Genomic DNA, 72,089 nt, shown 5'->3' on the forward strand with positions numbered 1-72,089 from the left:
CTCCATCTGAGACCTCATCAGTCTGTCCATCTCCATCCATATCACCATCAGCATTTGGGTCACAACAATTTAACAAGTCTCTAGGAAGTTTCGAACTTTCCCTCATCTTTTTGTCTTCTTCTGAGCCCTCCACGTTCTTCCAACTTCTGCCCATTACCCAGTTCCAAAGCCACTTCCACATTTTCAGGTGTCTTTATACCAGTGCCCCACTTCTAAATACCAATTTTCTGTGTTAGTTTGTTCTCACACTGCTATAAAGAAATACCTGAGACTGGGTAATTTGTAAAGAAAAGAGGCTTAATTGGCTCATGGTTCTGCAGGCTGTACAGGAATCATGGTTACATCAGTTTCTGGGGAGACCTCAGAAAACTTACAACCATGGCAGAAGGTGAAAAAGAAGCTGGCTTATCTTACGCTGCTAGAGCAGAAGGAAGAGAGAGAGGTGGGATGGGCTATTAAACAACTAGATATCAGGTTTGTTTGTTTGTTTGTTTGTTTTGAGTCAGAGTCCTGCTATGTCGCCCAGGCTGGAATGCAGTGGTGTAATCTCAGCTCACTGTAACCTCCACCTCCCAGGTTCAAGTGATTCTCATGCCTCAGACTCCTGAGTAGCTGGGACTACAGGTGGCCACCACTACACTTGGCTAATTTTTGTATTTTTAGTAGAGGCAGTGTTTCACCATGTTGATCAGGCTGGTCTTGAACTCCTGACCTCATGTGATCTGCTGCCTTGGTCTCCCAAAGTGCTGGGATTATAGGTGTGGGCCATGGCACCTGGCTGAATATAAATTTTAGTGCTTTTTCTTTTCTTTTCTTTTTTTTTTTTTAAGATGGAGTCTCGCTTTGTCACCCAGGCTGGAATACAGTGGCGGAATCTCAGCTCACTGAAACCTCTGCTTCCCGGGTTCAAGCGATTCTCCTGCCTCAGCCTCCTGAGTAGCTGGGACTACAGACGCACCCTACCACGCCCGGCTAATTTTTGTATTTTTAGTAGAGTTGGGGTTTCACCATGTTGGCCAGGCTGGTCTTGAACTCCTGACTTCAGGTGAGCTGCCCACCTTGGCCTCCCAAAGTGCTGGGATTATAGGTGTGAGCCACTGCATCCTCATGATATTAATAACTCTCTCACTCACTATCACAAGAACAGCACTGAGGGGATACTGCTAAGCCCCTTATCTAATCATCTTCCACCAGGCCCCACCTCCAACATTAGGGATTACATTTCAGTGTGAGATTTGGGTGGGGACATAGAGCCAAACCATATCACTGAGCAAAATAAATATTTTCTTTTCAGAAGAATGACAGTTAATATGTATTGAAGAAATGACAGAATTTTTTAAATCATGGTTTAGCCACCATCAGTGAAATAATCAGTTTTTCAAGGAGCATCAATGTATACTGAAAAAAGTGTGTGTGTGTGTGTGTGCATGTGTATGTGTGTGTGTAGCATTATACATAGAACGATAAAGCAAAGATGGCAAAATATTAATGATATTTAGTCTGTAACATGGATATACAAGTATTCTCTGTATCATTCCTTCAACTTCTTTGTATGTTTTCGATACCAGTGCCATTCCATGCTTGACTGGAGAATAGAAACTCAGTCCTAACCAGGAGATAATCCATCCCTTCAGTTACTAAGAGAACTTAGCATGTTTATTATTTTCCTACCCTTCTCAACCACAAAATTTACATAATGGAGGGAATATGTTGCTAGCTGATGAATTTAACAAAGGGCTTAATTTCCAAGAGCTGCAAGATGATTTGCTTTGCATGTGCGCAGAAAAGTTCTAAAGAACTAAAGAAAAGTGGCATTGGTGTTTCCGCACTCAAGTTCCCCAGGTGACAGGCACTACTTGGCACAAAGTAGGGAACCCGGTTGACTGATATTCTAAAATCAAAAATTAAATATCCAGCTACAGTCACAACTTCAAGTCTTAGAGTTGCATCATTCATATATTAAAGGATCATTGAATCCCTCTCTGTTCTCTATTTTTATTAATACACACGTCTCAAGAAAAATCAGAGTAAATGGCTAACATTAGATTGTGTCTTGTATTCATGGATAGCCGTTCTGATATTCTCTTCAGCTATGAACTGTATCCATGGTGGTAAGGGGAAAAGAAGGGGCTCATTATTTCTAGCAGAACTTTAGTGCAGTCCTCAAATTGACATCCTCTCTTATCTCATTTTTTTTAAATCCACTGTTTCTAAAGCCATAAAATAAAATGCTTGTACAGTTAGTAACTTTTGCATAAGCACGACAGCGATTTTTAATGTTTCTATTCTTATTGTAAACTATATTTAAACTAATCTTAATCATATCTAAATATCTTAATCACATCATTTCTAAATATGAAATGAGCTAACTGGTCTTTGCATATGAAACCAGATCTGACCTGTAACTGTACCTCCTTTTTTTGTTGTTTTGGAGACGGAGTCTCGCTCTGTCACCAGGCTGGAGTGCAATGGCACCATCTTGGCTCACTGCAACCTCCGCCTCCCGGGTTCAAGCGATTCTCCTGCCTCAGCTCCCAAGCAGCTGGGACTACAGGCGTGCACCACTACTCCCAGCTAATTTTTATATTTTTAGTAGAGACGGGGTTTCACCATGTTGACCAGGATGGTCTCAAACTCTTGACCTCATGATCTGCCCTCCCCCCTCCGCCTCTCAAAGAGCTAGGACTACAGGCGTGAGCCACCGCGCCCGGCCTGACCGTACCATCTTTGTAGATGCACATCCTAATCTCCCTGGGGGACCACAGGTCTGCCTCAGTGATGGTGCTTAACAAACTGAAATGTATTGCTATTTTATGCTAGAAGAGGTCCATCCATCATGAGCCTGCCACAAACTCCAGGATGGGATAAGCTATTAGGTGGGTGCAAATGTAATGGCAAAAACTGCAATTAGTTTTGCATGCACCTAACAGCTCTGTAATCTGTGCTACAAAACTATCTGATGGCATCGGAAGAGAACAATAGCTGAACAAATATTGTATTAAATTGTAATTTCCAGAAAGAGTTTGTTGAGGAGGAAGAATAAACAATTCTGTAAAAAACGTTCAAGGATGCTGACTTTATCCATGCTAAGTCTTAAAATAATGGGTTTGGAGGAGCTTTAGTTTTAACGTTCTCTAACTTTAATTTTGCCTTACGGTGGTTGTGTTCAAAGTGGAGTACACACTCCTCTGGGTGTACATGAGCAGATTCACTGGAGAACACTGATTTATGTTTATTTTTCATCTAAAAACAAGATGGGAAGTAACCTTTACATATACTTAACGTACAGGTTGACACTGGTGTCATCTGTTTTAGTCAGAGTTCTCCAGAGAGACATAAACAATAAGAGATCTATAAGAGGAGATTTATTATGAGAATCGATTCACATAATTACAGAGGCTGAGAAGTCTCATGGTCTGCTGTCTGCAAGCTGGAGAACAGGAAAGCTGGTGGTGTAATGCAGTCTGAAGATAAATCCCCGAGAACCAGGGCAGCTGACAGTGTGACTCCCAGGCTCCGTCAGGGGGGGGGTGAGAAAAGAGAGCAGAAGTGCTGTCACTAAGACAGGTCCTTGACTCACCCACGTTCAGCCCCCGAGACCACCATAACTCCACCCTGATGGATGGAGCTTGTGGTAAAGTCTGTGGCCAGCACACCCTGGAGAAAGAACTGAGCGCAGATAAAAATCCCCTAATGAGGAGCATGCCCAGTCCATCTAGGCCATAAACCCGGGTAACTCCCGCCTCATTATGCAGTTATTATAATAAAATTTACATGTGATTTTGCCCCCCTGAGTGGGCTTTCCTTAATGAATTATGAATTATGGGTAAAAACATGCCTGGTTTAATGTCAATGATATAACTATAAATGCCAATCGAATAACATCATCTTGTCACTCAAACACAGCCCAGGCTCAACTCCTCCCCACAAACCCCAGAAAAGCACTGAGCTCTGTAAAGAGGAGCCGATTTCACTTCCCAGAGATCAGCCCGCCCTCCCTTTGAGAGTGTGCAACTGTGCTTCAATAAGCCTTTTTTTGAGCTTGCATTTTGGTGTTAGTTTGCATTTCTTCGCTCACTATCACAAGAACCGAGACTGCTGACCTAGAGCTCTGGCTCTGTTGATCTCCTTGGTTGAAGGGCCCATCCCAACTCAGGATCCCCGGTAACAATAATACCTACTTTTTGATATAAGGATTCAATAATTTTTTAAAGTGCTGAGAACATGCTTGTTACATAGTAAGCACTTAACACACGCTGATTATTTAAATCTAAATCCTCACAACCGCCCTAAGAGGTACATATTATTATTCCCATCTTACAATAGATAAAATAAGCTCAGAGTAATTAATTTTCTTCAGTCTTACAGCAAGTAAGTGATGGTACTGGTATTTGTACTTATATTGAATGGTTTGACTCTAAAATTCTTCTTTTCTCTATATCAAATAGCCCCATGAGGAATATCTATATATCTCTACATCTATGTGTGTGTGTGTGTGTGTGTGTATTTTAAATGAGAAGCTTATGGTAGAGACCAGGCTATCTGAGTCATGTACGATCATCATTACTATTTTGGTCAAAATATCTGGAAATCAGATTTGACAAAAATCACTTTCAGAATATAATGATTAAGATGATGAATTGTGATCTAAATGTTGAGAAGCTATTTTCTAAGATGTGGGAAAATCTGTAATACCTACGTGCAGAATGTGGCCTTGGAATTTCAAGTTTTATCACAATGACAACTCTTGTTACTGTCTATATATGAACAAATTTAAATCTCTACCTAATTTCTAAATTACTTACTACCTATACCATAGCTTTGTTCTTTTAGTTTACTTCTACCTGTGTGTAGCAAACACTAGAATACTTAAGCATTTAAAAAAAAAAAAAATCAGAGATGCTTTACTTCTCTAAGCAAGGAAGCTGTTGAAATTGAAAGAACTGAGCAAGTATCAACAATGTAGCATACTTTGCTTTTTTCCTCATGCTGTAGATAACTGGAATAGTTCGGGCACCACATAGAAGCTCTTACATAAGTCTTATGCAAGACTTGTGAGCCAGTTCTTTCCTGAATCAGTGTCAGAGCTAATTCAGATATTTAAGGACCTTTGCTTCCTAATAATCTTGGTAAGCATGGCATGCACTTACTTAGTTCACTTCGGTTATTTTTAAATTACTTGGGTAAACACACACATTTACATTTATAAACATTCTTGCCAACACAGTGAAAGCTCACATTGTGTTCCTCCAAGTATGCTTAGCCTAGGTTGTGTAGGGGAAAGGGAGGGAGAGTTTCTCTATTGTGAACGCTATTTTCTGAATCTTTCCTGAAAACATATACATGCACTTTCTTTGAGACGGAGTCTCGCTCTGTTGCTCAGGCTGGAGTGCAGTGGCACGATCTCAGCTCACTGCAAGCTCCGACTCCTGGGTTCACGCCATTCTCCTGCCTCAGCCTCCCGAGTAGCTGGGAGTACAGGCGCCCACCACAAGGCCGGGCTAAATTTTTTGTATTTTTAGTAGAGACAGGGTTTCACCGTGTTAGCCAGGATGGTCTGGATCTCCTGACCTCGTGATCCACCCGCTTCGGCCTCCCAAAGTGCTGGGCTTACAGGCGTGAGCCACCGCGCCCGGCCCTGGATACGCTTTTAAAGCAAGCTATTGTTCACCAGGCCTTTTGTAGACCATAACTCCAGCATAGCTAACACATCTACTAACTGGCTTAGTGATTTGATTTTTCTTTTTTTTAATGAGGGAATTGAGGCAGCGAAAAGTTAAGCCACTATGCTTCAGGACAAAGAGAAAATCTGAAACAGAGGTTAGGTCTCAAAGATCCTGTTTGGACCACAAAAGTGAAGAGTAGCAAAGAGGAAACATAAAAAAAAATCAAAAGATACAATTGAAGGAAACTCCTCACCTCTTCATTCAGAGCACAGCCTTCTAGGACAGCTCTCTTATTCTTTGTCTTAGCAGTGTATCTCCACCTTAATGCAGAATTATAAGTGATCATTTTGCTCTCCAGATGGAGATACTGGGTCCTGTTTGCCTGTCTATAATACAAATTAGCTCAACACTGACTTGGGCAGCTATTGTTCTAAAGGCAGGGGATAGAGTATTAAACAAGCTGTCTGGGTTCATGCCTTGACGGAATTTACCAGAATGATATGGTTTAGCACAGTGATTCTCAACTCTGGCCGCAATTAGAATCAACTGGAAGCTTTTATAAATCTCATGTCTGGGTCCCACTCTCCCAGGGATCCTTATTCACTTGGCCTGGGGAGGAGGCAGGGTGCAGCTGTGGTCAAGAACTACTGGTCCGAGAAATACTACTGTGGGGCAGACAGCTGCTATGCAAGGTGTTATGTGATCATATTCTTTATTTCTTTATTCCAGCTGTTTTCCCAGTGTATATTCACATGGGAGATGAGTTCATATAGTTCAAAGATGAACATTTTTTATCCAAATAGTTAAATATTTTTTATGTGCACTTAAAAATATGTAACTGGCAGCCGGGCGTGGTGGGTCATGCCTGTAATCCCAGCACTTTGGGAGGCCGAGGCAGGCAGATCACAAGGTCAGGAGATCGAGAGCATCCTGGCTAACACCATGAAACCCTGTCTCTACTAAAAATACAAAAAATTAGCTGGGCGTGGTGGCAGGCCCCCCCCCACCAGCTACTCGGGAGGCCGAGGCAGGAGGATGGCGTGAACCTGGGAGTCAGAACTTGCAGCGAGCCGAGATCGCGCCACTGCACTCCAGTCTGGGCGACAGAGCGAGACTCCGTCTCAAATAAATAAATAAATAAATAAAAATTATATATATATATATATATATAACTGGCATGTCAAACTTATGAATGCACAAATATTTTGCTCAATACTGAAGGAGAGGCGAAATTGTATCTCTGCCTTCAGGGTTTTTGGCTAGGCTTGAGGATTTAATTGACCAAAGACAGATTAACAGGAGAAATGCATATACATTCATTTAATATAAGTTTTCCATGACACAGAAGCCCTCATAAGACCCAAACAAGCAATTGGGGTAGAACACATATATTGAATTGGACAAACAGGAGTAAATTATTAAAGTGTGACAAATGGAAGGGGCTTGGGCTGGGTCAGTTATGGTGGAAAAGTAACTAGGAAGATAAGGATTAGTTTAAGAAAGTTTCCACAGATTGGTCTGAATTTTCACTCCCCATTTCTAGGGATAAGAGTGTTGCTTTCTTTGTGGTATACGAAGGACATCTTCCATATGGGGATTTATGCCTTCCTTTAGGAAGAAAAAGGGAAGATCAGAGGGTCCTTCTCATACCTACTATTTTTTCAAGTGTCTACAGCTCAAAATAATCCTCATGTCACACTGGCAGATTTTGGAGTGGCGTAGTCTGGCAGTTTTCAGTATGAAAGTTCCCTTTAAAATAATGAATGAAAACTTACAGGTGTGTCAGATTCAAGACAAATATTAAATACATAATAGTATAGGTACTATGAGGATACTGCAAAAATCATGAAGTTCGTATGAGATTGACACTTAGGAAACAGGGCATGGGGAAATCAATGTGCTGGCATGAACAAGTCATGGTTGATCTATATTATTCTTGGTGATGGCCCATACATCACTTTCAAGACGAGAAACAAGTGAAACTGACTCTATTCGATTCCCTAAGTCATCATTTTACCAATGGCCATCTCACTGGATCACCCATTTGCTAAAAGCCAGTTCACTGAATAATTGACTAACCAATCGGCCCAAAGAATACTGACAGACAGATACCTTAAAACAGATCTTTTAGTGTTTCGCTTTGAGAAGTGGAAGAAAATGCACAGGAAAGAACTGGATGGGACATAAATTCTCAAAAATAAAGAAGAGAGTAAGTTGCAGTGAAGTTGGGCTCATCCTGTCCCACCATTACAGGATCCTTGGGGTGTCGCTTTGCCAGCTGGAAACCTCTGTGGCCAGTGGTGCCTTTGCCTGAGTTTTGCTTGGGGCCCTCTGGGCTCATTCCACCACTTGGCCTGACAGGCTGCATTCAGCTCGTGGTACCAGCCTGGATCCCCCAGGCCTACCAAGGGCGAGCCAGGTGTGCAGCGGCAAGGGGTGTGTGAGCAAGCAAGGGGTCTGGCCACTGCGCACAGCCAGGCACACCAGCTGCAGTGGGGCAGGCAGCTCCAGGTGCTAGCATGGGCACTGGCTCCCTGCAAGGCTATAGCTGGACCAGGTGTACCACAAGCAGCTTCCACAGCTGACACTGGGGAACACGGTGGCACCCAGAAGCTTGGAGACAGCAGGAACTCCAGAGCCCCAAAAGAGGTGTCACAGTCCTGGTGTGGGGAGCTCTTAGGTCCGGACTCCCTGAAGGGTCACAGCTCTTCTCTCCTCTCTTCTCTCTTTGTCGCCCACAATGAGCAAGGGGCGTGTTTTAGCCCTGTTTGTGTTACAGCTCTTTTAGCCTTGCCATTCGGAGGGTTCCAAGTTCTTGTCTTGCATCCAGGAAAAATGAGGTACGTGAACAAGTGGAGGGTGAGAAAGGTGGAGAAGAGCTTTACTGAGTGACAAAACAACTCAAGGAGACCAACATTGGGTAGCTCCTCTCTGCAGCTGGTTGTCCCATCATCTTCCCAAGTCTGGCTGAGTCTGGGGTTTTTATGGTCTTTAGAGGGGAGGAAGTGCATGTTGACTGGTCTATGGGCAGCCATGGGAGGGCCCGGAGAAAGGACCACAAGTTCCCACTCCGGTCCATGGGACCGGCAGACTGGCCCCCAGGCTTCAGGTCCTCCCTAGCTTGAAGGTGGGGCTTCACTGGCGACCCACCTCCTTCTGCCCAGAAGCCTCTCTGCCTCCTGCTACCATTCAGGATGCCCAGGCTGCTCATGTCAAGGGGCACCTGCAGGCCAGCCCCAAACTGCCCTCAGCCTCCCTTGGCCTCTCTCCTGTGCTCGTTGGTAACCAAAGTTCAGAGGGGGCCGAGGTGGCAGGGGACTGGCATGTCAGCGCTGTCCTGAGTGTGCGCACACATGGCCAGGCTGCGACAGCCCCCAAGCTTGGCCCCAACCTTGCTTCAAAATTGGAGTGGGTGCCAGGAGCAGGGAAAGGCCAGGCTGCGGGAGCAGACACCCCTGAGACTACAGGGCTTGGTGGGCCTTCCCAGGCCCCCAAGAGTGCAGAGATGCCCAGGTTTACAGCCAGAGCTTGGGCAGCTGCAGCTGTGCCCAGGAGGCTCCCGCTGGCTCCCTGGAGTGTGCAGCCCTGCCCTGGCAGTGCCTCCCCACTACAGTCGGTGTCACGGCAGTGGCCACTCTAGATGGGCTGCTGCTCCCATCACCATTGTACCTTAAGAGACGTTTTCTAGGGTCTGAAATTTAAAACCAACTGAACCACTTGAAATTCACATCCAGCTGAGCTGAGCTTAGAAATTCATGATGAGATGATTCTGTGATGCTGAGGAGAAACTAAAATAGAAAGAAAAACCCTCAGTAATGTAACAGTGGATCACAGTGAATTGATTTTTGCTGAAATGGCTTTTTGTGAATTAGCTGCTTAACAAAATAGATTTGCTTTAGAATAGCAGCTACTGTCCTTATAGAAAACTGGAATAATTTTATTGTAGGCAAGTCTTTCTATGTAAGTCCCCTTCTCTAGACTGCTAACTTCTGGAAGTATATCACATCTTTGTATTCTCTCCAACAGCTTATTCATTGTATTTGCTGGTGAAACAGCAATGAGCCCTACTAAGATACATTTGGGACAGTGCCCATTTCCATTGCAATTCAGGGCACACAATCTCAAATCCAAGTATCACTTCAGTCTAGCCAATCCAAATATCTGTCTATAAATAAAAATGATGAATAGGAGATCTATTTATCTTTGAATATGATGTAACTGTTAACTAGGATTTAAAGAAACAAATAAGGCCGGGCGCGGTGGCTCACGCCTGTAATCCCAGCACTTTGGGAGGCTGAGGCGGGCAGATCATGAGGTCAGGAGATCAAGACCATCCTGGCTAACACGGTGAAACCCCGTCTCTACTAAAAATACAAAAAATTAGCCGGGCGCGGTGGCAGGCACCTATAGTCCCAGCTACTCTGGAGGCTGAGGCAGGAGAATGGCGTGAACCTGGGAGACGGAGGTTGCAGTGAGCCCAGATCAGGCCACTGCACTCCAGCCTGAGTGACAGAGTGAGACTCCGTCTCAAAAAAATAAATAAACAAACAAATAATTAATTGAAAAAAGACTAATTCACACTATAGATCATGAGCTATGTACATTTAATCATAAAATTCAATTAATAATTTAATTGAGCAATCTTTAATATGCAGTTAAGAATTCTAATATTGTTAGGTGGTTAGATATTGTTAGGTGCAGCTGGGAAGGGGTGAGAGAGGACAGCAGAAGGGCTGTCACTAAGGCAGGCCCTGATCCACCTATGTTCAGCTCCCAAGACCACCCTAACTCTACCCTAATGGATGGAATCTGTGGTAAAGTCTGTGGCCAGCACATCCTGGAGGAAGAAGAACTGGGCACAGATAAAGATCCCTTAAAGTCATGAATGCCCAGTCCATCTAGGCTGTAACCAGGTAACTTCATCCTGACTATACAGTCATTACAATAAAATTTACATGTGTGTTTGCCCCCGAGTGAGATTTCCTAAATGAATTATGGGTAAAAAAAAAAAAAAATGCACAGTTTAACTTCAGTGATATAACCATAAACTGCCAATTAAATGACACCATCCTGTCAGTCAAACACAGCCCAAGCCTCGACTCCTCCCCATAAACTCCGTAAAAGCAGCTGAGCTCTGTAAAAAGGGGCTGATTTGCGGTGGCTCAGGCCTGTAATCCCAGCACTTTGGGAGGCTGATGTGGGTGGATCACAAGGTCAGGAGATGGAGACCATCCTGGCTAACACGGTGAAACCCCGTCTCTACTAAAAGTATAAAAAAATTAGCCGGGCGTGGTGGGGGGCGCCTGTAGTCCCAGCTACTAGGGAGGCTGAGGCAGGAGAATGGCGTGAACCCGGGAGGTGGAGCTTGCAGCGAGCCAAGATCGCGCCACTGCACTCCAGCCCAGTCAACAGAGCGAGATTCTGTCTCACACACACACAAAAAATAATAAAAAATAAAAAATAAATAAAAATAAAAGTAAATTAAAAAATAAAAAAAAATATGGGGCTGATTTCACTTGGCAGGGATCAGCCCACTCTCCCTCTGAGAGTGCATTATTGTGCTTCAATGAACTTTGCTTTGAGCTTGCATTTTGGTGTTATTTTGCAATTCTAGATTGCTGATCTAGAGCTCTGGCTCTCTTGATCTCCTTGGTTGAAGGGTCCATCCCAATGCAGTATCACTGGCATCATCACCAATTTATAATCCTTCCCTTCTAATGAATGTTGACTTGTTAACTTTCTCCCTTCGGGGTGACAAATAGAATTGTTTCTGTTCTAGTCTGATCAGAACTCTCATATCCAAGTTATATTGATCTTTTTTATGTGTCTTCTGTGCAATTCTGGTCTCAGGCTGTTTTATACCAAGATTGCCACTCTTATGTATTAAGTGCAGAAAACCGTCTGTTGTGTTATAAATGTTCAAGGTGCTGGTTTTAGATACAGTCTTTGCCAGGGGTATTTATAGGGGTTGATTTCCTCAAAGGATCCCTCTGAAATGCATGCCACACAATGGGAAAGTCTCTTCTATTAGGTGACCTTGGATTTCTCTCTCTGACTCAAACTTCTGCCCTATTATGGCAATAGGAGCATTTAAACTTAGCAACTTCAGTCAGAAAGAGTAATTTCCTGATGGGATCTGAGCAGATTATGACCCTTTAACTTCTGTAAGTCAATTAACACTTGATGTTTGACTGACACTCAAGTCAAACATCATTAAATGCTTTACCAAGCAGCGGAACCTCAAGGTTTCATTGTTTAATCATTCACTACTAGTATGAGGACTGAACTAGCATTGTACAAGCTGAATAAATAAACAAAAACTCCCCAAACAATATACTACTTTAATATAACTGCCATGTTTGTCTATCTCCAAAAATATGATCCTTCTAAGAAATATTTTGTTTTAACCTAGCCAGTCAGTTAGCCAGAACAGAACTAGCCACAGACATTAAGGGAACTGGATAGCCACCCCAATACTAGGCAGATCCCTGTCTTAGTTTGTTAAGGCTGCTATAACAAAACACTTGGCCAGGCATGGTAGCTCACGCCTGTAATCCCAGCATTTTGGGAGGCCGAGGTGGGTGGATCACCTGAGGTCAAGGGTTCGAGACCAGCCTGACCAACACAGTGAAACCCTGTCTCTACTAAAAATACAAAATTAGCCAGACATGGTAGGAGATGCCTGTAATCTCAGTTACTCGGGAGGCTGAGGCAGGAGAATCGCTTAAACCCAGGAGGCGGAGGTTGCAGTGAGCTGAGATCACGCCATTGCACTCCAGCCTGGGTGACAGAGTGAGACTCCATCTCAAAAACAAAACAAAACAAAACAAAACAAAACAAAACAAAAAAACCCCACAAAACACCTTAGACTGGGTCATTTATAAACAACAGAATTTTATTGCTCACAGGTCTGGAGACTGGGAAGTCCACGGTCAAGGCACCAGTAGATTCACTATCCAGTGAGGGCCCATCCCACATGGACGGTGCCTTCTGTGTGTCCTCACATGGCAGAGGGGGCAGAAAAGCTCCCTCGGGCTTCTTTTATAAGGACACTAATCCCATTCATGAGGGCAGAGCCCTCATGACTGAATCACCCCCAAAGGCTCTACCTCTTAATACTATCTCCCTGGAGTTCAGGTTTCAACATATGAATTTTAGAAGGACACAAACATTCAGTACATAGCAATCCTCACCCCCAGTTTTCCCCCTGACATTCCATAAGGAGAGGCATCTCAGTCATTACTTTGAATTTGAAACTCGGTTATTCCCATAAAGGGTTTTATATCATACTCCCAAAGGCTATCTCAACTGGGCTTAATGAACAGATACCTTGAAACAAGACAGGTTACTAGCAGATGGCTTAGGAATGGAAAATTTACCTTGGTGTTTTGTAAAATGAGGTAAAGAGGCAGGGACTGGGAAGACAATTGACTTGGTGGGGAAAGGGACCCAGAAATAGACATTGTCTCATTCCCAGCACCTGGAAGGGCTGCCTGATCCTAGACATTTTATGACCTTTGTGACATTAGCAGTAAAGCCTATAAAGAATCTCCAGGTCTAGAACTGCATTGCCCAGCAGAATGGTGGTCTGCAATGATGGAAATGACTTCCATCCACTCTATCCAATATGGTAACCACTGGCCACGTGTGGCTATTGAGTGTACAAACTGTGGCTAGTACAAGTGAGGAGCTGAGTTTTTAATGTAAATGTGTAAATATAAATAACCCCAGGTGGCTAGTGGCCACCAGAGAGTACAGGTCGGGACCATGTTCCCTATGACAGTTTTGTCTACATATTGCCAAAACCAAACAAAACTCTAATTTTTTTTTTTTTAGAGACAAGAGTCTCCCTGTGTTGTCCAGGCTGGTCTTGAACTCCTGGGCTCAGGGCTCAAGTAATCCACTGCTTTGGCCTTCTAAAGTGCTGGAATTACAGGTATGAGTCACTGTGCCCGGCCTTATTATTACTTTTAATTCTAACAACAGGCCTTCAAGATAAATATGAATTTTTTTTACACAATGAAGTTGAAATTCAGAGAGGTCATGAAGATAGTACAGGACAGAGCTGGAATTTAAACCTAGACCTGTCTGACTTTGAAGTCTATATTTTTTCCGCTACATCATACCAAAACTACCAAACAGATAAAAATACTTAAAAATTTTATCTATGTCTGCTTTTCTAGCTCAAGCCATACATTTATTACATTTTATTAGCATAAAGAATACAATTTTTTCTCCGTCATTCTCTGTACCTATTTCTCTTTATTTGATACAACAGAAGAGAGTGACTATTGTCTACAGCAGAAGTAGTTCTCTTAGGAAACACAAATAGAATACTAAAAGGTAAGGACTAACTTATGACTAATAGAGGCATCAATTGCTACTAGCATTCTGAGATATAATTATTTTTAAAGTATATTAGGAAGAACAGTTGCATCTTCTCACTGCAGGTTATTTGAGGTAACTATTCATAGCTGAACACTGATACGGATTAATCCCGGTATGACTCAGTTCAAATCCTATGTTCTTATGATAGACCATTAGCAAATTAAAGAATAAGAATCCTACAGAGAGCTCAGTTGTAAGCTAATAATTAACTTATTAGTTCAAGGATGGTCTCAAGCTTTATCTGCCGGTGTCATTATTAAAAAAATACCAACTGCTTGAAAATGTAAGACTTATGAAAATCAAACATAAACAAATGTTTATGTATTTGAATAAATTCATGAGAAGCAATGGTAATTTTAGAGAAAGCAGAAGAGTATGATATATGTGACAACACAGTTGTAGACAGACCCCCAATTAATCAGTTTTAAGTGCTCATTTCAGTTATTGGATTTAGTCCTCTCAAACCAGACTTTAGAGGCTGTAAAATGAGCCAAAGTGAAACAAGAAAAGACTAAGTATGCAATTAGACCCACAGCACTATAGAAGGCTATGCTTTTGAACAAGCAAGTAGGGTCAAGGGCCAGCTATTTTAGGAACAATTGGTACCCAGAGATATCAGTTTAAAGGGAGTGCTTAGAAATGAAGAGTTAGCCCTCAGAAGAAAACCAGGCAATATACAAAGTAAAAGTTCACAGTATTTGGCAAACTAAAAGTGGGCCAGACATTCATAAAGAGCCCTTATAGGTGGGCAGTTGAGCACTGACAGGATAGGGGTCACTGCAAGGAAAGAAGTCAACAACAGAACCATCCAGCCACGAAGGAGACTGCAGCGTAGAACAAGAAAGTCTCTGGGAGGACAATATAGGAGCCAGGCCACTGAAGAGCTAGGGCGTCAAGAAGAAAGTCAAGGATGGGCTCAGTATGCAGCGGCACGTGAGCTCAATGCATGACGGACTCATTGCTGAGCAAGAGAGCAGCTCCCTCAGAGTCCTTAGAGTTCCCTTAGGAACAATGAGGTGCCAGCTGGTAGGCGTGAGGACTCGGAGCAAGAAAAAGCTCAGTTCAGTCTTTAAAGAAGGTGAGGCCACTTGGTGTGCAATCTTAGTAGAAAGAGTGGCCCTGCGGGAATCATCATGAATCATATCTCTCCCTGGGGGTTGCTGAAAAAGATCAGGGTGCCAGAGCCCTTACTTGCCATGGATAGATATGGACTTGGGCCATGGTACCTTGGAAGGTAGCAAGGATAGTAACCTTATTCTCTCAAGCTTCTCTTTCTCTACCTAAAGGCATAATCAGAGTTAACCAGAGATTTTCGTCACCCCAATTGGCACAGACACACTCTGAACCATAGGTGTTCTCTGATAGCAGTGGAAGATGATTCTCTTTTCCATTTAATATTTTTTATTATTCTCATTTTATTCATTTTTATTTATGCATTTTTTAGGGACAGAGTCTTGCTCTGTCACCCAGGCTAAAGTACACTGATGCAATCATAGCTCACTGTAATCTTGAACTCCCGGGCTCAAGCAATCCTCCCATAATTAGAACTACAGGCATATACCACCATGCCTGGCTTTTTTTCTTTTTTTTTTTTGAGATGGTGTCTCAGTATGTCACCCAGGCTGGAGTGGGGTGGTGCTCTCTCAGTTCACTGCAACCTCCACTTCTCAGGTTCAAGCAATTCTCCTGACTCAGGCTCCTGAGTAGCTGGGACTACAGGTGTGCGCCACCACACCTGGCTAATTTTTTTATTTTTAGTAGAAACAGGATTTTGACATGTTGCCCAGGCTGGTCTCAAACTCCTGACCTCAAGTGATATGCCCACCTTGGCCTCTCAAAGTGCTGGGATTACAGGCTTGAGCCACTGTGTGCACTCCCAGCTACTTTTTTTGAGAAATTTTTTTGTAGAGATGGGTGTCAGGCCTCTGAGCCCAAGCCAAGCCATCGCATCCCCTGTGACTTGCACGTATACACCCAGATGGCCTGAAGTAACTGAAGAATCACAAAAGAAGTGCAAATGCCCTGTCCCACCTTAACTGATGACATTCCACCACAAAAGAAGTGCAAATGGCCGGTCCTTGCCTTAAGCGATGACATTATCTTGTGAAATTCCTTTTCCTGGCTTATCCTGGCTCAAAAAGCTCCCCCACTGAGCACCTTGTGACCCCCACTCCTGCCAGCCAGAGAACAACCCCCCTTTGACTGTAATTCTCCTTTACCTACCCAAATCTTATAAAACGGCCCCACCCTTATCTCCCTTTGCTGACTCTCTTTTCGGACTCAGCCTGCCTGCACCCAGGTGATTAAAAAGCTTTATTGCTCACACAAAGTCTGTTTGGTGGTCTCTTCACACGGACGCGCATGACAATGGGGTCTCACTATGTTGCCCAGGCTGGTGTCAAACTCCTGGCCTCAAGTGGTCCTCCTGTCTCAGCCTTCTCCAAAGTGCTGTGAGAACAAGTGTGAGCCACCACGCCAGGCCCTCTTTTCCACTTCAGTGTTTTCTACCGCTGTAAGAACCAGATCCTACTATGTCTTTGGTGCCATCATTTGCACCCAGGAAAACTGCAAGAGTCCCTCTGTATTTGCTCCTCTAATGGGGGGGGTTGTGAGTACAAAAAGCCATATTCTTCCGGCAGCACAGGATACCATGTCACTGATTATCTCCGCCATGCAAACCAGTAAAGGCATGATTTGGAAAAACTCACATATCTCGATGCTCTTCCACTAGAATCCATTTGCTCCCTTTCTGTGTCTACTGTGTTTCCCCACACAGTGTTCAAAAGTTGTGGCAGTTGCACTTAAGTGTTTACCTTGTTTTTTCTTTTTCTTTTTTTTTTTTTTTTTTTTGAGGCGGAGTCTCGCTCTGTCTCCCAGGCTGGGGTGCAGTGGCCAGATCTCAGCTCACTGCAAGCTCCGCCTCCCGGGTTTACGCCATTCTCCTGCCTCAGCCTCCCGAGTAGCTGGGACTACAGGCGCCCGCCACCTCGCCCGGCTAGTTTTTTTGTATTTTTTAGTAGAGACGGGGTTTCACCGTGTTAGCCAGGATGGTCTCGATCTCCTGACCTCGTGATCCGCCCGTCTCAGCCTCCCAAAGTGCTGGGATTACAGGCTTGAGCCACTGCGCCCGGCCACCTTGTTTTTTCTTATTTGCTAGGAGATTTGGCTTCTGAGAGGAGTTAAAAAATGGGGGAAAAAAGTGTGGATGGGTGTATCTTGAAGTCCACTGTCAAAAACTTAGCAGTATGCCAGCTGTGGTGGCTCATGCCTGTAATCCCAGGACTTTGGTAGGCCAAGGCCCAAAGCGAGTTTGAGCCCAGGAGTTTGGGACCACCCCAGTTAACATGGCAAAACCCCACCTCTACTAAAACCATAAAAAATGAGCCAGGCATGGTGGTGCACTCCTGTGGACCCAGCTACTTGGGAGGCTGAGGTGGGAAGACTGCTTGAGCCCAGGAGGTTGAGGCTGCAGTGAGCCGTGACTGTGCCATTGAGCCCCAGCCTTGGTGACAGGAGTGAGACCCTGTCTCAAAACAAAACAAAACAAAAACCAAAAACTAAACTCAGCAGTGAAATCAGCAAATCTGCCTTTGCCTTCTCCAAACTTTATTGTCCACGGTCTTGCGTGTGACTCTCAAAGTTATCTTATCAAAATGCTTTGGTTTTAGTTTCTTCTTGGGATAATTAATTTGGGCTAGAGTCAACAGAACACCAGAGCTACTTGGAAAACAACAAATTAATCTCGTAATTACCATAGTAAACATTAAAACCAGAAAAAAATATTAAGAATATGCCTGTAGAAGTTTAGAAATATTTTCTGTAATAAAAAGAATGACATTTATATCCTACAGCATAGTATACCCAGAAGGAGGCAAAAACGCTACTGAACCGTGAGAAAGAACATTGCATGTTCTCTTTTTCAGTGAGAAAGAAAAGCTTTATCAGAGGCAGGCTGTTTTAAGGATTAATGTTCCTAGATGGAGATAAATCTTAACTATTGAAATAGTGTTTTCTCAGATCTAATTTAAAAAGTGTTTGCTTCTGGAAATCTCATACTTGTTCCTTTGTTTATAATTATTTTGAACATTTGCTTTCTGTTATCTGTGAAGAGATTTGAAAAGAGCAGGTCTGTAGGACAGTGGCTTCAGGAGTGACCTCCCTTGGCTTAAACAGGCATTTGTTGGGTAACACCTCTGCATGATTTTTAAAAGTTAGCAGAAGTGAGAAGGGTAACTGAAGTTTCCAGAATCAAGAAAAACTACAAAAGAAGCTCATTTTTATAAATGCTATTGTCTTATATAACCCCCTGGAAGACACCCAGTTCTCACTTCTAAGAGCTCTCATGAGTCAGTTTGTCATTTGATATTTTGTAGAGTTTGCAGTAAATTGGAAGACGTGAATTCTTCTACTTAACTTCAATGACAAACTATTTTGTGCTTTAGTTTCTTAAGAAACTAAATTGAGGGAACCTATTTTATCTCTTTCCTATCTATGTCCAACCTACTCCCAACTTCTAGAACAGTTTCTTGTATGTAGTGAGTGCCCCATAATTGTAGAATTAAATCGAATTTGGGAAATTTTTCCTTCTTTTGAAAATGAAGCTAAAAAAATATGAAGCCAGGAAGTTTTACCAGTCTTCCCCACAAACACCCACAGACATCAGCCTCTCAAGCATCTGCCTTTACTGGGCTGGGGAGTGAGTATCCTGTCTTCCCTCCCCTTCCTTCTTCTTCCTTTGCTCTTCCTGCTCCTACCTCCTCCTCTTTCTCCCCTATCTGCTCCTGTTCCTTCCCTTTCTCCTCTTCCCTAACCTAGAATTTTCTAACCAAGAAATCTATACACACAAAGAACAACTGCCAATGGGAAAACAAGATATCACTTTATTAAGAGCTAGGCGAGGACTCAATCATCCCAATGCAACACTCTCTAGCAAGAGGAATTTGGAGAATAAAGTTGAAGTAAGGAAGCCTAAGTCCCTGTGCCTGACTCTAAGATTATCAGGGAGTCCACCTATGCTCCAAAACACATCAAAAAGGATATAAGGAGGCCAGGCATGGTGGCTCATGCCTGTAATCCCAATATTTTGGGAGGTTGAGGTGGGCAGATCACTTGAGGTCAGGAGTTTGAGACCAGCCTGGCCAACAAGGTGAAATCCCGTCTCTACTAAAAATACAAAAAGTAGCCGGATGTGGTGGTGCACACCTGTAATCCCAGCTACTCAGGAGACTAAGGCATGAGAATTGCTTGACCCCAGAAGGCGGAGGTTGCAGTGAGCCGAGATCGTGCCACTGCACACTGGCCTGGACAAGACAGTGAAACTCCGCCTCAAAAAAAAAAAACAAAAATAAAGTAAGATCTTACAGCAAGTCAGCAGGGTCCACCAAGGTCTTTGACCAGAAGCAGAGAGTTTACCATGTGGACACAGGAAACAGCAGTAGAGTGACTTGCGTGGGTTTGTCCTTAACCACTCAGGAATTTCAGGAATTCCGACCATGGGTAAAACCCACTGCGGTGACACTCTCAAGTTCTCACCAACCAGGAAACCACTTGCTCTGCTTTGGGGAGGAGTTAGTGGAGGACTGGGCGTGGGCAGAAGAATGGACACATTTTGCTTCCCTCATGGACAGAGGGAGGAAGTGGGAAGGGGAGACTAAATGATCCTGGACAGGAAAGCATAGATCCAGAATTGGAATGTGAGTTTATGATCTTATTCTATTTCTATTTTACAGAGGAAACCACTCCACAGAGCTGTGATTTGCCCTGGGCCTTCCCACAATTCTAGAAACCCATGACTTGTCATCATTGCACGGTCACGTGACTCCCAGCTGGCTTCAGCCTCTCTGTTTCATCTCCCTTTACTCTCACCCTGCTGCTTCCAAATCAGACTTCTTTTCAGGTCCTTAAACAATCTCTGTACTTTTCCATCTCTGTGTCTTTGATGACTTTATTCCCTTTCCTCACTCCATCATTAACAAATGTACCCCTCAAGACCCAGCTCAGATGCCATTTCTAGGAGACACTCTGTTTCTGTGCCAAAAACAGTTAAGCCTTCATTTGTGTGTCCAAAGTGTGCCCCAGAGCAAGGATCTGGCAATCTGCATTTGAAACCTGGCTCCTTGGCTTCTTAGCTCTGACCTTGAGCAAATTACTTATTTTTTTGTTGTTGTCACTCGGTTTCCTAAAACATCATACAGGGAGTTGTCATGTTGTATTAATGGACATAATATAAATAAAATAAGATAATGGCAAGTATCCATCGGTCACCAAAAAGGGAGCCTACTATTACTGCCTTTAGCTAGATTTTAGCACTGATGACAAAATATGGTTAAATTATATCTATTTGTAGACCTAAGTTATCCCTTCCCATTGATTATTCACTTGCTGAGGCTGCAACAATAGCTGCCCATTTTTTTTATCTCTTCCATCCCCACCCAGCTGTCTTGCACAATATATACTGTCAATACATGTCTGATCAACGGAGTGGACTGAATGTGCCAAAACAGACTTGACTCTTTATCAATGATACAGGAGCTAAAAAGAAATTATTTAGGCAGAGAGTGAGAGTTAGGGAGTCCTTGGCAAGGCTTCCCTTATAACAAAAAGCAGCCCCCAAATGATTTCTTTTCTAACAAAGAGCAGCCTGTAAAATCTAGCTGTAAACACAGATAAGCAAGCTGGAAGCTTGCATGGGTGGATGACAGCGGCTGTGCATTGCAATAGGAGAAGGCTACCTGGCGGCCAGGCACGTTCAACATGGAGGCTCCATCTTCTCTTTTCTTTGTCACCACGAGTGCAGTAAAGGAACAGGCAACATGGCACTGGCCAGGTAGAGAGTCATCTGCATAATAAAAGATTAGGGTGGGGTGGCCAGCTATGCAAATGGCTCACCTGGTCTCACCAATCTCTCATGCCCTATGTAAATCAGACACCACCTCCTCAAGCTCATCTATAAAATCTTACACACTTGGCTGTGGATCAGAACACTTGATGGGGAGGCCCTCTCACTTTGCAGGAGAGAACTCTTCCCTTTCTTTTGTCAATTAAACCTCCACTCTTAACCTCACTGTTTGTGTGTCTGCATCCTTAATTTCCTTGGCATGAGGCAACAAACCTCGGGTATTACAGACCAACGATGCTGCTTCAGCTCATAGATGGCAAACACCGCAATAACTTTTGCACCAACCCTAATGCTAAATTATTAATTATGGCCGGGCGCGGTGGCTCAAGCCTGTAATCCCAGCACTTTGGGAAGCCGAGATGGGCAGATCATGAGCTCAGGAGATTGAGACCATCCTGGCTAACACGGTGAAACCCCATCTCTACTAAAAAGTACAAAAAGCTAGCCGGGCGAGGTGGCGGGTGCCTGTAGTCCCAGCTACTTGGGAGGCTGAGGCAGGAGAATGGCGTAAACCCGGGAGGCGGAGCTGGCAGTGAGCTGAGATCCGGCCACTGCACTCCAGCCTGGGCGACAGAGCGAGACTCCGTTTCAAAATAAAAAGGAAAAAAATTATTAATTACTACTTACCTAAAAAATGAGAACCATATAATTAGTAGTGTAGAACACTACATGTATTTAGTCAAAATACCAAATAATCTAACTTTATGTATATGTCACATGTATTCTTAAAATTAATGCTTCACTTTAGTAAAGTATTATAAACTATTAATCATTCATCTTAACTTGTGCTTAGCCTTTACTGGAAGTTCAGTTCTCTCCAAATTTTTTTTCTCCACCTGGTTAAGAACGGTTTTCTTTGGATTTAATCTGGTTTTTCTATTGTAGATCACATCTAATCAACGTAGTTGAATAGACTCAACAAACCAGTAAGAGGTTGTTGAAGTATCATTCATAACAAAAGGTAACAACAGTTCCTTATAGGCCATATCTCATGCCTTCTGTTTTACTGGTGCAAGTTTATGCCCCAGGAGGGTTAGGAATGGCATCTGACACCGCCGTGGAGCAGACAGACCCCTTTTGTAAGTGTGTATTTGTTTCAACCACATGCCTCTTAAGCTCACTCAAAAAAAATAAAATTAAAAAAAAATTCCTGTGCGTATAGGAAGTTTGCATCACATTCGCTCTACAACGTCTTTAAAGGCAGCGATGACTCCAGAACACAGAGGAGACAAACAAGGCCCCTTTGTTCCAGGCGTGCACTCCTTAAAGAGCAGTTCCAAGCCCATCAGCCTGAAGGGCCAGGCAGTTGGCCCCGGGGGAGCCTGCCAAACACCCAGAGATGCTTCCCGGGAATCTTCTGCTTTTGCTGAAGTGTTGACAGGCTCTTGAGCTGAGAGCTCAGGCGGTTGATAGGAATATATAGCTCAGATAGTCAGAAATCAACCTACTCAAATTTCTCAGACCATTCTCTCCTTCGTTTCTCTCTTTTTAACTATCCAAGTCCAGATTTTCTTTTAAAAACCTTCCTCCCAGAAAATGTCTGCCTGCTTCCCCCTGGGGGTGACGAAATAAAAGGCTTAAGGTGCTTTAAGGCAAATGGAGTCACTTCCCCTCCCTTCAGCTCTCAAGTTCTGCTGATTCCAAGGGGTGGGCAGGGAGGGCCAGCAGTTGGCGGCCACCCCTTCCCTATCTCCTCTCACTTGGTATCTCCCTGGCCTCACCCTCAATCAGGTCTTCCAGGACCATACAGGGAAATGAAGAATACTGTTCGCTTACAAAGAATGTGGGAATCCCTGCAGTTCATGAATTTTTGTTTCTATTTTACTTTCTTCTCAAAAGCCTTTTATTTTCTTTCTTTTTTTTTTTTTTTTTTTTTTTTGAGACGGAGTCTCACTCTCTCCCCCTGGCTGGAGTGCAGTGCTCTGCCTCCCAGGTTCACGCCATTCTCCTGCCTCAGCCTCCCGAGTAGCTGGGACTACAGGTGCCCGCAACCGCGCCCGGCTAATTTTTTGTATTTTTAGTAGAGACGGGGTTTCACCGTGGTCTCGATCTCCTGACCTTGTGATCCGCCCGCCTCGGCCTCCCAAAGTGCTGGGATTACAGGCGTGAGCCACTGCACCCGGCCAAGCCTTTTATTTTCTAAAAGCACATACAACATAAGCCCATTCTGATGACTTTAGGAACATCTATTCCTCAATGCAAAGATATTAATGCTAGATAATAAAGCTCTGAGTTCGTACATTTAAAAGTCCAGAGAGTGAGGAGTGAGGGGAGAGAGAGAGTAGAAAAACGCTAGCTGCCTTAATACTGATTTTCCTCTTCTACAAGCCCTTGATATTTAACTAATGTACCCTACCTTCCTCAAGTTCCCCAGCAGCTAAGGAAGGCCATGTGACTAATTCTGGCCAATGGGATGTAAGAAATTCGAAGCACATTTCACAGAGCAAGTTAGGAACACACCCATTCTTCCAGCCTTTCCTCAACCCTGCTGTCTGGACCAGGGACTTGGTGTCAAAGGCAACGTCCCAGAAGAAACCTCATGCAATGCAGTGAAATACCAGCCCTGAGACCCTATCTCTGAACTCTGGGGTAAAAGAGCAATACATTTGTATCTTGTTTATACCACTGTTAATTTGAGTTTCAATTTTATTTCATGAACCCAGTCATACTTTAAGCCAAGGTGGATTTTCCACAAAGCTAATGGAGCAGAACTTTAGAAACCCTCAGTTGTGTCAGGCGTGGTGGCTCACGTCTGTAATCCCAGCACTTTGGGAGGCTGAAGCAGATGGATCACCTGAGGTCAGTAGTTCGAGATCAGCCTACCCAACATGGTGAAACCCCATCTCTACAAAAATACAAAAATTGGGTGGGCGTGGGCGTGTTGGTATGTGCCTGTAATCCCAGCTACTGGGGAGGCTGAGGCAGGAGAACTGCTTGAACCTGGGATGCAGAGGTTGTAGTGAGACAAGACTGCACCATTGTACTCTAGCCTGGGCAACAAGAGCAAAACTTCATCTTAAAAAAAACAAAAAAACAAAAAACAAAAAACGAAACCCTCGCTTGCCAGGATGACTCCAAAGCCTGAGGAGGAACCCCGACATTGGGGTCACATGGTCATCTTATACTCTTTAAAGAGTTCCTCAATTGTATAAACCTCACAACTCATCCACGATAAGCCAGTCAGTCTTTTCACATGTGCCTCTTGCATGGGGCATGGAGCACAGTCAATAGTTCAGAGTTTCTCCTGCTTCAGATCATCTACTTGGTGACATTTAGGAATAGCACAGCCCATTCTTTCTCAAAGTACATTCCTAGATATTAATAATTGTTATAAGAAAAAAGAGTAACAGAAAAATATAATATTAGCTAATATATTTTTGTCTATGTTTTTAACTACAGTATTTCTCAGAGAAAGCAATGTGAGAATGTGCCTAGTGAATATCCCAGCACAAGAGAAGGCTGTATTTCCTAAAAGTATTGAACCACCAAACCCCCTTTTTAAGTAGTTTGTGGGTTATATTTTTGTGAAGCATGATTTGAAAGCACTCTCCTGATATCAGCGGCAAATATTTATTTACTATCTCTTGGGGGAAACTAAGTTTTTTGTTTTTGTAGCATTAGTGGAAGAAGGTGATTTTTCTTCCTGATTTTATTGTTTAAAATTGCTCCCTGTCTGGAGTTTGCTGTTCAGTAAGCATTGATTCCAGCAATATTGTCATTTCTGCATTGACACTGGTGCATCTCTCAGGTCTCCAACAAAAGCTAAGAGTGACATGTACAACATGTTAGATCACCTGTGGGGGAAAGGGTGTGAGTTCAAGGGAGTTGGAGTCACACTGAGGTTTCATCTCCCATGAGGAAGATCTTTGATGGTGGTCTACAGAAAGCTACAACCACAATGCAGACGTAGTTCTGCAGAAAGGACCGATTTCTGTGCTTATATCAGTGCTTGGAGAAACCTCCAGGCTCATTTATGTGAGTCACATTTTCATTACAGGAAAATAATTGACACCAGGCTTCTTGTCTTTAACTGAAATTTAAGCATTTACACCTGTATTCATCTTCTAGGGTTTCTGTAAGAAAGTATCATAAACTGCATGGCTGCATGTACCCTACCTTTCTCAAGTTCCCCAGCAGCTAAGGAAGGCCGTGTGACTAATTCTGGCAGAAATTTATTTTTTCATAGCGCTGGTGACTGGAAGTTCAAAGCCAAGGTGTCAGCAGTCCTTGCCTCCTCCTACCTTCTGGTGGTGGCCATTGATTCTTGCCATTTCTAGGCTTGCAACTGCACCACTTCAGTCTCTGCCTCTTTCCTCACATGGCATTTTCCTCTTTACAGGTGTTAGGAATGCAACATGCTTTTTGGAGGGGGCACAATTCAATCCATAGTAATACCAAAGACTCCTTAATTTTCTGTAGGGCAGCATAATGTCACGATGGACAGAGCTCTGAATTAGGAGTCCGAAGTCCTGAGTGGGCCGTTATCAAATCTCCAGGCTACATATCTATATACATAAACAAGGATAACAATACACTCCTTGACTTCCCTGTAAGGGTTGTAGCAAAGATATAGAAAAGTGCTCTGTAGCCTTTCAATGATGATAGAAGTGTTATTGTCTTCAAAGAGAAACATGGCTAATGTGGGTAATTGAAATTTGGCATATGATCTCACACCTTACTTTAGACAATCATTTTGACCTCTACCTCATTCATCTCTGTACTAGACAAGGACATAATTTTGTTTACATTGCTGCCCTTGCACTCTCTACTAAGGGATGTTAGATGATGAGGAAAGTCCTTGTTGGTGCAGCCAATTCTCAAATTGAATCTGAAGCATCCAGTAATGGGAAAATGTCCACATTGCTTTAATAATAATTCGTTAATGGAGTTTCAACTTGGGGTAAAAGACTGAAAAATGCCAGCAGAAGACTTTTTCTAAAAAAATAAAAGCAACTACCTATTAATTAATCTAAAATTACTCAGCTTCAGTTGCATGTGCCTTTAACATGATAATAAGGGAATAGTAGGGCCATGGTTCATAAACTAGTGTCTTCGTCTCTAGAAGCATTGGTGATAGTAATGGGAATTTGCAGGCTAGTTGAGTTTTGCAGAAGTTTCCCAGATCATATTTTCATTTACTTAGTGCAGGGTAATTCAAATGTTCATCCTTTTTCTTTGGATAGAATTTATTACATCGTTTATCAATAGTAATGCTGGTTATCTCATGTTGGGTAAATGTTCTCTTTGGCAATCATATATCAATCCGAATAAATAAAAAAAAAGTTACTTATAATGTGCAATTTTTTGATGTGCAAAATCTTATAAAGCATGGGGATAAAGGGAGATCGAGATCTTAAACAGGGATTCTTGATGGTTAAAATATTGAGAAAAGAGTGAAGTTGAGGGTGAATACTGATCACATGATTCCGCTTTGGTGAACATTGGAAAAACAAGGCAGGCTTCCAAACACTCTGTTCTATTTGTACTTCAACTCATTACTTGACTTAAATGCCTTTTAACTCTGACCTTCTAGAATTTCCTGTACAATCTTCCACTGTTTAAAATGAAGTTGCCTGATTGATTTCTTTACCATTTCAGAATGTCCTGTATCATTTTAATGACTCTGGAGTGTGACTTTGTTCTCAGCACAATGAGTAACGAAGCCAAAACACTGGAGAATACATTTATGTATTCAAGAAAACCTCAGACAGGGCAGAATGCCTTCATAATGCAGTACATTAAAATCAGACGAAGCCTCGAAGGACAGAATCACCGACCCTGAAAAATCTCAAGCTGGAAATCAGAGTGTACTACAGAAGACAACAGCGTTTGAGGACACTTGCTGAAGCAGCCTCCTCTCCCTTACGGTCTGATAATCCCACACGGTTTTACCAAGCTCTCTGGCCTTCCCTGAACGTCAATAAAAACTGCATCCCCCGACTTTCGTTGGTGGTTTCTTCCCTAAACTTTAGGGAAGTGGTGGTTTATGTGGTGTTATCTTCCCTAAGCTTGAATTTAATATGATCTTACTTAGGCATTTCTCTTAGAGAGTAGGTCATTGTAACGAAGCGTTTTTCACCCTCTGGGAAAGAGGTTTCTACATAAGGGCCAGGCCGTGTTTTCCCTTTCATCCAGTGATTTCACCATAAGCAGCCTCTCATCTTCACTTTTCCCAACAATTTTCTTAAAATTAGTGTATTTTTTTGCAGGACCGGATCTCACATTACATTCTCTAGTCAGGGGTGGGGGGTGGGATGTGAAGTGAGAACAAAGAACGATAACTCCCGAAGCGATTTTTTTTTAATGTAAACTTTGTTAGGAAGCATAACATACACACGTGCCAACACAAAGGGTGCAAATCCACGAAATTTTATGCAGACACTCACTCATGGAACCACAACTAGAACAGGAAATAGGATTTTGCCAGGACCCCAGAAGCTCCTATAAGGCACTTTGCAGTCACTCCCCTCCCCACCCCCGCCAGAACATAACAAGTTCATTTTCTGACTTCTATCACTGTAGATTAATTTGCCGCTATTCCGAACTTCCGTAAATGGAATCGGACAGTATGCACTCTTTGGTACCTGGCTCAATAGTCTGTTCCTTGAGTCTGCTGAAGCAGTCATTTCTTCAATTTTATTGCTGACTCATATTCTGTGCTATGAAAATATAACAATTTATTTTTCCATTCTACTACTGATGGGCCTTCAGATTCTTTCTAATATTTGCCCATAATGGAAAATGCTGCAATAAGAATTGTTGTGCACGTCTTCTGAGAGTACATGTACCTATTTCTGTGGATATATACCTAGACGTGTAATATCTGGGTCACAAATAGTCGTGTGCCTATGCAGGCTTGTACTGGCTCATGGCAGCCCAGTTTTTGCAATCCAATTGTTAAATATAGCCACAACTGAAAATTAAGTCATGTAAACTTACCATTAAGTAAAATAATTTTTAAACAATAATAAATACTCAAAATTGGTTGTTTCCTATTTTACTACATTTGACTAACATCTGTTTGATTAATGAACATTTTATTATTGCTGCTTAATTTATGATTCTACCTAAGATATTTTATTTTTATTTACTTTTATTTTTTTGAGACAGAGTCTCATTCTGGTTGCCCAGGCTGAAGTGCAGTGGTTCTGTCTTGGCTCACTGCAGCCTTGACCTCCCGGGCTCAGGTGACTCTCCCACCTCAGCCTCCCAAACAACTGGGACTACAGGCATGTGCTACCATACCCAGCTAATTTTTTGTATTTTTAGTAGAGATGGGGTTTCACCATGTTGCCCAGGCTGGTCTTGAACTCCTGGACTCAAGCAATCTGCCCACCTCGATATCCTAGCGTGTTGGGATTACAGGCATGAGCCACCACACGCAGCAGATACTTCAGGATTCTGACAAATAGAAGACATTAATACAGAACAAAAACAACAAAAGCATTAAATCTAACTTATGGTAGAGACGTCCAATCTCAAGAGTCAATGCCTTCCTTATTTTAACCAGTCACCATAGAAAACCTGAAAAACAGAGCCTGTAAGAGGCATCTGAGAGGTCTTCAAGAGACTGAAATTACTAACGAGGCTTCAGGAGGACTGAGCAGATCTGTTGTGCTGACACTCCAGTTTTGAGCAACATGTACAAGTGGAGCCATGCTTTGATCTCATACCAACAATTCTGCTCGGGACGTAATGTCTTAGTCTGTTTGGGCTGCTATAGCAAAACATCTGAGGTTGGGTAATTTATAAACAGTAGAGATTTATTCTATTACAGTTCTGGAATCTGGGAAGTCCAAAATCAAGGTGCCAGTAGATTCCATGTGTGATGAGGGTGTGGTCTCTGCTTCAAAGATGTCAGCTTGATGCTGCATCCTCCCAAGGGAGAAATGCTGGGTCTTCACATGGCAGGAGGAACAGGAGGGCAAAAGGGGGTCAAGTTTTTCCCCCCATCAAGCTTTTTTTTTTTAATGGCATTAATCTGTTCATGAGGATGGAGCTCTTATGATCTAAACACCTCCCAAATGCCCCCACCTCCAAGAACTGTGCATTGGGAATTAAATTTCCAACACATGAATTTTAGGGGACATGTTCAGACCATAGCACTTGGTAAGAGGGAGGAAAAGAAAAAGTAGTGGGCAGAGGCACAGACGAGATGAGATGATCAGGACCTGTCTGAAAGCTGCATGCTTCCTCACTCCCATTTACTGTGAATCTTTCCTCACTTCCTTTGTCTGGACCATAGAATGATACACGTGCTGCCAAAGTGAGCAGTGGATCACAGAATGATAAGGGAGAATTTGGTAAAAGGGAAGGGTGGTTTTTGTGTTTCTAATGGCCTGATCAGTACAATGACGTGGCTTGAAAAAGTAATCTCTTAGGTTACAATCTGTTCAAATTATTGAGTCGGCATTTAATCACTGCAGCACATATTAGAATAGTGTTCATGACACTTTGAGGTGCATTGATCTTTAATAAGGTAAGAAGGCAGCATTGGCTTAATTTTACATATCAAGAACACGAACCTTAGAGGGAAAAAGTGACCTTCTTAAGAGCCCAGGTGAGTTAGTAGAAGAGTTACCTGGATCCAGAAACAAATTCTTAACTCCCAGGCAAGTCCTCTTTACTCTGTCACTCCTGGTGGCTATTTTATTATTATTAGTGATACTAGTGATACTAGATACCAGAAGACACCACAGTGAAGTTGGGAGTTTCCCTTATTCTGCTATTTATTCTGTTGACTGCAATGCAACCAACGGGCCTTCACACTTGGACCCATAATTAATTTTAGATTATAAGAGGCAGAGAATTCAACTCACACTAGATTGAGTAGCGGGAGACAAGGAGTGAAATTTATTGGATGGAGTTGAAACGGGAAAAGTTCCCTTGTCCCCCTCGCAGGGCATGAGACAGGGGGAGTGGCTAGCTTCTTCAGTGCCCTGCTGCTCAGACCTCTCGGGAAGCATGCAGACAGGCAAGCTGTGGGGCTCCGACGCCCCCACGCACTCTCTAGGGGTGAATGTTTACAGCTTCTGAAGCCCCAGTGGGCATGTGTTACAGGTGCTCTGAGTTTGCGTGTATAGGCAGCTTTTGTTAACCAGCTCAATTAGACCGTCTACCTTGTTGCAAGGACAGAGGGCTTTTTGTATTTCCGGTTCTTGCCTTGGTGTACTGGAAGAATTGGATCACTAGTGGGCTTGGAGAATGAGTGTAAAGTTTTGAGTGGAAATAGCTCTCTGCCAATGAGGGAGCCATAAGGGAGATGGTTCTCCCTTGGAGTTGGGCCACTGGGTGCCCCAGCTCTCCTCTGACAGCCCTGGCCAAACTCTGCCTTGTCCCACCAGTCAGTGGCCTGCGGGCATGCCGCAGTCTGTTGGTGTACTCTTCTGCCTGCCGCTTGCCTTGTCTCCTGATGTGCTTCTCTCTGTGTCTGACCACCTGTGTCTCCACCTTGCTAGGGTCTGGGGATTTTACAGGCCCAGGATGGGGCATGGTGGGCCAGGGTGGTCTTGGGAAATGCAACATTTGGGTGGGAAGGCAGAGGTGCCTGTCCTCACCTAGGTCCACGGGGGTGGAGCGCTAGCAGGGACCATGCCCTCCTCTGCCCAGCACTTCCCTTCCCCCTTTCCATATTATTCAAAGGGACCACGCCCTCCCCTTCTCAGCACTTCCGTATCAGAGTGCAGATGGCATTGGTAATGATTATGACAGGAGACTCAAATGTCATCCACTTTCCTCTTCATTTACTGCCTCTGCTTTGCTGGGCATGGTAGCTTGTCTCTTACTTCACCTCTCCTTTCTCCAAGCTGCAGCAGACACCATGGCTGACAGCTCATCAACTCTGAGAGGAAAGGGATTCTCTTTCATGCTCTTCTCTAAAAACAATCTCTAAGGGAAATTTTGATTGTCATGACCTTGGACATAAGACCACTTCCCTGCAAAATCAAAACGGCTGGGAAGATACGATATTATGATGGACCATGCTGAGAAAGGTGTCTGCAGGTAAACAAATCATTGAGGCCAGAAAGGTAAGGCAGCTGTTTTATAAACCACATCAGCAATGGAATGGGGGTGGTAAGGAATCATTCCCTTAAAAAGAGGTGAGTACCATGGTTGAGGTGGATACCTCCGGGGTTGTGAGAAGCCAGGAAGCCACATCATCTTTTACCAAGAGGATGGCCTCAATATCACAGGATTTATTATTTGAGTTACAAGGTTGTAGAGGGAAGCAAATGTCAACTGAACAAAAGCACTCACGAACGAACTGTCTATCCACTTAGGTGGATTGTCGCTGATTTTCTTTTTTGATTTTGGAAATAAAATTGTTATCACAATGCTGCATAATGGAAAACAATTGACAAGTGAAATCAGCAATCATGCAAAAGTTGCCTTGAAAAAAGAGATTTTGGGAAACTGCTCGAATCATGCACAAATCTGTTGATAATGAGGACCTGACAAAGTAACAGCAGTTTACAACTTAGGAAGAGAGAGCCAATGATTGCATGGTGTGATTTCAGTATCAGAGAATTAAGACTGGCCCCTGGGAAATGGGTCAAATCCTAGAATTTTTAAGTAAAATAATCCTCTTTACAATTACACTGCATCAGTGAGGCACATAAAGGAAAGGTGCGTAAAAGGGCCAGCCTACATTTTTAGAAAGACAATGTCCCCCAAAACTCTGTACATAAACATTTCATTTATTCTTTGTTCATTTTAAAGAATTAACATATAGGTGCAATAAAAACCAACATTTTGTTAAATATAAGATAAAATAGTCTGGGCACGGTGGCTCACGCCTGTAATCCCAGCACTTTGGGAGGCCGAGGCAGGCAGATCACGAGGTCAGGAGATCGAGACCATCTTGGCTAACACTATGAAACCCTGTCTCTACTAAAAATACAAAAAATTAGCTGGGTGTGGTGGCGGGCGCCTGTAGTCCCAGCTACTCGGGAGGCTGAGGCAGGAGAATGTAGTGAACCCAAGAGGCGGAGCTTGCAGTGAGCGGAGATCAAGCCACTGCACTCCAGCCTGGGCGACAGAGCGAGACTCCGTTTCAAAAAAAAAAAAAAAAAGAAAGAAAAAAGATAAAATAAGCTTATATTTACAATTCCCCTGGTTACTTTTCAAGATTAAATCTTTTTTAACTATTTACTATGAAATTTCAGTATTCCTGTGAGGTGATTCTCCATAATTGATGTTTTCCAGTTAGCAATATTCCAAAGTAATATATCTATAGTTGCTGTTTCAAAGAGCTCCTCTTACTAAGCTAAATGATTTTGAAATGTGGTTTAGGGCACCTAAAATTGTTTGTTTATTTCTCTCCTTTTTCTAAGTAGTTGTGCCACTTCAGCTTATCCTGCAATGGCTTCTTGGAGAGTTCCAGCTGACACACAATCTTTGTACATTTCTAGTTGAATTAATTCAATGTTATTAGTTTCAGTTCAATTTGATTATGATACATTGAATTGCTTCAAAGTGGATAAATATCTTGTGTTTGAGCATTGTAGTTTTGGTGATATATTTTTAAATGGTTATATGACCTCTGGGAAAGTCATGCGATGAATCTGAAGCTCAATGGCAAGACTAACAACTATTCAGGACAGTTGCTTAATATTAAATGATGCAATATACATGATTCCTGGCATATGGAGCCAATCAGTGCTAGTTGATATTGACTTTGTTTTCCTGATTACTGATAAGGATGATGCTTACATTGCAGCTAAAACTGCTCAAGGAGCTTTGGCAGACCCAGGTCTCATAGCCATAAGTAGTATTAAATGTAAGACAAAAAATTGTGGTGTCTCTCTGAATAACTGACAACACACTACAACATAATGCAAAACAATTGCCAACTGAAATGACAAATCGTGAAAAATCCCCTGACAAAAGGCATTTGGGAGAACTGCTCAAACAATACATAAGTCCTTTAATAACATTTTCAACACTTGTTAGGTCAGAATAAAATATGCTATAATTATTGTTTTAGTGGAAGGATCATGGGAGTCAGATCACAAGAATGTAGGCCAATGTGCTCTGAAAACCCTTGTCATTACACTGCACCAGCACATTCCAACCTACCATGAGCTTTATTTCCATGAATCCATTTTCCCAGGACCTAATAGTGTCGGTTAATCATACTTAAAATTTTGAGCTAACAGAACAAACAGAACAGAAAGAGCTAAAAGCAACCCTAAGTCTTTCTAAACCAGCCAATTTGATAATAATACTATTCATGCCCTCTCTTTTAAAGTCATTTTTTTGACATAAAATTCACATAACATATTTTAAGCATTTTAAGTTCAATGGTTTCAGTATTACATATTTACAATGTTATGCAAATATCATCACAGTCTGATTCCAGAGTATCTCCCCTGCCCTCCAAAAGAAACTATCCTTTTGAACATACTTCTGGAGGGGCAACACAAAGTTCAGCACTAATATTTACACATTTTCAATTTTTGTAATTCCCAAGGGTAATATAAACTTGAATGCACTAGGGAAAAGAGGTTACTTGAAACAGGGATTCAGAATTTTAAAGCAAATATTAACAGTTCATTACCTGGGGGTGTAGTTGTGGTAGCCTGCCTTTAAGATGGCTTGCAATGATCTCTGCCTCCTGTCTGTCACACTCTGTGTAATCCCCTTCCAGACGGTATCAGGATTGGTCTGAATGATCAGTGGAACACTGGAGAAGTGATGCCATGTGACTCCTTAGGCTAGATTATAAAAGATATTGTGGTTCAGCCTTGCTTTCTCCCTCAGTTCACTCCCTCTATGGGAAGCCAGCTATCATATCATGAGACACTCAAGCAGCCCATAGAGTGCCTAATGGAGCAAGGAACTCAGGCTTTCTGCCACCTGTCAGCAAGGAGCTAAAGCTTTCTTCCAATAGCCATGTGAGTGTGCCATCTTGAAAGCAGAACCTACATCCCCAGTCAAGTCTTCAGATGAGACTGCAGCCATGGACTATACCTTGACGACAGCCTCATGAGAGTCTTTGAGCCAGAGCCACTCAATTAAGCTACTCATGGATTCCTGACCCTTTGAAACTATGTGTAATAAAGGTCTGTGGTTTTATACTGCTAAATTTTGAGGGTTTTTGTTTTTGTTTTTGTTTTTTTTACAGAGTAATAGACAACATACAGTGGTATTAGGGTAATAATTCAGCAAAGATAGGAATATGAGAAGAGAAAGTATCTCTGCCATTTTGGGTAAAGCACTGAGGCTCATAGATATACAGTTAATGTAAAATCTGTTTAACTGTCACTAACTTTGAGCAGATCAGATCAGATTGCAGCTTCCATATATAGTCTTTTCCCTACCACCAGAATGCAACTTCTTTTTCAGTTAATACAGTCCTTGTTCAAATTAAGTCTATATCATACAGAAATCAGTAGAGAGGCTTACATAGTATAATTTTTGATGAGTCCTCTTCTTGGCCAGAGATGGAAGACTTTAATCCCCTGAACCTTCACAGGGATGGGCTGAGAGAGGGTTGAAATAAGTACTTTCCAGAAGGACCTTCCAATTTTTCTCTGTGTTTATTTGTACTGGATTTTACTGAAAGAGGTAGAACAAACAAACATAAATTTAAATCAAATACAAACAAAATGGCAAAAGAATTTAAAATAAGTAAAGGCTCAAGGAAGAGAGAGTTTGAAAATGTTAAACCAGGTATTACTACCTTCCCCAACCCTACCCCTCAGGAGAGGTACTAGGTTCTCCTTTTCTGCTTAAATATATACTCAAACCATCTATTCTTTGAGGTGCTCAAACCACTCGACAATGTTTTCTTTTGGCACCAAAATATGTTTATACAATTCAAACCTCCAGTCTGTTCATATCTTGTTAAAACTTGTTGTGCTTTGCTAACTCCTAATATAAAGTCAGTGCATTTTTGTAGTTTAGGCCATAGAATTAAACTGCATTTCACTAGATGTTTGCCTGATACCATCAATTTCTGTCACTTAGTCAAGTGATGGGAGGTGGGGTAAATTTTCTTTTTGAAGGAATGTGGACCGAAAATTTGCTTCATAATTCTGGGCACCAGGTTCTTGGATTTGCAGTAGCTCTTAGATGGCAACGGTGAGAATAAGCCAGATGCCATCCAGTTACAAACATCAACAGTTGGGAGCCGGCCGGGCGCGGTGGCTCACGCCTGTAATCCCAGCACTTTGGGAGGCCGAGGCAGGCGGATCACAAGGTCAGGAGATCGAGACCACGGTGAAACCCCGTCTCTACTAAAACTACAAAAAACTAGCCGGGCGAGGTGGCGGGCGCCTGTAGTCCCAGCTACTCGGGAGGCTGAGGCAGGAGAATGGTGTAAACCCAGGAGGCGGAGCTTGCAGTGAGCTGAGATCCGGCCACTCACTCCAGCCTGGGCGACAGAGCGAGACTCCGTCTCAAAAAAAAAAAAAAAAAAAACAGTTGGGAGCCAAGGGAACTCATCTCCTGTTTCATCAAATGAAAACATAACACAGATGCATTTTGTTAAGTGGGCATGAAGAACAGACATTGAATCCATGAGTTCATTTGTTTTAAAAACCAGCCCCAAAATAATCAGGATGTTTCTCTGGGACTCCAAGAACCAGGTGTAAATACAGAGCGATGATGTCTTCAGGACTGGCTCCTCCCTGCTTTCTCCTCCTCTTCTGCTTCCGTTCGTGGGTTTTTGTTGTGGGTTGTGGTGGGTTTTTTTTTTTTTTTTTTTTTTTTTGAGACAAAGTGGCCCTCTGCTGCCCAGGCTGGAGTGCAGTGGCGCCATCTCGGTTCACTGCAACCTCCAACTCTCGGGTTCAAGCAATTCTCATGCCTCAGCCTCCGGAGTGACTGAGATTACAGGCATGTGCCACCACGTCTGGCTATTCTTTTGTATTTTTTGCAGGGTTTTGCCACGTTGGCCAGGCTGGTTAACACTTTCGCAACTTAAAGAAAAGAACAACAGAAATTTATTTCTCATAGTTCTGGAGCCTGGAAAGTCCAAAGTCACACCACCAGCAGATTTGATTTCTGGTGACAGTCCACTTTCTGGTTCACAGAAAGTGGCTTCTAGTTGGGTCATCACATTATGCTATCAAGATTTATCTATTTTTGATGCATATAGGTTATTCTTTTGTCTTAGTAACATTCCATTATATTATAATATCATAGTTTTCCATTTTCTAAACAATACTGGAGCGAACACACTTGTACTTATCCTGGGACAATTCAAACCTCCAGTTTCACTTCTTCCATATGTGGAAATGAAATTGCTCTCCAAAATGGCTTTATCAATTTGTATTCCCACTTCCAGTGTGTGAAAATTCTCATTACCTTAACATTTGGGGATCATTAGATATTTAAATTTTTGTCATTTTGATGAGTATGAAATTGTATCTTGGCCAGGCGCAGCGGCTCACGCCTGTAATCCCATCACTTTGGGAGGCTGAGGCGGGCGGAACACGAGGTCAGGAGATCGAGACCATCTTGGCTAACACAGTGAAACCCCATCTCTACTAAAAATACAAAATATTAGCGGGGCGTGGTGGTGGGCACCTGTAGTCCCAGCTACTCGGGAGGCTGAGGCAGGAGAATGGCGTGAACCCAAGAGGCGGAGCTTGCAGTGAGCCAAGAGTGAGCCACTGCACTCCAGCCTGGGCTACAGAGCGAGACTCCGTCTCAAAAAAAAAAAAAAAAAGAAATTATATCTCATTGTTTAAATTTGTATTCTACTTAATTCTAGTAAAGCTAAGCACCATTTCATAGATTTTGGCTCATTCTGCCTCCTTCTTTGATGACTTGCCTGTTCATCTCCTTTGCTCACTTCCCTACAGGGTAGTTATTATTTTCCTCATTAACTTGTAGGACGTGTTTATATATTCTGATTATCAATCTTTCAGCAGTTATATGCACCACAAGTATCTCAATCCAGTCAGCTCCCTTTAAAACATATGTATTTATGGTGAAGCTTGGTTTTCTCAGTTGCAAAATGTGGATGATACTGTCTCACTCACAGATAAATCAGATAATATGCATGAAAGTTCCTGCTGCAGTGCCAGGCAGAGATTAGGTGTTCAGTAAATGTGAGTTTCCTCCCTTTTCCTTTAAAGAACTTCAGGATCTAGCAATATAGCAGTGGCTGAGATAATAGGCTCTAGAGTTAGACTGGGGACTTATTGAATCCCAGCACATGGTGGCTCTGTGGCTTTGGACACTGCTTTAAGCTCTCTAAGCCTCAGTTTGTGCATCTGTAAAACAGATATTGTAATACTTGCTTGATAGAGTTACTGTGAGGAATAAAGCACCAGCTAGGTAGTGCTGGCCCAATAGTGAGCCCTCAAAACAATGGTAGATGCTATTATTGTTGTTATTATTATTAGAGAAAATAAAGTTGCATTCAAATAACAAATGTGAACTAGAATATGATAATCTGTCTATAAGAGAAGTACTAGCTAACTGCTATAAGAATGCAAAAGGAAAGAAGAGATTATGTCTAGCCAGGAGTTGACAGAGATCCAGGGAAGACTTCACAGAGGAAATGCCATTTAAATGCTGTTTGGAGGAAGGGTGGATGAGACATAAATAGTCAGAATTAGAGGAGGAGCAGATTTTTGCAAATGAAACAAATTATGTGGAAGCATTAAGCAAACACATAAACAAGAAAAAAAACACACACACACACCCTAGTATTCCAGCTGTGTAACAGTGTGGGATAATGGGAGAGGGAGTTGTAGAAAAGCTGGAAAGAGATAATAAGACCAGATCATAAGCGCTCTTAAATGTCTTTGAACTTTGAAATCAGTGATAAAAGAGCATTTAATCTTTGAAGATATCAAAGTACATTTTGCATTAAATGGCATCCCATGCCCTAAAAAGAACCCTCACTAACTATGGAGTGCTTTTGGCTATGGAGTAACGTTTGTGTCACAGTGCCTGAGTTGCCCAAAGGTGGGAGTGGGGAGGCCTGGGGACTCTGCATATGACTACTGTAATGGAGCCAGGAGGTGTGTTAGGGTAAACACCAGGGGCTACGTCACTGGCACTATGGAATCCAGCTCGAAGCTGCTTAATTACCTTCCTGATCAAGGGATTATCCTGTACCAGCTAGGTATGGGTTTTCCCCCCCTTCAGAATGAATGATATATGATCCTAAATATGATACAGAAAAGGCAAGGGAGTCCACAGGGTTCTCTCGTAGGCATTTTTAAATGGATCCATAAAGTTAGATAATAGCTTCAACCACACTTTAAAAACTTTTCAATGAAATATATTCTCTTCAAAAAGTTTTGTTTTGGACAGAATGTTCCTCATTTATTTTCCACCGAAAGCATAGCAACTCTTCTTTGTAGCAGATAATTTGGCTATGCCAAAACATATTCCATTTATCTTTATTTCTTGTGTTTTATCTGGGTTTTTTTCTTTGCAGTGTGCTATCACATGATCATTAACTTGAAAAGACACTTTGATCCTGTATTACCATTTTTTTTTTGTTAACGAAACATTCCAAACCCTATTTATTTACTCATAAGAGAACTGAATTTCAAAACATAACTAGATATGACTACAGAATCTATGCTTCAAAATTATGAGTCTGAGGTTAGAACTATTCCTCTTTTCCAAGCATGCTCTAGACTTCAGAAGGATAAAATGCTTTTTCTGAAACAGAAAATGATGAGCAATTCTGTTAGCAAAACCGAAATGAATCATGTTACAAGAAAGTTTTATCTCCTAACCTCTATTTTGCCCCACTTATTAAAAAAAAAAAAAAAAGACATTTCTGAAGGGAAAAATGGAAAGATTTCACTGTAAAGTTACCATATTTCTGTCCTTGGTCCAAAAGGATTCTGCTGGTATTTACTTGCCAGTGGGCCCAGATAAAGCTGAAATGACCTTTGTGAGACCAGCACTTTCCCCTCATTTTCTATCAGGTGTTTTGTAGCACCTGGCAAGAAGTAAGTAAATAGCAGGTGTGTTCACTGTTGTTTATTATTTCTGAGAACCATGTCTTAAGCCTTTCAGTCTTTCTGCTTATCCTAATCTAATTGGTAGAGAGCATGAGAAGCTTTCTGAAACAAGGTTGTCATAATATAATTTTCTTTATCTGGGACTTTAAAACCAAAGTAAGTAATTCATCAGAATATTCCTTCCTTGTTTAAGCCAGAAAATAAAGAAAAATATGTATGAGATTTGTGAGTTGATAGCTAGTTTTTTTTTTTTTTTTTTTTTTTAAGACAACTTTTTGGGGGCAGTTTTAGGCTTACAGTAAAACAGAAGGAAAAGCACAGAGATAAACTGTAGAGTCCCAGCCCTAGGACCCACATAACCTCTCCTAGCATCTGCATCCCGCACAAGAGTAGTACAGTTCTTGTAACTGATGAAGCTACATTGACCCAGCATTATCACCCGAAGTCCAGTTTACATTATGGTTCACCCTTGGTATTGTTCATTCTATGGATTGTGACATGTATCTGTCATTATAGTATCCTACAGAATAGTTTCACTGTCCTAAAAATGTGCTCAGCCTGTTCATCCCTCCCTTCCTGCCTTACCCTCGCAACCACACTGCCGATCTTTTTCCTGTCTCTCGTTTTGCCTTGTCCAGAATGTCATATAGTTGGAATTATACAGTATATAGCCTTTACAGATTGATTGCTTTCATTTAGTAATAGGCATGCAAGTTTCCTCCATCTCTTTTCATAGCTTGATCGCTCATTTCTTTTTAGCACTGAATAATATTCGATTGTCTGGATGTAACCCAATTTATGTATCCGTTCACCCACTGAAGGACGTCTTGCTTGCTGCCTCATTTTGGTAATCAGGAATAAAGCTGCTATAAATATCTGCGTGCAGGTTTTGTGTGAACACAACTTTTCAACTGCTTAGGGTAAATACCAAGGCACATGATTGCTGGATCATATGATAAGTATGGTTAGTTTTGTAAGAAATCTCCAAACTGTCTTCCAGAGGGTCTGTACCATGTTGCATTCCCACCAGCAAAGAGAGTTCTTGGTGCTCCACTTCCTCACCAGTATTTGGTGTTGTCAATGTTCTTGATGTGGGCCACTCGAATAGGTTGTGTGTGTTTTAAATGGGTCTTAGAGAAGTTACTTGACTTTTTTTTTTTTTTTTTTTTTTTTTTATAGACAAAGTCTTGCTCTTGTCTCCCAGGCTGGAGTTCAATGGAGCAATCCTGGCTCACCACAACCTCCACCTCCTGGGTTCAAGCAATTCTCCTGACTCAGCCTCCCAAGTAGCTGGGATTACAGGTATGCGTCACCATATCCAGTTAATTTTTGCCTTTTTAGTAGAGATGAGGTTTCACCATGTTGGCCAGGCTGGTCTCGAACTCCTGACCTCAGGTGATCCACCTGTCTCAGCCTCCCAAAATGCTGGGATTACAGACGTCAGCCAACACTTCTGGTCCTTGTGTTTTAATAGTACATATGTGGTGGTGATTCTAATGAGAGACACAAGTCTTGTGACACTTTAAAACCTATATTTGTCATCTGTCAAATCATGATCCACAAATTACACTTAAAATGCTATTTTTCATCAAGAGAGCTTTTATTTTTGTTAGTTGAGGCAGTTAATATTTCTATCAATTTGTTGTAATTTTCCCTAAGTAACTACTCCAGATGGCACGTTGGAGACCAGAACACAGGGTATTAAATGTTTTAGGATCTACTGCCATCTCTAATAATACTTTCTTCAAGATAACGTGGCCAACCTTTTTCTTCTTAATACCATCTAATTAACCAAGATGAGAGCTGCCAGTCGGAAAATTCCCATTGTCTCTTCCGAATTAGGAATCCTTTTATATAGACTTTGGCACCTGCAAAGCTTGGGCAGACACACAGCTCACACTAGTGAGTCATTTGGCCTTGTTGGTAAATAAAATATAGATACACTTCTAATCAGTTTCATTTAAAATTAAACACAAATTATGTTCCAAGCACATTGGAAACGCTATTTTGGCAGGGCACCTTCCCAGGCTGAATCACTGATGTTTTATCATACAGTTCCAGGTGGTGCACTTTCCTCTCCTGTTTTGCCTTACGATTTGTTTTCTTCCTTTAATCCAAACTTGAGCTCAAGGCTCTTTTAAAAAAGTAAGTGTAGACCGGGTGCAGTGGCTCATCACGCCTATAATCCCCATACTTTGGGAGCCCGAGGCAGGAGGATTGCTTGAGCCCAGGAGTTTGAGACCAGCCTGGCCACGTGGTGAAATCCCATCTTTATAAAAAATTTTAAAATAAGCTGGGTGTGGTGGCATGTGCTGGCAGTCCCAGATACTTAGAAGGCTAAGGTGGGAGGATGGTTTGAGCCCAGGAGGCAGAGGTTGTAATGAGCCAGACCTACCACTTCACTCCAGCCTGGGCGACAGGGTAATACCACCCCCGCAAAATAAATAAACAAATAAAATAAAAATAAATGCATAAATAAAAAAATAAAAAGCTAAGTGTCTACTCAGATGTAGTATATAATAGGCTTTTCCCTGTTGTCATCTCCTGGGACACATGGGAATGAGAAATGGCTGGTATTGCTGTCCTACCATGACCAGAGTAGCAGAAAGTCTTAGATTAGCACATGCAAAACTTCCCTAATACTTTCTCTTGTTTTCATGAAATTCAAGGCTCTTAACATCAGGTCCTTAAAAATGGAAAAGAGGTGACTTCACTGGGTATGATCAACAAAGAAGGAAATGGAACTCACTGGCCCTCCCCGGACTCCTATCCTTGGCCACTAGTGGCACACTCATGGTTGGTTGAAAGATCCAGGGACAGATGGGATGTTAATAACCATTCTTGGAACATGATTTGACTGTGTTCAGGCCCTGTTTTCAGTTTCTTGGCTGTTTATTTTGGTGGAAGTCGCTGGGACTGACTTGCACCTAAAAGCGTCATGGGAACAAGTCAGGTATGAACAACTTTAGTCTTCATATACTGGAAGACCTTTCACAGATGTACCTTTCCCCGACTCTCTGGGAGATGAAGCAAAAGTTAAATCTTTATCATGGTTTAAACAACCCAACCCAAGAAAATTAAACAATGCTTTTTGGACTAAAACAATCTAATTTAGATAAAAATTGTAAGAGAATGAAGAAATAAGCTGAGAGCAAAGGTGTCTCTCCAAATACCCCCTCTCTTCTTCTCTCCTCTCTAAGATGGTGCAGTTGGCAGAGAAGGCACTGAGGAAAGACCACACAGCCTCTTGGGTTTGGGGTAAAGGGGGACCCTGATCTCGTGCTGGATTTGGGGTGTGATCTGGCAACATCTGCTGGCCACCAGGGTGATGTCCCTTGATCAACTGCTTCCAACCCTGCTGTTTTGGGCTCATGAACATGTGGGCCATTTTTCTGGGCAATGCTTCTGGGCTGCACCAGTCACCTCCACAAGCTGACCAGGGGTCTCCTCCTGTCTCACTGCCTGCTGACTCCTGAACCTGCCTTCTCTTCCATGTGGTCACCTGGCCAGATGATATATCCTCAGCCTCTGCTGTGGATCGCTTTGCCTTATCTGAGCAGCCCTGCAGCAGCCCCGCTGGCCCTGGACTCTGTGTCCTTACCTAGTAGAAAGGAAGAGGAGCTGAGGAGCTCAACTCCCAGGCATTTCTCTGCCTGACTGTGGTGGACGATGTTCTGTTTGGTATGAGGCTGCTTGGGAGGTATCCTCCCTCCTGGGACCTCAATAAGCCACAAGACAAGAGTCCATGAACTCAGCATGCACAACACACTTTGCAGGGAAGAATCGGGCGTGGTTCTCCTTCCATCTAATTCTCTCTTCTTACTCCCTATTCCTTTACGTTTTTGTTTCAGGGCTGGAAAAGGGCAAGTTGCTTTCCTCTTCTTTCTGCTGTTTGTGCCTTACATAAAACTCTACAGTTTAACTCACAATGCTAACGAAAAAAAAAAAAATGAATTCAGCTAATCTTTTTTGAGGGCAAAAGCCTTGCCCAATAGGCTTTTGTTTTGCTTCATTTAAAAGTACACTTCTTATGTTTTTAAACTTCTAAATGTTTTGTCTTTTTCAACTAAGGTTTTTTTTTAATTTTTCAATTGCTATTTAAGATTCATGGGGTACATGTGCAGGTTTGTTACCTGGGTATATTGTATGGTGCTGAGGTTTGTGGTGTCAGGTACTGAGTATAGTACCCAACTGGTAGTTTTTTTAACCCTGCCTCCTTTAATCATCCCCAGCGTCTATTGTTGCCATCTTTATGTCCATGAGGACCCAATGTTTAGCTTGCACTTACTTTATTTATTTAGTTTTTGAGGCCGAGTATCACTTTGTTGCCTCTTGCCCAGGAGGGAGTGCAGTGTCATGATCTCTGCTCACTGCAACCTCCACCTCCTGGGTTCAAGTGATTCTCATGTCTCAGCCTCCTGAGTAGCTGGGACTACAGGCAAGTGCCACCACACTTGGCTAATTTGTTTTTTGTACTTTTAGAAAAGATGGGGTTTCACCATGTTGGCCAGGCTGGTCTCGAACTCCTGACCTCAGGTGATGTGCGTGCCTCAGCCCCCCAAAGTGCTGGGATTACAGGTGTGAGCTCCCACTTACAAGTGAGAACATGCAGTATTTGGTTTTCTGTTTCTGTGTCGATTCATTCCCTTAGGATAATGGCTTCCATCTGCATCCATGCTGCTGCAAAGGACATGATTTCATTCTTTTTAAAGGCTGCATCGTATTCCATGGTGTGTATGTACCACATTTTCTTTGTCCCAGTCCACCGTTGATGGGCACCTGGGTTGATTCCATGTCTTTGCTATTGGGAATAGTGCTGTGATGAACATGGTAGTGCCTGTATCTTTTTGATAGAACATAAATCATAGTTTTAATGACAGAAATTCAATATTAACTGTTGCCCCGGTTTTTGTTAATTTTGCTTTGTGTTCCTTTTATAGAAATCATCCCCCTTTCTCAGGCTGATGTGTGCCTTGAATGTACTAGAATCAAGGCCATGTACTTGGAAAGCAGGAAGTAAAAAAAAAAAAAAAAGCACATACAAAATGGTCAAATTATGTTCCCCATTACATTGATGTTGTCCCAAATCCTCACAGAAATTTAGCGAAATGCGTAGAACTTTTGACACCATTCTACAGATAAGTTAATGAAGTTTCACTTCAACAGATTTCAAACTATATCTGACTGCCTCCAAAACCCACGTTCTTTCCTGCATACAATCCTGCCTCTGGTGAAAAGCTGAAAGTTGAGACGGGGATCAAGAGCTGAGAGTGGAAGCCAGAAAGGCACCATGTCAATGGCATCCTCCACACCATTTAAATTGCCTCCAGATTCTTGAAAGTCGGAGAAAACAGCAGAGACAAATGCAGTGTGCCATCATCGTTGTGCCAGGGTGATCCGAATCGTTCAAGTAAATACTGGGCAAAGAACTGCTCAATACATGAGCCATTCAGTGATAAGAGAAGATCTGGCACATCTGAAGACTTGTTTAAGAATAAAAACAGAATCAGCAAAGGACTTTGCTAACATGGAGGAGGCTTTGAGTTACATTCTCTGAATTCTTGCTATTATCTGGGACGCTGATAAAACATTCCACAATCTTGGGAAGGGAGGAAGAGCAGGTTCTGTCTTTTTGGCTTCAGAAGCCCATGCTGTCTACCAAACCTCCGCTACTTGAACAAATGTCATAGGATTAGAGCTCAGAGAATTGAAAGCATCATGGGTTATCCTATTGATAACTCAGTAAGTCAAGACTGCTGCATTGAAGTAAATACCTTGATGTGTTTTCAGTTGCAGAATTCCCTCCATGTACATTTCAGTTGCCCTGTTATTTTAATCTGATTTTATAACTGTGACAAATAAACAAGCCTGCTGGAAGATGAATGAACTCTCACCCTTGGGCAGTGGGAGGAGGAAGTGCATGCATGGATCATGTCCCGACTGGTGTTAGAACTTCAGGAGCGTGGGAAGAATGTCTTCAGAGACAGGTGGCCTGATGTGGGAGTGTTGGAGCCCAGGCTGGGTGAGAAGGCATCTGTGCAGGAGGTTAGCCACCTGGGGAGTCAGAGTCCTAAGAAAATCAAGGGGAGTCAACGGAGGGAGGCAGAGATGGCAGCCAAATCCTGGAGCATGGGAGCCCGAGTATGGCGAGGAATGACACATTCTTACGGTGGAGTGGGTTGTGGCAGCAGTCAGAGCGTTGACATACTAGGGGATTGATCAAATAAGTAAATAGACTGAGGGTAACAGAAGACAGATTTCTTACTGTTAGGGAGGGGGAGAAAACTAAATGAACCCAGTGCTCTTGGATTGGAATGGGCAATATAAGTGTGAATACATGGAATTTTTTTTTTTAATTTTTAATTTTATTTTTTAGATGGAGTTTCGCTCTTTCACCCAGGCTGGAGTGCAGTGGCGTGATCTTGGCTTACTGCAATTTTCATCTTCCAGTTTCAAGTGATTCTCCTGCCTCAGCCTCCCGAGTAGCTGGGATTACAGGAGCCTGCCACCATACCTGGCTAATTTTTGTATTTTTAGTAGAGATGGGGTTTCACCATGTTGGTCAGGCTGGTCTCAAACTCCTGACCTCATGATCTGCCCACCTCGGTCTCCCAAAGTGCTGGGATTACAGGCGTGTGCCACACATGAATTTTTAATATACGTAGAGTAGATAAAGACATATAAATAGATCTACATATATTCCTGGCTCTGTCCACTGACAGGGTCTGGGTGAAGTGATGCTCCAAAGACAGTGGACAAGACTCCTAGTGAAGCGGCCTCATTGTCTGGGATGACACCCCGAGTTCTTGCTCTTATAGCCAAGGAAATCAAGGACAGGGACAGGCCAAGGGTGAGGCTTAGAGCAGAAATTTAACAGGAGAAATAAAGAGAGCAGCCTTCTGCTACAGAGAGTCGTCCCGGAAACAGGGCTGCTGGCCTGAAGTGAAATGCAGGGGTGTTTATAAATGAGTTAGTGGGGAGGGGGTATCTGATCTAAACAGGGCACAGAAACCTGTTAGGACCAGGTGTGACATCTGCATAGGGCATGAATCTCTGACAGCCTCCACCCCAACCTTTTATTATGCAGGCCGGTACCCAGGTTGAGCTACTCCATGTTGCTTGTTTCTTTCTTACTGTGCACGTGCTAAAAAAGAGGAGGAGGAGCCCCCATGGTGGACGTGCCTGGCCCCAGGTAGCCCTTTCTATCTGTACAGCTGCTGGCGTCCTCCCAGTGCAAGCTTCCAGCTTCCTTATTTATGTTTGCAGCCTGATCTTCCAGGCTGCTCTTTGTTAGAAAATAAGTGATTTCTTGGGCTGCTTTTTGTTCAAATGGAAGTTCTGCCAAAGACTCTTTTCCCTCACTATCTGCCTAAATAGCTTCCTTCCACCTCCTATGTCACTAGCACCCAGATCTGGTCATCTCAATACCATTGTCCACCAAAAAAGAACCAGTTTCCTGATAAAACTGGTTTATTTCAGGGCTTGGGTGGAGAAAGTATAAGATGAGAGAGAAACTTCTTGTGTGTGTCAGAAACTAAGAAAGTGCTCAGGGATGCCAGGCAGGGTGGCTTATGCCTATAATCCCAGCTCTTTGGGAGGCCAAGGTGGGTGGGTCACCTGAGGTCAGGAGTTCAAGACCAGCCTGGCCAACATGGCAAAACCATCTTTACTAAAAATACAAAAATTAGCCAAGTGTGGTGGGGGAGGTCCCTGTAATCTCAGCTACTCAGGAGGCTGAGGCAGGAGAATCACTCCAATTCGGGAGGCAGAGGTTGCAGTGAGCTGAGATTGCACCACTGTACTCCAGCCTGGGCAACAGTGAGACTGTCTCAGAAAACAAAACAAAATAAAACAAAAAAAGGAAAGTACTCAGGGAATGATGAGGACGTGTCAAAGGAACTCAGGGGGGGCTCCTACTGGCCAGATCTGGAAAGATTTACATTTCAAAATAAGTAATAATATTAGTGAATTATAACCTACGGAATAAAATAGAAAACTATGAATCCATACTGTTATTAAGAAATTATAAGTGTGGTAAGGAAGGGGATATTTATTTTTAAAGTACCCCTCCACAAAACACTTATTCTAAAAGAATAACTTTATCTTGGAGAAGTCTGGCAGACACTAGATTTAGTCAAATGACCAGGGTGAATATTCCCAGTAAAAGGACATGTTAAAATAGTGTCCTACCAATAGTGGGTGATAAGAAGACCACAGTTTCACATCTGTAATGCTCCTGCCAAAGACACCAGCCTAAATCCAAACATGAGGAAACCGCAGACAATCTCAAATTGAGGCACACACTCTACCAAATAACCCTCTTGTAATCTTCGCAAGTGCCAAGGTCATAAAGTCAAGAAAGTCAAAGAGACAGTTCTAGAGTGAAGTAGAATGAGCAGACCTACAATTAAATCCATCTCATGGTTCCAAAGTGGATCCATTTGCTGTAAAAGGGCATTACTGGGACAACTCATGAGACAGGATCTGACGATTAGATGGCAATTATTTATCCACGTTAATTCTCTGATTTTTGGCGGTTGAATTGTGGTTTTGTAGGAAATGCGCACTAAAGTATTCTGAGGTTCTGAGGTAGGACGCATGACTCAACCTCAAAGGTGGGGCTCAGAAGCCAGACCAGATTGAGGACTCGCTAAAACAGGATGCGGGTGGCGGGAGGTGGGGAGAAGCTTTCCAATCAGACACACCCACCAGTGTGCCATGTCAATTTACCATTGCCATGGCAACACCCCAGCGTTACCACTCCTTTCCATGGCAATGGCCCGATGACTCAAAAGTTATTACTCTTTCCCTAAAAATTTCTGCATAAACCATAATCTCTGCATAATCCCTTAATTGGCGTGCAATTACCAGTGAGTATAAATATGACTGCAAAACTGCCCTGAGCTGCTGTTCTCTCCTAGGGGGTTGCCCTGCTCTGCAGGAGCAGTCACAGAGCTGTAACACCACCAGAGCTGGGACACTGCCACTTCCACTAAGCTGTTTCCTTCAACTTCCGGTTTGCCCGTGAATTCTTTCCTGGGCAAAGCCAAGAACCCTTGTGGGCTGAGCCTCACTGCGGGGCTCACCTGCCTTGCATTAGTTCTGGGATATCAGAGTTGGCAACTTACATTCCACGATTCCAAAAAAGAAGTTCTTCATACTGTACTGATAACTTTTCAGTGCAAACAATATTTAATAATATATTACATACATAAATATGTAAATCAATTAAAATGAAAGATATTTAATGTAAACTCTGTACACAGACACTGGCATGCTTATGTCTATAGGCATCATAGATGATGAGACAAGGGTGTCCAATCATAGGAGACTGATTTGAAGCAGAAAAATGTAGCTAGTGTGAAGCTCTTGGTCAAGTGGCTCTGAATTATTACTGCTATTATTATCATTATTACTTTTAAATTTAAAGTACCTATAAATGCCTCCAAGCTAAGAGTTTTACAGATGCTTTCAAAAGATGCAATTGGTAATTACTGTGAGACTCACACTATGTATATGATGGTTTATAAGTCATATAAATATATATGCTATCTATATTTATTCTATATAAATATATGGAAAAACAATAAATACATGGAAAAGTCATAAGAATAGTCCAAAGAACTTCCATATACCTCAAAACTTCACCTAGATTCAACATTCATTAACATTTTATGTTTGATTTTTCACCCTGTCCCTCTCTGTATATATTTTTTCTGAAACTATTTGATAATAAATTGCAGACATCATGCCCCTTTCCATTTAAATACTTCTATCTCTGTCTCCTAAGAATAAGAATATTCTTTTCTACAACCACAGTACAAATATCAAATTTGGGAAATGTAACATTGATATAATACTTTATCTGATATATAGTCCATATTTAAATTTTCACAATTATCACAATAATTTTTATAGCAATTGTTTCCCACTTCAGGATCCAATCCAGGACCACACCTCACATTTCCTTGTCATGTCTCCTTAATCTGGTACAGAAACTGTACCTCAGACTTTCTTTGTCTTTCCTGATATTGACAGTTGTTTTACCAAACGTCCTTCCACTAGAGGATCATGTTTTCCCTAATTATTTTCTTTCATCTCTTCCCCTTTTATTTGTCAATTTTCCTTTATATTATAGAAACCTCTTCTTTTTCTACCTTCTTGAGTTCAACCAAATTCCAGAAAGAGACACCTGTTTTGATGGATGGATTATTTATAAGTTTCTTCTAAATATTTTTATTTTTATTTACTTTGATGGATGTCCTATGGATCAATAGCTGAAGAATTTCAATAATTTGGAATTATATAAAGATAACAAATCAATTTATTGAGAACTAATTCACAGTTTGAAATTAACTATCACTGACAAATCTATACATCAAAACACAAATCACAGACATATAAACCGTCATATACATAGTGTGAGTCTCACATTAATTACCAATTGCATCTTCCTAAAGCATCTATAAAACTCTTAGCTTGGAGGCATGGGGGTGTTGTTTCTGTTCTAAGTAGGTCTTCTTTCATTGTGTTGGTTCAAAGTTGAGCTTTCTCACTGATTCCTTCCCTAATAATAGAGCACTGTGGTGTTATAATGAGACTTGTGAGTACATGAAGTGAGAAGATAGAGAACTAATTGTGAGAGAAAGATGTAACAACCTGAAAGCAAGGGGTTATTAAGAGCACTTAGTGTCAGGGAAGGTGGGGTGAGATGGCAGAGAAATATGGGCTATGCTAAATATAGAAATAAATCTAAATGAAACACATAGGAACATAAAGTGCTAATTATGTAACAAAACATTCACCTCATGGAACAATAATCTAACCCGAAGATTTTCAGTTACATTATTTTTGTCCCTGCCCATATGGGTAACTGTTAGCTTATAAACTGAACATGGTAATGTACAATCTTTCTTTCTCTCTCTTTCTCCCTTTCTTTCTTTCTCTTTCTTTCTTTTCTTTCTTTCTTTCTTTCTTTCTTTCTTTCTTTCTTTCTTTCTTTCTTTCTTTCTTTCTTTCTTTCTTTCTTTCTTTCTTTCTTTCTTTCTTTCTTTCTTTCTTTCTTTCTCCTTTCTTTCTTTTTCTTTCTCTCTCTCTTTCTTTCTTTCTTCTTTCTTCTCTTTTTTTCTTTCTCTCTCTTTCTTTCTTCTTTTTTCCTTTCCTTCCTTCCTTCCTTCCTCCTTCCTTTTTTTTTTTTTTTTTTGAGACAGAGTTTTGATCTGTCACCCAGACTGGAGTTCAGTGGCATGATCTTGGCTCACTGCAGCCTCTGCCTCCCAAATTCAAGTATTCTCTTGCTTCAGCCTCCCAAGTAGCTGGGACTACAGGCATACACCACCACGCCCAGCTAACTTTTGTATTTTTAGTAGAGATGGGGTTTCCTTATGTTGGCCAGGCTGGTCTTGAACTCCTGACCTCAGGTGATACACCTGCCTTGGCCTCCCAAAATGTGGGGGATTACAGGCGTGAGCCATCGCACCCAGCTGGTACAATTTAATAATGTTAGAAATATGTGTCCAGTTGGAAGACTGTTGCCCAACTCATATGCGTTATTTTTGCACTATTTTAATAAATTATGTTATGTAAAAGCTAAGCAATATTAATACATTTAACCATCTACCAAAACAAACCAAGGAAAGGGAAAGTTTGTGCTTAAAAAAGCATTTAGTGAGTTAACATTACTTCTCAATTTTTCAAAGTACTGGCCTAAGAAAATGATGTTTTGTTTTAATATGTTTCAGATGCAAAATATTAATTGATACTAGCTAGGCCTGCTTCACTTTTGTTGCTGGGCACGTGCTGCCCCCTGGTGTTCTCTGAGTGCCTCCCTACTTTCAGGCCAATGAGTTTGGTATTTCCTGCTGCCTGTTGGACATTGCATTGGAAAGTATCTCCGAACTGCAACCTCTTTAAGTCTGACTGTAGACTCCCCATCTTCTCATCCCTGACTTTTCTATTCCTGCTACTATTGCAAGCACTTGGCACAATACCTGACATATACAGTCCCTGACATATCAATAACTATCAGTTGGTTGAATGAACAGAGCTTGCTACCCAAACAAGAAGCCTTGAAGTCATTTTTAATATTCTCTTTACACTTCACCAAATAGCCACGGTTCTCTACCTCCTCATTATGAATCTTTATCTCTTCCTGTCTGGACTAGTTTTCATTTAAGTGTATTTTCTTCCAACTGAAATCTTTTCTCTGCACCCTTTCAGTATCTTCCCTTTCTTGAATGCCTATAGCCCTTGCTTTCTGTACCAGAGATAATTAGGGTGGTCAAGTGGATAAGACTTTAGAGTCAGTATATATAGGTCTGGATTCCAGCTTTGTCATTTACCAACTAGATGAATTTGGTACACTAGTTTTTTTAAGAGGAGAGAGGAGATGGGGAGAGTGTAACACCCACCTCCCATGTTTAACCCTTCATGCACATGCTCAGAAAACTCCCCAAATACTGTAGGACATGTTGGCCTTTGCACGTCATGAGGAATAGAGGCTCATGATATTTTATGTCAATATTAAAGGAAACAGACCTACAGAAAGCTGAAGGACTTGGACACCCCTGGGTTACATTAGAAAAGCGCTTCAAGCCAGGTGCAGTGGCTCATGCTTGTAATCCCAGCACTTTGGGAGGCCGAGGCAGGTGGATCACCTGAGGTCAGAAGTTCGAGACTAGCCTGGCCAACATGGTGAAACCCTGTCTCTACTAAAAATACAAAAGTTAGCCGGGTGTGGTGATGTGTACCTGTAATCCCAGCTACTCGGGAGGCCGAGGCAGGAGAATTGCTTGAATCCAGGAAGTGGAAGTTGCAGTGAGCTGAGACCATGTGACTGCACTCCAGCCTGGGCGACAGAGTGAGACTCTATCTCAAAAAGGAAAAAAAAAAAAAAAAGAAGAAGAAGAAAAACACTTCATACGATGCCTAGGACAAAGTAAGCACTGAAGAGTGATCAAAATAATAAGTAGGTCACTATCGAGCTATTATCATTGCCAGTTAGTCAAGAGTGGATCATGTATGTAGCTGTTCTATGATGTCTCTTAAAGTGTTGAAATAGATTTCTGATTCTCTCTAGTGCATGCTACTGGTATTTTACCTTCACATGTCTTTCTCTCTAACACAAAGTAAACTCTGTGAGATCAGGTGCCAGAGCTAGTTCTTCTGTGTATCTCTCAAAGCTCCTAGTATGATACCATATACGTCGTAAACTCTTTTTTTTTTTTTTTGAGGCGGAGTCTCGCTCTGTCGCCCGGACTGGAGTGCAGTGGCCGGATCTCAGCTCACTGCAAGCTCCGCCTCCCGGGTTTACGCCATTCTCCTGCCTCAGCCTCCCGAGTAGCTGGGACTACAGGCGCCGCCACCTCACCCGGCTAGTTTTTTGTATTTTTAGTAGAGACGGGGTTTCACCGTGTTAACCAGGATGGTCTCGATCTCCTGACCTCGTGATCCGCCCGTCTCGGCCTCCCGTCGTAAACTCTTAAAACAGTTTTTCATTGAGCTGCTATGTGGTGGTGACACTTCGTTTATTCTTTTTGTTGATGAACAGGGGTAACTGGATGATGTAGCCTTTAGACATTCTCCAGTTCTCAACCCCCTCCTCCCACCAAACTTTTAAATGGGTGTTTCCTTCTTTAAAGAGAAAGAGATGATTTTAGATTAAATTCCTTGTCATTCTTTAAAATGCAGGCTGTGCCTGGAATTTTAAATGATCTCTCTCACGACTGCCTCTCTGAAGACACACTAGGCCCAAAGTGAAAACTTTAGTCCAACAGGGCTCTAGGGTTGGAGCCCATCCAAGGAAGACCATGAGCAAAAAGACCTCATCCTACAGTAAGTGGCTCAAGGCAGGACAGCCATCCTGTAACCTGGGCTCCAGGTTGTCCTGCTAGTGTTAGGCCTTTTGCACTTATTTCTGTGGATGTGGCTGAAATGGCCTCTATTTAACTACTTCTTTTTTGAAATCTATGTTCAGTGGGAAGATGATTCTTTTAAAAACTAAAAGGAATTTTTTAAAGAAATGTTTTTTGAGATGGAGTTTTCACTATGTTGCCCAGACTGATTTCCAATTCCTGGACTCAAGACAGTCTCCTGCCTCGGCCTCCCTAGTAGTTAGGATTGAAAAATGGTTCTTTGATTTACAGATGGAATCATCGTGTGTGACACTGCTTATTTATATGCCAGCTCACTCAAAGCTTTTGCTGACAAAGAATGATCACTCAGGGGCCAGAAGCTAGGGAAGGGATGGAGTGAGAAGGTCAGGGCATCTTATCTCTCACCTCTGGAATACCCAAAAGTCACTATTCAACAAAACCTTTCAAGCTACATTCATTTTCTTGTAATTGAAAAAAAAATTATCATTATAAAGAGTAATGCTATAAATAAGACTGTGGGAGAAAAAGTTACTTTAAAGTACAGAGAAATATAAGAAAAAATATAAGAAAAAACAAGGTTTGGTTTTTGTTACATACATATATGATAAAAGTAAAAAAGAAAAATACATGGAAATGATATGCTCCAACATCAGCAGCGTGGTTATCTCTGGGAGGGATGGAATGGAAAAACATGGATTGTTCTCTGACTCTATTTGTCATGTTTTCTTTCTCAAAAACAAAATGAATCTGGATAAAACATGAGGCCTTGTTGCCATAACGTTAGTGAAACTAAGAGGGCCTGTTGAGAAGGACAGGTGTCTATGGCCGATTGTATTCGATCATGGGCCAAGATGTTGTGAGAATTGCCTATGGCATTGATTGGCTTATAAATTTATAAAAATTATGTTTGTACACATCCATTAGCAATTTGTCTTTTCTCCATCCTATCTTATCTTGAGGTGTATTATGTTGATACTTAATTTGTAATTTGTTCAACTGAATCTTGCATGACACTCCATCTTAAGAATTATGTCTGTTTCTGTTTTATTATTATTATGACAAATAGTGCTGTGATGAACATTTTTGATCATGCTTCTGGGGGAAGATTTCTCAACCTCAGCGCTAGTGACATTTTGGACGATTTTTTTTTTTTTCCTTTCAGAAAGGATCTCACTCCGTTGCCCAGGCTGGAATGCAGTGGCGTGATCACAACTCACTGCAGCCTCAATCTCCTGGGCTCAGGTCATCCTCCCACCTTGGCCTCCCAGGTAGCTGGGACTACAGGTATGTGCCATGATGCCTGGCTAATTTTTTGTAGAGTTGGGGTTTCACCATGTTTTCCAGGCTGGTCTTGAATTCCTGGCCTCAAGTGATCCTTCTGCCTCGGCCTCCCAAAGCACTCGGATCACAGGTACGAGCCATTGAGCCTGGTCTGCACTAGATAATTCTCTCTTGTGGGTCTGTCTTGTGCATAGTAGGGTGTTTGGCAACATCCTTGGCCTCTGCCCACTAGATGCGAGTAACATCCCCCACCCCCACAGAGTGATAGTTAAAAACGTCACCAAACATTGTCAAATGTTCTCTAGGGGGTAAAATTTACCCATCTGAGAACCACTGCTCTACAGTATACACTCAGGAGTGAAATTACTGGAATGCCCAGTGTGTAATCTTCAGTTTATCAGATATTGCCAAGCTATCCCCTAAAGTGGTATCGGTTCAAACTTCTATCGAGTACTAAGGGTTCCTATGTCTTAACATCATTGGCATAACATATGAACTTACGCATTACTTTTGGTGAATCTAATTTCCTTACTTACTAGTTTAATTGCCGATTTCTAGTGAAGCTGAATATTTCATGTTTACTGACTGTTTGGTTTTCCTTCTCTGAATTTCTACTCATGTATTTTGTGCGTGTTTATGTGGTTGCTTGACTTTTTCTTACTTATTAGTAGGACTTTAAAAAAATGGTTGAATACAAATACAAATACATCTTGTTATTTAAAAACATATGTGTTGAGAATGTATATGGTCCTGAAACCATCGTAGGGGCCAGGAATACAGCAGTAAACCAAACAGACAAATATTTCTACCCTCATGGAGTTCATGTTCTGGTAGGGAGAAAGAAACAATAAATAAACAAGTAAACTGTATAGCACAGAAAAAAATAGTGCAAGAAGCCGGGCGCAGTGGCTCACACCTGTAATCCCAACACTTTGGGAGGTCGAGCTGGGCAGATCACAAGGTCGAGAGATCGAGACCATCCAGGCCAACATGGTGAAACCCCCTCTCTACTAAAAATACAAAAATTAGCTGGGCGTGGTGATACATGTCTATAGTCCCAGCTACTTGGGAGGCTGAGGCAGGAGAATCGCTTGAACTCTGGGAGTCCCAGGTTGCAGTGAGCTGAGATCACACCACTGCACTTCAGCCTGGCGACAGAGCAAGATTTCGTTTCAAAAAAAAAAAAGAAAAAAAAAACCGAATCATTATAATAATGCAAGGAAGGGAACTAGGAAATAGCAAAGTGAGAAGGTTACAATTTTAAACAGGGTGGTCAGTTAAGACTGCGTTGAGAAGATGACATTTTGACAAAGCTACGTAAGGTGATTTGCAACCTCTAGAATCTATGGTTAGTCATTAGATTGCACACAGCTTCTCCAAGTTTATGCTTTGACTTTTCACTTTTGAACACCTTTTGTCACCAGAAGTTTAAATTTAAATCTTTTCTTTTATGCTTGGGCTTTTGAGGTCCTTTTCCTTTTTTTTTTTTTTTTAAGCAGGCTTAATTCACCTTACATTTTTGGTGTGAAAACTCTATGTTGTAGCCACGGCTGGAGCCTGGGTCCTCTGCACAGAAACTCTGGTGATTTTGAGGTCTTAAGGAATCTTTCTACACTCTGATGTCATGAAGATGTTCTATGGTTTTTTCCTGAAAGTTTCACAGTTTTGTTTTTCATGATGATTTTTCACTCCGTCTTTGTTTTGGTGATTGGGTTATATAGCAAGGATCTAATTTAGCTTTCTCCATTTGGCTAGCATCATTTATTCAATGTTGCACCCTTTCTCAACTGATTCATATAGTATATCCTATGTCATTTCAGACACTTGCAAAGAAGCATTAGAGTTCTGTTTCTCTGCTGTCTTTCAATGGTCCACATGTTTATTCCCGTGACAATATCACATGGCTGTAATAAACAAAAACCTTATTTATTAATCCAGATGTCTCGTAGTGTGAATTTTCTATTCTTATTTTTCTTTAATGTCTTGCTTCTTTATTTTTTGTGTGAATTTTTGGATCAGCTCATCAAATTCTACAAAATAAACAAGTAAAAGCAATACTGGTCAGATTATGATGGAAATTTCACTGAATTTATTGAGTGTCACTGGGGTTCATGTAAGGACAATTGTGATCTATATAATAAATCTTCAATTTCATTTATTTTTAGTGTGTTTATGGCTTTTAAAAATCTTTATAATTTTCTTTTTTAAAAAAATATATTGTTAGATTTATTCTATACTTTAATTTTTGTTCCTATTATAAATTGTAACTGTTTTGAGTTATATTTTATAATTGCAAGCTGTTGGTATTTTTAAAATGCTATTAATTATTTGTGCATTTATCTTGTTTCTGTCATCATTGGTGAACTCATAAATTCCAACTCATTTCAACATAGTCACTTGGAATTTCTAAGTAGCCAAACACACGCATTTGAAAATAATTGTTTTTTCTTTGTCTTTATCCTTTTATTTTTTCCTTGTCTTATCATGCTAACAAACTAAAATAAAATGTTAACTAAAAACAGAGATGGAGCATCTTGTTTCCATTAAAGCAGATATTTAAAAAATTTCAGCATTCATTTGAATGTTTGTTGTAGGTTTTTTTTTTTTTTTAATAGATATGCTTTAACAAGTAAAGGCATATTTCTCTGTTCTTGGTGTGCTAAAGATTGTATCAAAATGGGTGTTGAAGTTCGGCAGAATAATTATTTCAAATCTATTTTTTTCTCCATATTCATTACTACGATGAATTTTATTTCCCTAAAGTGTTTTCTTGTGTCTTTTAAAAATAAAGATATATTATGTTGCTTTCCTTAGAAGACATCTACTTAGTTCCGATGGGTTTTAAAAAATATATATAATGGTTTTATTCTTAGATTTGTGACATATTTTATTTGTATCTACGTATAAGAGGGAGATAGCTTAATAACTTTTCTTTCTTAATGTGCTTGCCTAGTTTGGCACTAAGGTTATTTTGCCTCATAAAAGGAGTAGAAAATGAGATCTGATTTTCTATGTGATGTGTAACAGTTTGTAAAATACTGGAATTATAATATTCCTTAAACATTTTATTTAAATAAAACACACCTGCGAAGCTGGATGGAGGCTATTTTTGTTTCTAGAGTTATTTTTGTAAGTCATATCTTTCTGGGAAATAATCCATTTTGTCTACTTTTTAAAATTTATTTTCCCTAAAGTTGTTCATAGTGTTTTCTTATGTCTTTTAAAGATAAAAACTTGCTTCAGTATTTATAGTTATGCTTCCTTTTTCATTTGGAATATTCTTTTTCTGTGTCTCATTTTCTTTTTTGTGTGTGTTTAATGTTCTTTCTGAAGTGTTTCCTTTAGTGATTTCAACTGGGAAGATGTGGCTGCTAATTATCTCTGTGTTTATTTATTTTTTAAAAATTGTGACAGGCAGATCACAAGGTCAGGAGATCAAGACCATCCTGCCCAACATGGTGAAACCCCGTTTCTACTAAAAATACAAAAAATTAGCTGGGCATGGTGGCGGGCGCCTGTAATCCCAGCTACTCAGGTAGCTGAGAGAGGAGAATCGCTTGAACCCAGGAGGTGGAGATTGCGGTGAGCCGAGATGGAGCCACTGCACTCCAGCCTGGGCAAAAGAGTGAGACTCTGTCTCAATTAAAAAAAAAGAAAAAGAAAGGCTGGGTGTGGTGCCTCACACCTGTAATCCCAGCACTTTGGGAGGCTGAGGTGGGTGGATCATGAGGTCAGGAGATCGAGACCATCCTGGCTAACACGGCGAAATCCCGTCTCTACTAAAAATACAAAAATTAGCTGGGCGTGCTGGCGGGTGAGTATAGTCTCAGCTACTTGGGTGGCTGAGAGAGGAGAATCTTGCTTGAATCCGGGAGGCGGAGCTTGCAGTGAACCGAGATCACACCACTGCACTCCAGCCTGGACAACAGAGTGAGACTCCATCTCAAACAAACAAACAAACAAACAAAAAATTGTGACCTCAATCTTGAGTGAGAATTAGGATGAACATACAGCAACCATGGAAGCCTTGTCTTCTGGCTTCCATGGTTGTTACTGAGAGGTCTGTCATTCTGATTTTCACTCCTTTGTGGATGATATTCTTCACTTCCTGCATAGGAATATATGCACCCACAGAAAATAACAAGACCATGTCCCTTACAGGAATATGGATGGAGCTAGAAACCTTTATCCTTAGCAAACTAATGCAGAAACAGAAAACCAAATACCACATGTTCTCACTTAGAAGTGGGAGCTAGATAATGAGAACACATGGACACATAGAGGGGAAAAACTGGGGTCTACTTGAGGATGGAGGGTGGGAGGAGAAAGAGGATCAGGAAAAATAACTAATGGATACTAGGCTTAGTACGTGGGTGACAAAATAATGTATTCAACAAACTCCCATGACGCAAGTTTACCTGTTTACAGTTTATATAATAAACCTGGACATGTACCCGTGAACTTAAAAGTTAAAAAAAAAAAGGAAATGTACTCTTTGTCTATGATGAGAACCCTTAGTCTTTGTTTCAACACTGTTGTCTAAGCAGAAATTCATTTATTTCTTTGATCTGAAGAGTCATATGTTTCTTAAATTCTGGAAAGAACCCAATCACTATCTTCTTGCATATTATCTCCTAATTCTCTCTCATTATCTCCTTAATTCTATTATTTCTTCTTAAAACTTATTTGTGTCTCTAATTTTCATTCTCTTAACTGCCATCTCTTTTAACCTCTCATATTTCCATGTATTTTTCTCTTTCTGCTGCATTATAATTTCCTCATACTAATCTTCCAGTTCTCTAATTCTTTCATTGCTTATGCCTAATCTCATTTTCCACGGTTTTTGGTTTTTTTTTTTTTTTTTTTTTTTTTTTTTTTTTAATTAACCTTAAATGTCTGTCTTTATTTCTGGGACTTCTGATTGGTTGATTTTACAAATCTGCCTGTCTTGTATCTCAGGGTCTTGTTCTTTCTAAGGGTTTTGTTTGCTTCTCATGTCTTTAATTTTTTAAAGGAGCAGTTCTCAGATTGATATTCCATTAAACTTAGTTACAGAGTTGTACATTTACTCTTTGTTTCTGTTTACTCTCACTCATTTTGTCATGTCATGTAAGTTACATTATATAAATATAATGAGCGCATCTTTGTCAGGATTGGTTTTTTGTGAGAGTCTTCTGTCGTGTGGGTTGTAGGAACATAATTTTAGAGCAGTGCTACATTTGCTACTACTAAAGTTTCTGAATGTTTTTCCAGAAGACTTGGCTGTAGCAATTTCAATTCACAAATTCAGGTGAGGTTCTGGTCTGTGGCTTTGAATCCACAGGGTTAAAATTTTTCCTCTACACTGAGACAGATAAACTTCCTTGTTGTCTTTCTGGGCGAGTGTGTGAATTTTTTTCTGGTCTAATTTAAGTGGCATGACTCTACAGAGGAGTCTCAGTTACAATTCTCTCCTTGCATGGGCTCAGGGTTTTCTCTTCTACCCTGACCCAAGCATTAAAATCAACTCCCCACACTACTGAGCCCGACATCCCAGCAAAGCAATGGTATTAGCTTAATATTCTGTCTGAATGTCTAGACCCGATTCTAGCTCAGCTGTGCATTTTTTTTAAGAGACAGAGTCTCACTCTATTGCCCAGGCTGGATTGCAGTGGTGAAAGCACAGCTCTCTGCAACCTTGAACTCCTGCACTCAAGTGATCCTGCCACCTCAGCCACCCGAGTAGCTGGGACCACAGGTGTAAACCACAATACCCAGCTAATTTTTAAACATTTTCTTGTAGAGACCGGGTCTTTCTATGTTGCCCAGCCTATGCATTTTTTAAAGTATTTATTTTTATATACACCCACTTGAACCAATACATCATGAGGCCAAGGATGTTATTTGTTCACTGCCATATCCCAAAGCCCAGATAAGTTCCTGGGACAGGGTAAATATTTGCCAGATGAAACAAAAATGTGTGAAAGAATCCACCCCCTGATATATGCATGTGTGTATATGTGTACTGGAGGAAAGGCATTTCTACATATTTACAGTGCTACTCTTTTCAGATTGTCTAGTCAGCATTACAGGCATACTATCTGAAAAATAGTGGTGCATTCTATCCCTTTGTTAAATGAAGTTTAACCTAAAGCTGCCTCCTTATATAATTTAAGTTTGGCCAAAAGATTTCTCCATACATAGTGAACTGCAACCTAACTGGATGTGTAAACAGACTGCAACCTACTCTTGTGCCAGTCACAGAGTTTTGTCCAATCAAAGGCTGCCAACTGTTCATGCTCAAATAAGGCAAAGGCAGGGACATAACCCATCCGGCTGCTTCTGTACCTCATTTCCGGTTTCTGTTCATCACTTTTCCTTTTCTGTCCGTAAGTCCTCTCTGACCACACAGCAGCAGCAAACTGTCCCTGAACCTATTCTGGTTCAGGGAGTGGCCAGATTCATGCATTGTTCTTTGTTCAATTAAAGTCTGTTAAATTTAATTTGTCTGAAGTTTTTAACACCTTCATCCCCTGGATGGCATACAGTAACGTTCTAATCCTATTAGCCTCCAATCCACTGATCCAAATCCAGCCTCCATCCTTCCCCCAGTCTGAGTGTCCCTTTCTAGCCCATTCTTCCTAGCCATAGTCCCCTCCCCCAGCTCCTGCTGGACCCGTAACTGGACTCTCATACCCTTCATTCTCCAAATCTACTGCCCAGCCATAGGCTCTGCCCCCTACTTTTGTACAGAATATTCTACCAAGACTCCACTTGAATCCAAATATCAGCAGGCCAGGAACTTTGTTTTCTCATTGCTCTTTCCCAAAGCCTAGAGGAGTGTCTGGGACAGAATTTATTTCAGTAAATATGTGTTGAATAAAATAAAGGATGAATGAATGTAGCCACTATCTACACTGAAATTACCATATGGTATAAATACACAACAAGCAATTAAAAGCTTCGGCTTTAAAGTAAAACAAAATTAGCAGAAATATGCAGTCTGAAGCCTGTCTATATAATTTTAAAGTCGCTTTTTAAAAAAAGTTTTCCAATATGTGCTACTGCTTCAAGGTTCCTTGCACAGTTTCCAATATAAAACAAAGTAACAGGCAAAAGCTAAGAAAACTAAAATCCTCTGTTACAAAGAAAGAATAAAATCAGAAGCAAAAGATTCTGCTGTAAAATTTAGATATGACTTTTAAAAAAAATCATGTTTAAAGCCTCAGCCTCAGTTTCCAGTTAGAAACAAACTAACCAACTAAAGTCCAAAAGCAACACATTTTTCTTTACAAAAACCTTCCACCAAGTTTCTGAGCTTGAAGCAGGGAGTAAAACAAAGGAGGGCCTTTTTAGAAATGTCATTTGTTTAAAGTCCTCTAGTCTCCGTTTTTAAACAATGTTTTCAAATAAAATAAATCACAAAAATAGCAGGCCAGCCTGAGCTTGGTGGCTCATGCCTGAAATTCCAGCACTTTAGGAGGCCAAGGTGGGAAAATCACTTAAGGTCAGGAGTTCGAGACCAGCCTGAACAACATAGCAAGATACCATCTCTTAAAAACAAAAAAGCAAAACAAAATCCTATGAAGCTCATGCCTGTAATCCTAGCAGTTTGGGAAGCTGAGGTGGGCAGATCACCTGAGGTTAGGCGTTTGAGACAGCTTGGCCAACATGATGAAACCCCATCTCTACACAAATACAAAAATTAGCCAGGTGTGGTGGCAGGTGCCTGTAATCCCAGCTACTTGGGAGGCTGAGGCAGGAGAGTCTCTTGAACCTGGGAGGTGGAGGCTGCAGTGAGCCGAGATCACACCATTGCACTCCAATCTGTGTGAGAATGAGACTCTGTCTCAAAAAAAAAAAAAAAAAAAAGTTTTCTAACTCGGCTGGGGTGTACAAGTAAGTCCATTTTAGTGTTCTATAGGCTTCTCCAGCAAGAAATCCTCCCAGGAAAAAGAATCTGGGAACCCCACCCCTGGCTTACACAGTTACTAGAGGAGAAAGAGATATTTCGATCAACTCTGTGAGTTTAAGGTTGTGAGAAAAGTAAACTTACGGAAGACCAGGCCTATGCCTAAGTTTGGTGAGGCTTTCTCAATTTCCTGAAAGCGTTCCCTGCCATCTTCTGATGGCATTCAGAGAAGCCGGGTGATGGAATGGCTAATGGACACCCATGGAGATCTTCCTGAATTTTTTTTGCCAAAAATGGGTGGTTATGTCTGAAAACACACCTGAAGTCTGGCTGAAGGGTCAATGAAAAAAAAACAGAAACAAAAAAACCCAAAAAACTCTTCAGAGCCCATGTGCGTTTCAGCAAAGTGAAGTGCCCTCCGTTTTCACTTCAGTTTTTTTAAAGCTTCTATATGGAACCTTGAAAACATTATGCTAAGTGAAAGATCAGATACAAGTTCACACATTATATGACTCCACTTCCGTGAAAAATTCAGAACAGGTAAATCCATCGAGACAAAAAGCAGATTCGTGGTTGCCATGGCCGAGAAGGGGAATGGTGAGTGACTGGTTCACGGGTATGAGGTCTCTTGTGCCTCCGCCTCCCGAGGAGCTGATTTTGAGGGTGATTAGAATGTTTTGGAACTAGACGGAGCTGTTGCTTGCACGGTGTCAATGTACTAGATGTCAATGAATAGTACGCTTTAAAATAGTTCATTTTATTATGTGACTTTCACCTTAATATGAATTTAAAGCTTGTATATGAATGTGCACATACATGTACATGCAAACTTTTCCAAAAATTATTTAAAGAAATGGGCCTTAACATGTTGCTTTTTTCTGTCTGGAATAGGTTGAAGTGCCTCAAGACCAATGCCATACAGTGAATGGTTTCAGTGCTTCATGAAAGCCTAAATTCATCACATCACTTCACGGTTATTTAGGGATGGCTACAGGGAGCTGTTCTAGTTTTGATTTCGTAGTGGACCAAAAATCACCAGTGCAATGGCTGATTAAATGGCAGCCCATCCTACTCCTGCTTAGCATCGGTGATGGTCATGACGAGAATTTTAAAAATCCATCGAATCTTCCCAAGATTACTCTGCGTACTGACAGTAGTTACATATGATGAACATAAAATAGGATTGTACCCCAAATTCAGCTTTGGCTGTGATATGCATCAGAAATCTGCCTTTTTGGCTTTGACTTGGATCTGGCTTTTGGAAAACCAAATAGCAGAATGTCTGCTTCAACATCACATCTGGTATCCCTGAACTTCGGTACTGATCACTGACCCATGGTCTGCCAATCATGCAGGTCACCACCATATCCAAATAGTGTAACACTGGTAATTCAGGCAAGTCATTCTTATCTTCAAACACAGGCAGATATTCTAGATCTAACTCGGAGTTTGAGATGCATCAGACAGTTGATGTATAAAGGTGTATTTATCATGACAAGAGTAAGATGTGGTGAAAGTTAATGAGGGATGTGAAAACCATTATTTTTATTCACTAAATTTATTTATGAAAGAATATTTAAATGTTAAATTGTTAAATAAGGCTATAGATGGATAGCTATTATAAATAGGCAGGGACGGTGCATTAGCTAGGTACATTTACAAAGAACATTACGTCCTTTTTGAACCAAAAATTACTTACAAAAATGTAAATGTTAATGCAAAACATAATAATAAGGTTTAGATTACATGATAATTTTAACCTTTGTAGAACTGGTTGGTAATATTAAATACAGTCATCTCCAAGGACTGTATTCAATTTTATGACTATTTAGACCACAACAAATTTTTTCAAGAAATAATCCTATTTAGGGATTATTTTCACTTTGTTTTAAAATTCAGGTTTATTGAGGTATAATTTACATACAATAAAACAAACCATTTTATGTACAATTATATAACCATCACCACAATCAACACATAGAACATTTAGATAATTTTTTTTTATCAAAAGCCTCAATTTTTCTACCATTGTGCAATCTCCAAAAGTCCTGTAGATGAAATTGTTGCATATTTTTTAGGGATTTGGAATTTGTATATTGAAATTAGGTGACATGTAAGAATATCTAAATGAGAGAAGAGTTGTAAAAGAGAATGAGCAAATAGTAACAAGGAAATATTTATCAATACAGATGTGGTGACAGGTTTCAGAACCAGTTAAGCAGCTGAAAGATTGTGATAGAAATGCAAAATGTATGGCATGATTAACTCAACCCTCCACACCCAAAGTGCAAATAAAGAAATAGAACAGTTAGCCTTTGTTTACAATTAGAGCTTACATTTTTCTGAAATAAGTTTGTTTGTTTATTTATTTATTTATTTGAGACGGAGTCTTGCTCTGTTGCCTAGGCTGGAATGCAGTGGTAGGATCTTGGCTCACTGTAACCTCCGCCTCCTGGATTCAAGTGATTCTCCTGCCTCAGCCTCTCAAGTAGCTGTGACCACAGGCATATGCCACCACACCCAGCTAATTTTTGTATTTTTAGTAAAGACAGCGTTTTACCATGTTGGCCAGGCTGGTCTTGAACTCCTGACCTCATGCGATCCACGCCCCCTTGGCCTGTCAGAGTGCTGGGATTACAGGTGTGAGCCCCCATGCCCGGCTGAAATGGTAAGTTTAGATAATACCATATTTCACTTTTTATTAATGGATTAGCTGGGGAAACAGTGACTGGAAAATCCCTTTTATTTACCCTGAGGGAGCCCAAATATCATCTGACTTAGCAGGACTCAAGGGCTGGTCTCCTGAGGACAGAACGTGGAATACTGATCTCTGTCTTTTAGACTGGGGCTTAACAGTATGGGTGGCAAAACCCTGGGTTTGATAGGTTAGAGTCTTATCCACAAATGACCCATCCTCTGGTCATGATGTCACATTTTTAAGCTGTTTCAACTTACTCAGGGACAAGTTTGGGGGCTCGTTAGCTTTCCACAGTGTCGGTTCCCATGGAACAAGACTTCTTGGCTGACAGGATCCCACATGGATAATTCCCTAGGGTCCCAGTGAAGTAGCTCAGGCTCAATCCTCCTCATGAAGAAGAGGTTTCTTCCTCCTTATGCTGTCCTTTCCATGTATATGTGAGCTCCTTGAAGCAAAATCACATAATTCGTTATCATCTCAACATCTTTGAAGTCCAAATGGTGTAAGGCAACTGTGATGCTTGCATCTGATTGCTGAGTCATGGCTGTGACATTCTATTCAGCAAATTAGTGATGTTCTTCATAGGACTTGCAAGAACCTCTCTGTTTACTTCATTAACAACTGACCAAAAGTCGAATGACTGGAGAAACTGTTTTCTTTTTAAAAAGGCTCCAGACATTCTTTTTTTTTTTTAAAAAAAAGCAGAGTTTCACTCTGTCACCCAGGCTGGAGTGCAGTGGCTTGATCTCAGCTCACTGCAACCTCCGCCTCCCAGGTTCAAGCAATTTTCTGCCTCAGTCTCCCAAGTAGCTGGGATTACAGGCACCCACCACCACGCCCGGCTAATTGTTTGTATTTTTAGTAGAGATGGGGTTTCGCCATCTTGGCCAGGCTGATCTTGAACTCCTGACCTCATGATCCACCTGCCTCAGCCTCCCAAAGTGCTGGGATTACAGGCGTGAGCCACCGCGCCTGGCCAACACTCTCTTGAATATCTTAAGGATGATCTTTTTGGCACCGTGACTCCTATCTCCCTGTGCCTTCTCTTCAATGTGGAGATCCATCATTATGGAGACAGCAGAGTGGCATCTTCAGTGTGTTGAGAGTGATCTTAGCTATTGCATAAACAAAATCATCAGAAGCACCACACAGGGCAGTTTCCCTTTGTTGGAGATGATTGCAAAGTATTTAGTTTGCTCTGCATAAGTTCACACATGCCTGTAGTGTTACAGGTGTTTGGCCGATGGGGTCAGCCACAATGTTAGCTTTATTAGAACCTTCCAAAGTTTTCTAAGAACAGAAAAGACCTCTCTGGTATGAAACGAGCAGTTTTTAGGTGGGTTTTGTCAGGTATAGCGAAATTCACATCTAGTCATAGGTATTAGGAATGACGTCCCCACCTGTACACCATCTTAGATGGTTTAACTTCCTCTCTGAGCAGTAGTAAAACAAGTGTGTTTATACTCTTAAAACTGAGCTTTGGCCTCTTTCCTGCACCATCTTGTCATCTGTGGTTTCATGGGTGTATGATTTGGGACAAGTAAATACAGTCTTTGAAAAGGGCCCCCCAGGTGGCGGTTTGCTTGTGAATTCTCTTTGGTATTTCCAAAAGAAGAAACAAGGTTCCTCTCTTCGTTGCTGCAAACTAGAGTCAATATCAGGTTGGTGATCTTTTTACAGTATCTTTAAGTTTCAAGGGGTCACTGCAGTGACAAAGCTGGTATGAAGGTGCTATGTGTCTGTCTTAGCATTTGAGAGTGGACCTTTAGCCTACGCCTTCTATATCGCTGTCCACGAAGTCACAGTACAAACTTCTCAGGAAGGTGAAAGACACAAGCAGCTCTGCCTATTCCTTATCAGTGTAGTGCTGGTAACGTTGCAAAGTCATGCAAATTTACTGTGTAGTGAACTCAAAACAGACTTGACCATCTGCTTCCTGGCAGGATGCAGGCAATTGCACAGGAGTATATTCTGTTGATGGAACTCAATACATTGGGCCTCCTGATTCGGTGTCTTACCCCAAGCTGGGAGTCTTAGGCTTCTGTCTGTGTTGTAGTTACAGTGTGATACAAAACTTCATAAACTGCTATTTGTCATGTCTTGGCAATCCTTTGCTTCCCATCTGGGGTCCCTGTTAAGGCTGGATTCATATTGTTGCATCTACCATAGGGAGAGTTCCACTGATGCTTTCTGAATAGGACCCACCAGAGAAAGGACCTCAACTTACTGTCAAACCTGAATGACAGGATGGAAAAAAACATCCCCCTTGTTTTATACAGCTTTCTTTATTCCATCCAGAAACAAGTTTAAATATAACCACATCCATTATAAACAATCTCCCAATAGCCGATGAGACAGAGCTTATTCTTGTTAACAGGTACAAGCTTGTCTAGTCATAGAAGTGCTATTTTTTCCCAGGCTGAGACACCTTCTGCAGATATAGCATTTGAACAACTGCCAAAAAGGACATCTCTGGGGGTTACAAAAGTTGGCAGGTCCTTTATTCCCAAAAAGCCTAGAGCTGAGAGTAGCATGAGCTGCCTTTTCTATTCCTCTTCCCAGATAACTTGTACCTCTGGAGATGGTGTCATTGGACCTTGGTTTTATTGCAAAGCTGCTCACAAGTCCCTGACTCAGGTTTTGGCTCCTTCTCATAGTAGCTCATGGGGCAACTGAGGAAAAATTAAAATAAACTCAAAGGTGACCTTCATACTGTCAATCATAGCAAGCTTAGTCCCCAAATAGGGGCCCATAGCCTCTCCTCAGTTGGCAGGGTATTGTTCAGACAACCCTTCTTGGCCAACTATATTGCTCAACCATTGGAAGAGAGGGATGGCATGAGGCCACTGGCAATGATGAAAAATGAACCAGGCAGACTATTTGATAAAGAGTTGAACCTAGCCCAGATGTAGTGGCTCATGCCTGTAATCCCAGCATTTTGGGAGGCTGAGGTAGGAGGATCATTTGAGCCCAGGGGTTCAAGACCAGCCTGGGCAACATAGTGAAACCTCATCTCTACAAAAACTAAAAAAAAAAAAAAAAAAAAAAAAAAAAAAAAAAAAAAAAAATAGCCAGGCATGGTGGCATGCACTTGTAGTCCCAACTACTCAGGAGGCTAAGGTGGGAGTATTGCTTGAACCCTGGAGTTCAAGTTTGCAGTGATCTATGACCACACTATTATATTCCAGCCTGGGCAAAAGAGAAAAATCTTGTCAAAAAAAAAAAAAAAGAAGAAGAAGAAAGAAAAGAAAGAAAGAGAAAGAAGATTCAAACCTAAGTGTAGTCAGTAGATGGAAACCAGTGTACTGTGTACTGTGCAGGTATGGTTCAATGTTTGACTCACGAACATGATATGGTCACCCTCTTCTTCTTTGAAAACAACCTTTGAGATCATTGTCAAAACCTCTGAGCGGTAGAAGTACAACCGCACTTCCAGACGTGCTTGACCTGCTTAGAGTAAGGCTGCGACTCTCCCTGGAGATCAAAGTTATTCCGTGTTTCCTCCTGGTACCGTTTGGCTAAGTTACTCATTTTGACACGCATCAGGTGATCAGAGCCCTTGTATTCAGATACAGCATGGGCCTCACAGAATTCTTATCCTGCGCGGTTTGCTTAAATATAAGAAGTGTGCTGCTGTTGACTGAATTCCAGTCCTCTCCACAAAAAATTCATGTTGAAGTCCTTAGAACGTGACTGTATGTGGAGAGAGGAGCGTTGAAGAGGTAATTAAGGTTAAATGAGGTCCTATGGATGGGTCCTAATCCAATCCAATCTGACTGATGTCTTTATAAAAAGAGGAGATGGGGACATTCAGAGAGACACTGGGGCACATGTGCATATTGGGACCACCAGGTGAAGAGGCAGCAAGAGAACAGTCATTTGCAAGCAAAGGAGAGAGGCCTCAGAAGAACTCAACCCTGCCAATACCCTGATCTTGGACTTCTAGCCTCCAGAACCAGGGGAAAATCAATTTCTGTTGTTGAAGCTACCCAGTCTGGGGCACTTTGCTATGGCAGCCTTGGCAAACTAATACATGCAGCTTACTCTCAGAAAATCCTGTTGCATTCTACTACTGATCACTTTCATTTAAAGGAAATTTAAAGAGTGCACACAGTAGAATTTAAAATTTGTGTTACCTATATAAATAATCAATGTGACAAGAAACAGTAGACTCACAATGAAATAGCTGTCACAACATTTTAAATTACAGGCAATGCACAAAAAGTTCACAATGCAGTGGCTGTGAGAATCCAGATCACTGAAACACATCCTGCATTATCTAATTCTACCTCAAGACCATTTTGATTAATGATACAGCATCAATGAAATTTGTGGTATAGAACCTTTTCTTGCATACATTTAAAGTCCTAAACTATTTATTTCTCTGTGGGTCACAATCTATGGGGTCCAGAAATGCCCACCATCTTTGGGGATTCATTCTCAACATGCCACAGCACAAACCACCACATGTGGGTCTTTGAGAGGAGAAATATTTAACAGTATAATTCTGTTTCCTTCCATGATTTCTAACTTGCCCTTAACTGCCTAGGCCTTGTCGTGAGCAATAGTTTCTTGGACTCACAAATAGATTTACAACAGGGGCATTTGCAAACTGGTAATTTTCAGTTAAAGAAAAAATATACACAGCCACATTCTATTGTGCCCTTAAATAGCATGATAGTTTTCATACATGTAATTTATACTGCTAAACTCCTTGCATTTCTGTCACTATGTAATAACATGAAAACAACTTGGGAGTCACATTCACCCACTAGTAGTAAAACTTCCTGTTCCCTTCATGATCTGACTTTATAGTCATCCCCATCAGTTCTCTAAAAACACAACATCTCTCAATTAAATCTATGCATAAAATCTTAAGAACTCATATTGAAGCTGAGCTTGAGGATATAATGTTGCATCAAAACATAGACTTGTTTCCTCAAAGTGAAGTTCAGGCGGCGTCACCTAGGAATAAGGTAGATTGTAAACACATATAACTCACCCTCCAATTTTTTTCTCATTGTTTCTCTTAACTTTAGTAGACTAAAAGAGTCACTGTAACTCTTCTGAGAGGAGAGGTAGGGACTAATCTTCATTATGTTCACCAATAACATAGCCTGCTATTTTTAACAGTTTGAAAACTTCTGATGCATATATTCCTACCCCTAACCATTGCTGTACAAGATCAGGACCTATTTTACTTGAATTTCACCCATGAAATGTTGCATGGCTACACTCTGGTTCCCAGGATGTGGAGAAAGGAATTCATTCTGTCCATTTGTAAGCTGGAATTCAGTATCACCAACAGAGTCTGCAGCCCTGTCAATGGCCTAAGTCCTTCCCAGCTCTTTAGCATACTAAGAAGTTCCCAATTCATGGACAGAAACACCTGTAACAGGTTGTCTATATTTTTAGCGTATTCCCATTTTCAAAGGTCCTAGCTGGTGAGTTTTGGGAAATACTGGGGTTTCAAAAGCCCAGTGGGTCTTGATGATTTCCATCTTGTTGGACAGATGAACCATTGGTTACCATGGAGGATCTGAGAGAAATCACCACTGGCTCAGAAGAATGGAGCTGATATTCCTTGAATTAGCTGTTCGTTCACATATTCAGAACCATTTAGCTGTTTTGAATCAAGCTACAAGATGTTTGCTAGAGTTATTTTAAACCATTCTCTTCTGGATATAATTTGCCAGGCCTTAACAGCTGCAATTTCTTCTATTTGGTGAACATTTGATTTAGCTTTCTCTTTTAAGGATGAAAATGCTAAATTTAAGCAGCGTTTACTTTTAGCATGAACAAAAAAAGTAGTAGTTGTATTAGTCTGTTTTCGCACTGCTGATAAAGACATATACAAGACTGGGCAATTTATAAAGAAAAAGAGGTTTAATGGACTCACAGTTCCACGTGGCTGGGGAGGCCCCACAACCATGGTGGAAGGTGAAAGGCACATCTTACATGGCAGGCAAGAGAGAGAAATGAGAGCCGAGAGAAAAGGGACACCTCTTATAAAACCATCAGATCTCGTGAGACTTACTCACTACCATGAGAACAGTACAGGGAAACCACCCCCATGATTTAATTAGCTCCCATCAGGTTCCTCCCACAACACATGGGAAATATGGAAGCTACAATTCGAGATGAGATTTGGGTGGGGATGCAGCCAAACTGTATCAGTAGTGTATTTGATAATTGATTATTGAATGTTTCTCCCATCAGCTGCTGTCTCTGTTAGTTGCCATATTCTCTCATAAGACCAACCTCAATTTCTGAATTAACCAACAGGGCATAGATAATATTCACTAAATCTTCAATAACCACGATTTCTTGAATTAGCTAGTGGTTTTGACCACTCTCAGAAGTGTCTATGAAACTCAAGTTGTTTGATGTCACATCTATGTGGAAATAGACTTCATTCACACTTTAATGTCATTAAAGAGAATACTGGTCCCAATTTGAGCTAGTACCAGCTAGGTGAGTTGTAATGTGCAAATAATCTTTACTCTTGGTTTAAATCCGTCTTGGGTGTCCCATGATGGGCTATTGTAAGTGTGCAGAGGGTTACTTTTATAGCCTGATAGAGATTTCTCCTTATCTGTGATATATTGCATTTTGGTTGTCTTGAATTTGTCTGATACATGGTGTGAAATTAAAATGTTAGTTGAAAGTGCCATTTTACACATGCATAAATCCTCCATTCCTATTCATTTCTCAGCACAGGTCAGGATTCTCACCTCTTTTGTGAGGGAAAGATTTTACCTCATGTTTTATAAGGTTATAAATGTTCTGAACATAAATTCCTCACACAACCCCTGTGGTTTCCAAGGCAAATCACAAACTTACAGAACAATATTGCTCTGCTTGATCTTGAACAGTAAAATGTTTTATAGGAAACATAGAGTTAACTAGGGAAAGTAGCCATTTCTGCTGTAAAAACATGGCTTTATGGTCACAAAGGGATGAATTTTGGAGAGGGTGGTGGCCCTTTCTCTCCCAAAGTTGGCATCTGCTTCTCAAAGAGAGGGGGATGAGGTTATAACCAGAGCAGACAGGAGTACTCACGTTGAGCAACTGTCTAGAGCTTTCAGAGTCAGCCATACAAACAGGCAAACTCTGATGCAGAAACAGCAAAAAACCCACAATGTAAAAGAATGAGTAATACTTTTTAATACTGTGGGTGTCTATGATTTAGGGCCAATCTTAGTTTACAAACTGAAGCAAGAAGACATGCAGGCTGGGAAATCATAGCACAGAAGATTAAGCAGTTTAACTCTGGTCAAGAAACCAGTAAGTGCTGAAGCAATTATTGTATCCAGTCTCCTTCCTTCTTCACACTGCACACTTGAACAACTGAGCTGCCACAAGCACCCTGACCTTCAGAAGTAGATGGGTCTGCCTCTATCAAGACTGCATGCATTCACAGCCAAAGAAAATACAAAACTGTCCAACAC

The 72,089-nt window shown here is 41.4% G+C and overlaps 1 long non-coding RNA gene across 1 annotated transcript; it reads left to right on the plus strand.

Moving 5' to 3' along the window:
* Positions 1–3,986: 3,986 nt before the first annotated feature.
* On the plus strand, positions 3,987–26,892 carry LOC104675513. Its single transcript, XR_749790.1, has 2 exons — positions 3,987–4,164; positions 26,551–26,892. It is a non-coding gene; the product is annotated as an uncharacterized LOC104675513 (long non-coding RNA).
* Positions 26,893–72,089: the final 45,197 nt, after the last annotated feature.

The sequence above is a fragment of the Rhinopithecus roxellana genome, chromosome 9, assembly GCF_007565055.1.
Source record: "Rhinopithecus roxellana isolate Shanxi Qingling chromosome 9, ASM756505v1, whole genome shotgun sequence".
NCBI lineage: Eukaryota > Metazoa > Chordata > Mammalia > Primates > Cercopithecidae > Rhinopithecus > Rhinopithecus roxellana.